Raw genomic sequence first — 72,089 nt, forward strand, 5'->3', positions numbered from 1 at the left:
TCCGGCTCCCCCTCGTCGGTTAGCAGCACGTGCTCTGGTTCCGGAAATCTCCGGGGGGCCCTTCTCTCTCTTAGAGGATATCTCCGTTCCGGAGCTTCGGTAACCGGTTCTTCCGATTCTTCTTCATCCGAATCCATTTCGGGATCGGGACCGGTTCCGGTATCAGGTTCATCTTCCTCGGCCGGTTCTGTTTCTTCACCGTCTTCGGCCGGATCCTCGAGTGCTAACCGGTCCCTTACCGGTCGGGACTGCTCCTCGTAGAGTTTATCCTCACCGGTCGACTTGGAGCTCTTCATCTTCTTCTCCGACTCCCAGTCGGCGAGTGTCTTGTCCTCCATGAAGATGATATCTCGACTCCTGAATATCTTCTTGTCAACCGGGTCCCATACTCGGTAGCCGAACTCGTCGTCGCCGTAACCGAGGAATATGCATGGCCGGGTCTTTGGATCTAGCTTTCCTCTCCGGTCCTTTGCCACATGCACGTAGGCGAGACACCCGAACACCTTCAGGTGCCGGTAGGACACTTCCTTACCGGTCCACACTTTCTGCGGCGTGTCCCCGTCCAAAGGTACTGAGGGTGATCTGTTTATTACGTATGTCGCCGTCGACATTGCCTCAGCCCAAAACCCCTTGGGTAATTTCGCATGCGCCAGCATACTCCGGACCCTCTCCATTATGGTCCGGTTCATCCTCTCGGCCAGCCCGTTCAGTTCCGGCGTCTTCGGCACAGTAAACTCGAGCCGGATTCCCTTCGAGCGACAGTACTCCTGGAACTGCCCCCGGTATTCCCCTCCGTTATCCGCTCGTATCGCTTTCAGCTCCTTGCCGGATTCTCTTTCCACTCTCGCGTGGAGTTCTTTGAAGACGGACAATACTTGGTCCTTTGTCTTCAACGGTGCCGTCCACAGCTTCCGGCTGTGGTCATCAATGAATGTCACGAAGTACTGGGCTCCGCCATGTGACTTCGTTTCCACTTGACACACGTCAGTGTGCACCAACTCCAATGGTGCGCTACGTCTCGTCGGTGGCCTTGAGTGGAAGGAGGTTCGGTTCTGCTTACCGGCCAGGCAATTGGTGCACTTCTCCAGGTGCACATGCTTCACTGGAATGAGGTTGTCATCTGCAAGCCTCTTCATCCCCTTCTCACTCATGTGGCACAGTCTCTTGTGCCACAGCTCACCGGCAGTGTCGGCTGCCACATTCAGCTCTTCCGGACATAACCGGGCATTCATCAGGTACAGTGTGTTGACCTTCCGGGCCCGAGCCACTATCAGGCTCCCTTTGCTGAACTTCATGACACCGTTCCGGATGCTACCCGTGTAGCCTTCATCGTCTAGCCTCCCAGCCGAAATCAGGTTCAATCGAACCTCCGGAACGTGTCGAACATCCTTCAGCAGCATTTTGCATCCGGTTGATGTCATCAGCCACACGTCTCCTATGCCGGCAATCCGGCACGTACCTTCATTTCCCATCCGGACACAGCCATGCTCACCGGCTGTGTAGGATGAGAAGTATTTCTTCTCCGGGGTCAGGTGGAACGACGCTCCGGAATCGACCACCCAGGTCATCTCTTCTCCGGCAAGGTTCAGCTCCCTCTCTTCGGTAATGAGCATTATCTCTTCTTCACTTGCCGCGAGTGCCGTCGTTCCTTTCCGGTCCTGCCCTCGCCGATCCGGACCTCTCCGGTCCGTGGCTCCCCGGTATGCACCGTTTCGCTCCGGTGACTTCTTCGAATCGGTGTCGTCGGCTCCGTTGTCTTTTCGGTAATGCCGACAATTCTTCCGAAAGTGCCCCGGCTTCCCACAGTGGAAGCATGTGGGCCTTCCTCTTGACTGCGACCGGGTCCCCGACTTCTCCCGTCTCTGCGGACTCCGGTTCCATTGTCTTCCCCGTTCCGATTCGGTAAGCAGCGCCTTCGAGTCGGAGACCGGTTCTTTATCTCTCCGACGCGCTTCTTCGTTCAAAATACTTGTCTTTACCGTTTGTAGAGACAAGTTATCTTCGGTGCAGGAGGTGCTAAGAGTCACCACCAAGTTCTCCCAGCTTTCCGGCAATGTACACATCAGAATGATGGCTTGCATTGCATCCTCCAACGGGAACTTGATCGCCGCAAGCTGGTTCACGAATCCCATGAACGTGCTTACGTGTTCCACCATGCTCTCGCCGTCACGGTACTTGAGGTTCACTATCTTCCTCATCAGGGAGGTCCGGTTCAACGCATTCTTCCTCTCGTAGAGGCCCGACAGCTTCCGCCACATCTCATATGCGTTGGTGTCGTTCGCCACATGTTGTAGAACGCTCACGTCGACGTATTGCCGAATGGTTGCAACGGCTTTCCGGTTCAGAAGCCTCCATTCCGTCTCAAGTACCCCCTTGGGTATTTCCGACCTGTCGATCGGTTCATACAGATCCCGAACAATGAGCAGGTCCTCCATCTTTAGTTCTGCGCATTCAGCACCATCATCCCCGGCTGCCCGCTGCCGCCGCCTTCCATTTTCTGTGTCACCGTCGCTCTGATACCACTTTGTTGAACACCGCGCTCGGCCACAACCGAGAAATAGGATCAAATCACAGAAAACAGGAAATACGAAATGCTCCAAGACAATAGAGAGAAGAGTACACAGTATGTTTTACGTGGAAAACCCTAAATGGGAAAAACCACGTGAGTCCTCAAACTCCAACTCACACTATACACAGAGATGTACAATGGTGAAGCTACAAGGCAACAACCTTGAGCTCACTGTCTTCGCCACAGGCGGCGGCAATACACAGAGGCGTCGACCTCTTCCTTTTTCTCTCTCTCTCTCGGCTGCTCTCACTTCGCTCTCTCGGCTAGAACATAAAATGAGCAACAACAAGAAACTGTTTGCCCTAAGTCATATTTATACACATATGACTTTCGGGCTATTTACAAATATAGCCTCAAGGGCTCTTGGCAAACATATTCACAAATATGTCCCCGCATCCGGATCTCTCTCCGGGTACACTCATCATCCGGCTCCGTAGCCGGGGTCTTCATCATCCGGCTCCGTAGCCGGGTCTTCGTCATCCGGCTCCGTAACCGGGTCTTCGTCATCCGGCTCCGTAACCGGGGTCTCTTCATCCAGCTTCATGCCGGGTACTATTCATCATCCGGTTCCGTAACCGGAACCGGGCTTGCCGTCATTCATCTCCGGACATCCCATCCGGAGGGACCGAAATCCCAACACATATGCATGGGTGACACTTGGCACCCATGCATCCACCTTCCTAATACATGGGTAACACTTGTCATTCATGCCCCCACTTTTTCATGCATGGGTGACACTTGGCACCCATGCACCCACCTTCCTCATGTATAAAAAGGGGAAGAGTAAACTTATCAAGGGGGGAATACCAGTAGAGGTCAAATACTATTGTAATTAGATAGACAAGAAAGACTATTGTAATCATCTTGATATAGCAATACAAATTCTATTTTTGTTTCTCCTCTTTCTTTGACAAGAAGTTCGGTGGGAACAAAGAGCAAGCAGAGTTCTATACTGCCTTGCATCCTCCGTGCACAACCAGATGATCGGCCACATTAGAGATGCTAAGACACTAAAACAGGCTTGGGAAAATCTGAAAAAGATTTTCACCACAAGTACCTCAGCCCGGAAGCTACAGCTTCAGCAAGAACTGAACAATATCCAACAAAAGGATATGTCAGTTTCAAACTACACCGCGAAGATAAAGGATATTTGCGACACCTTAGGGTTCATTGACGTCATGATAGAAGAGGATGAAATGGTGCAAATCTGCCTCGGTGGTCTGCCTCAAAGGTATGGGCCCATCCAGACCGCTATCCTCACCTGGGAGAAACCACCATCCTTCTTCAACCAGCAATCGATGTTGATGGTCAAAGAAAACCACACGAGTGGGTCAAGGACCACTCAATCGGACAGCCGGATGTTGTACACGGAGACGGATCGGCCTCGTAGGCGTGTAGGATGAGGTGGGTCGGCATGCAATGCAAGTAGCCGACAAGAGCAAAATTAGAGGCACAGAGATAGTGCCGACAGTAGTTCTAGACCCTCCACAAGCCGGGGGAGTCAAGGCGGCACCGGAAACCGGGAAGGAAAACCCTACACGGAATGCTGGTATTGTGGCAAGAAGGGCCACCGAGAGAGCGAGTGTTGGAAGAAGTGTGCTGATTCAAAGAAAACCGGATCCGGCGAGGCCGGACAAGGGAACCGGTAGAGTTCACACTACACCAAGGAATCAGAAGGATCGGAACCGATAAGACCGGAAAAGGGCCAGCCTTTCTGATGAAACACAAGGAGAACTCGATGAAGAAGACCACATCCGGATCGGAGGAAGTGTGGTATGTTGACTCCGCAGTGTCTAACCACATGACGAGTCACGAAGAGTGGTTCTCGTTTCTGGAGAAGTCGGAGCAACCAGGTGTTGTCGAGACCAGAGACGACACTCCTCACCATATTGTGCATGTCGGAAAAGTTCCCCAAAGTCATGTTTGACAAAAGGGGAAGCTTATGAACATGCTTCACATCCCGACAATCACACAAAGAACCTGGTGTCGGTCAGACAGATCATCGACCAGGGGATGCAGGTGTGATCTCTGACACAAGCGGATCGGCCACGTCAACTATCAAAGTCTTCAAGACCTGCAATCGAAACAGGTTGTTTTCGGATTGCCGAAATTTAGTGGCGGGAAGGCCCAAATATGTGAAGCCTGCCAGCTTGGGAAGCAACACCGGTTTTCATTCCCCGCCGAAAGAAACTGGAGTCGTAACAATCTCGGTCTAATACATTCAGATGTATGGGAACCAACACAGAACGTTAGTCTTAGTGGGAGTCGATATTTCATCTCTTTCATCAATGACTACAGCCGGCACACCTGGATCTACCTCATCAAGAAGAAAAGCGAAGTCTTCGACTGTTTCTGGAACTTGCAAAGTCTTGTCGAACGGGAAACGGAGAGGAAGATCAAGTGCATGCGGTCAGATGGCGGAAAAGAATTCTTTTCCAACGAATTCAACAGTTATTTGCAACATAGAGAAATTCAGAGAGCATTGAGCTGCAGATACACACCAGAACAAAACGGTGTGGCCAAAAGAAAGAACTAGTCAATTGTGGAGGCGACACAGGCAATGCTAGAAGAGAAGAGCATGCCCAAGTTCTACTAGGCCAAAGCGGTCCGAACGGCTGTCTACATCCAAAACCGAATCGGAGATAAGGTGTCAACACATGAGGTGTATTTTGGGCGAAAGCCGAATTTAAGGCACCTTAAGATATTCTGTAGCATTGTATATGTGCATGTGTCGGATGAGAAGCAAACAAAGCTGGACCTGAAGTCAGAGAAGTGCATCCTTGTTGGCTACTCACATGAGCAAAAGGGTTATAAGTGTTATAACCCCCGAACAAAACAAGTTCGAGTGAGCCGAGATGTCAAAATTGATGAGTTGGCATCATGGTACTCTCTATCGACTCCAATGTCCGAATCCGACCCGATTCCGGAGGATGAGACCAATGAGCCTAAAATGATCCGGGCAGAAGCTAAAGACGGATTTGGTACTCTAGATGAGAGTCTGATCTCATTTTGGCTAAGTGGGCCGAATGAAGCACTGGGAGCCAAAGGAGAGGACCGGCTACCACAGACGCTGACACCACGATCCGACCTCAAGTTGAGCGTTGGGCGGACAAGCTCAACCGGATCCGGATCGGCTGAACAAGCCAGAGCCGGATCGGAGTCCGGAACGGAGAACCAAATCAGTGTCCGGATCAGTATCCGGAACCAGGAGCCGGATCAGAGAGTTGGATTGGATTGTAACCGGTAGACTGTTAGAGGCCTACGAATCTAGCCTAGTACATAGACAGATTCCTTGGAGTCAGTGTCAATCGCTCGTATGAGAATTGAAGTATTTGTCAGTACTTCCGCCAATCCTTTTAAGGACTTGAATAAAAATTGTTGTGTAGGACATTGTATGTACAGAGTGTTATTATTTTGAGTTGAGTTTTATGTTGTTTTGCTCTCTCTGTCTCTGTGCTTCAAGATTCCATTAAACCTGGTCTCTGTTTTTTGTTGCTATCCGGATAAAGCAGTTTGTCAAAGCTTCCGCATATTAACTTTAACAGCTAGATTTAGTCCATTGGGTCATCTCTCTATTAAGTAGTGTGTGCGCGCGGGAGTGACAGAGTGGGTAGTGCGTCCCCATTGTGCACTCGACCGCCGAATGACCCGGATTCAAGCACATTGTGCACTGCACAACCTGCCAAAATCAGAGTTCTTCTTCTTTCGGCAAGGTGTGTTGCAGTGATGCCATTGATTGGTTGTTGCTAGCTTGGGTGTTGTCCATATTTAATACACGATCAATTACTTGTTCGATCGAGTTTTGTGAAAATTCGAGCACCACCAAGGTCATTTGGAGTGGCTCCCTAAGAGCTTCGAGAAATGTATCTTTGAGTTGGTCAGTCGGGAATTATTGTGCCAATTGTCATCTTAGGTTTTGGAACTGAATTGTGAGGTTCATGTGACACTATGTAGAATTGGCTCATTAGTTCCCACTTTGGGATACGCCGATGGAAGAGCCAAATAAATCTGTCCTTGAGCTCCTGAAATGACTAGAACTCTCCCAAGTCATGTTGTGAATACCAGTTTGTTGCTTGTCCGTCAAGTGACAAGCCGAACTCAGTGATTTTCAATGCATCTGCATCGGCCATAGTTAGGCATTGCGACACATGGTTGGCTTGCCATGTTGTGAGGAAAGTGCAAACATGTGCCTCAGCATCGGCTTCCTCATTGTATCTAGGATAAGGGTATGGCATTGTGTCGATTTCTAAGTCCTCCAGAACCCCCCGAGGTGGGCTACAATCTTCGGGGTGTTCAACCTCGAAACTACTGCCATTGCTCGATACTAGATCAGGAAGCGTTGTTGACTGGGCTTCTGCTTCCTGGAGATGTTGCTTAGTGAGTGTGGATTCTATCACACTCTCCTCTTTTTCTGCATGTCGGGACTCTATCTGAGTGTGTAGTCCCTTGTGGCGCGTTGTTCCTGTGACTAGATCCTCCTCCTTTGCTTGTTCGTTGTGTACTGACAGCTCAAACCGGGCATGCCAAATTGTGTTACCCCCCTCTGGGGGAACACACTCTCAATTACTACTCTCGAGTAACCGGACCAAGGTATTGCGGTGGGAAGGAGGGAAAGAGCTTCGGATCATTTCGTCGACTGTGGACTCAGTCGAATACCAGAGTTAGGGGTAACTTTATTACGGGGAATCTGAGATATCTCACTTTGAGGATAGTTGGATGGACTTCCCATGTATGATTAACGACAAGTAAAAGTAGTTATCCATGAGTATAACGTCAAGTGGGGAAGCTTGTATCGTTAAATGAAGATGCAAAGAAATAAAATAAAGGAAATCCTTTCACCTTACATTCTAAACATAATGTCAAGTGATCATGGAAGCGTGACAATGTTAACACTAGTTGGAGGTTGGTTAGGTACTCTCATTGTGCATACATGTTAGAGTCTAACTTATTAAATAAGCAAAACACCTCCTAGCAACAAAGTGAGACGGACCCGAACCTCCTTGATGTCCCATACCATCAAGGGTTATGCGAATACAGACCCGAACCTCCATGTCACATACCATCAAAAGGTTATGTGAGTCGTACCTTGAGTTCCGCATGGATTGCACATGCTTAGCTAACAAGATTCATAACCACACTGTCATAGCTAGCCTTCTTATATAAGCAAAAACTCTAGGCCCTAGTGTATTCACACTTCACTACTTTATGCGAGGTAGTCAAGTGGTACCACACTTAATAGTTATCCCACACTATAAAATTGATACCATCATTCCTTTCAGAATTAACCCATACGCACTGTCTCATCATAAGATTAGGGAAAACTATATAAAACATATTTCATGATCAATTATGATTATGCACTTAACAATACCCATTATTATACTTACCTATTCCCAAGTTCGCCTACCATTTAAGGCCAAGGAATACAACTATAAACTCTAACTTCACTATTTATTCCTTCAATGTAGTCTTATGGCCATGTGTATATCGGGCTACCCTTGGAATAGGAGAGGATCATGATTACATGATTTTTGGGATGCTACTATTGTGGTCATTGGTGAAGGGTTGCTAAAATCATGCTATAAAAGACTTGAGATCTAAAGAATTTCTAGTAGAGTAAGGGTCAATGCTTTATCACATGTAGCCTTATGTGTGTGAGAGAGAGAGGGAGGTGAGCACTAATGGAAGCCTTCCACTTCTGGAAGCTCCGTTATGACCCATTAGATTTGGCTCTAGCATTGACCAATCCTCACGCCTAATTGATGACCCATTCTTGAGTATTTACAAATTATAGAAAGAAATTAATATTTAAGAGATCATTGTACAAAATTGGTTATCTTTTATTATGGGTTCTATTTAATATCACTCTTGTTCACAAAATTTGCTCCAGGGCCAACATAAGAGAAAAAGAAGCAACATACAGGTGTACTCAATTATTATGTTGATTATCGTTTTATTGCATGTACTCGATTCAAGTTATTGTTTCCAAAGATATGCTATCAATCTTGTTAGTGTCAATATATGATTCTTAAGCATTCAAATTTTGAGAAAATAACAACCACTGGTGTATGAATAAACAAGGAACATAATAAATACTTCCCCAGATGGTCAACCATATTACATCCAAAAAGTCCATTCAATCCTTGTAAGTAGAAACGAAACACTCCATTTTTTGAAAACGTAATTAGCACAAATTCGCATAATCGCAACAATGAAAAGACTATTATTTCTTAGCAAGTCTGAGTAATAACCAGATAATTGTCAACTACTTCTTTATAAACATAATTAAGATAAAAAATTGACACAATTAAACATGATGGAGTTTGTTTGTTCATTTATTCACACTTCATTACATTAATATTAGATTTGTAAAACAAAAAGTTGATCTAGTAATTTTTTGAATTTTAGATTGCTTGCACATAAACTCTTATATTTAACTTGGTATTTTCACCTGGAACTTTAATAATGAACCCATACACATTGCCAATGATAGAATGTCACAAACGTTTTTCATATATAAATCCTCACACAAATATTCATTGAACACAAAGACAGACATTGTTGTCTTTTGCAAAGTATAAAAGCTCATAAGTCTTTGTAGAATGCCTTCTATGAGTAAACTTTTATTGCACACATTCACGTTCTCCTTATACACATTCCCAAGAATGAAAGTCACCAACTTTTGTGTCGCGACTTATGTGTGTAATTTTGCCAAATATAAATAAAAGTTCGTCGCAAACTTTTGTGGTACGTTTGCTTTTTATAAGATATCTTATAGCATAAGGCAAATGCACAATTGTACAAAATATAGCTTTTAAGCAAAATTACTCTTGAGCTATTCATTATGCACTTGAGATGAAATGAATTGTGAAAGTTTTGAAAACTTGTAGTGAATGAAAATGCAAATCTTTCCCCAATTTTCATGTAACATCTTCAATAATTGTGTCCGCAAAGTTCTTAGCTTTTCATCAAGTTCTACTGCATGCTTCGAGAAAAGTGGCTTTATGTATGTCGAATATACATGTGTAGTACCCTAAATACAATGAAGGCCACATTCTTTTTAAAATTATATACACACAACGTAAAATGGCAAAACCGCTAAGATGATGGGCATGTTCCCAAATATCATTGGGATTTCTTTTTTATATCCTTGTCATTATTGAAAGCCTAATGAGGGGCATTCCAGTTTATATCTGCAAAGTGAGGGGTACCTTGATGTCTTGCCCTAAAGACAACTTTGAAAGGAGATGTGTACAACAAATGTGTAAAGGAAGTGAGTTATGACAGTTAAATTACTTCTAATTGTATACATATATTGAATGAAGCTTCTTAGAAAGACAAACAACGAATATGGACAAAATATAAATGAAACAATTATTAGAGGGGCCATGTTTGAGATGTTTTCCATACCTGAGTCTTTGGGTGCCATAAATACACTATAAAGGCAACCTTTAGTTCTCCATAGAAAGGCATCCTTCACATGTAAGACTTTCAAACTTTGTAAGGTTTATATTCAAATAACTAAATAATCACTTAAAATACCGTATGATGTTAATGTGGGGCTAAGTAATTAAACACAATACCATGATATAAAACTATCGGCGAGTCTCTCCAATACTGTGATAATGGCGATAATTATCCTTCAATAAATAAAGAAAAACAAATATGTTATCAATAATAGAAGTGATTCATTAGTGAAGTGATTTATATGCCATTTTGTATCTTGGCAGTATGGTATTCAATGCAACGAAGTGATGTATATTCTACTTTGTGTATTGGTGTTATGGGATTTAATACTCTAGACTCATTATACAACATTTGATGCATTATCTCCATAAAGGTACTACAAATAATGTGTTTGTGTGTGTGTGTGTGTGTGTGTGTGTGTGAGCGCGCACATGTGTTTGTGTGTACAAGTGACCGTAGAAAGGATGATGAGGAAAGGATGAAGACATACTTTCTTAGTTAGCGAGGCATATTACATGTCTAACAATCAAGAGTTGGATATCTAGATCACTTAGATGTCACTCATCATTACAATCGAATGTACATAAATGTACCCATACCAATAATCAATTATTAGAAAACTTGTTAGCCTATATTGAGGTAAATCCTCGTGCACACAGACATGACGATTACAAGAGTGACTTGTCCAATGCATAGTCTCAATTTCTCAAGGGATATTGAAGAATTTTGGTTCAATTTTGTGCCCCCCTTGTTTATTTAGTTGTTTCGTGAATAGAGTGGTATTGATTATGAAATAAAATAATTACAAGCATGGTATTGAGATTTCAATTTGATCAAAGTCATACGGAAAAAAAGCAAATATGATGCTTTACCAAGTCTCATACTAGGATCTTCTCAACTTATAAATAGGTGATATTGATTATTAATCCTAACATATAAGGTTCATTTTCAAAACCAATTCCCAGCTCATGTGATCGTCGAAGAGTTGCTTTTGACCTTTCTGTGTGATCCTTGATTTAAGGAATTAGGGAATGAAATTATGGATAGAAATTGCCAATAACAACAATGCAACCTTGGCATACATACATGTTTCAAGTTCCAATCACATTATAATCTAAAGAAATCTCGGTCGGTCATCAAGAAACACCAATATATAACCAATGCCTTGAAATTAGACATGATATGGGTGATTATCAAGATTAGAAATGCATCCATCTCACTTTGTGGTGTTGTCAAACATGTGACATTGCAAATTCTGACACCATAGGGTTGGATTGAATATGTAATGGAACCTTTGACAACCACAAATGACCAAGATGGGATGAAATAATGAATGATTAAAGAGGCCAAAGAAATGATGATTGAATGAGTAAATGGCATCAAATGGAACACACGTAAGAAGGTTCCTAATTTAACCGAAATGAAGAATGAAATAGATTGGAGAAATACCAATACTGACACCAAAGTTGCAATGCTTGAGGATCCGGTACATCCACAAACTCTATAGTCTTAAAGCATTTGAAGGCCGGGTAGATGTACCCACACCACAATCTAGAAGTATATGGTTACCATTTCCATAAAAGAAAAGAATGAAAAGAAAAGCAAAAAACATAAGCCATCATTGAGAAAAGAAAAGAATTAGGAAAGGGGTTCTCACATCAAGAGCCTTGTCAACAAGGTGGCCATATTCCACCAAAATAAGAAGAAGAGGAAAATGATGTTTATGAAGATTAAGACCATTTATTTATTTCAAACACATTGCCCACTATAGAGACCTTTTTCCAATCATTTTAAGTATATACCCTCCCCTTCATGAATCTATAGCAAAAACTTTCAAGTTACTTTTAAGTAGTATATACCCCCTTTTCCTATCCTTTAATCCATGGTAACTTTAAAATTGATTCTTGGTATATTCTCCTCCATACTCACTTTCTAATGGTTTGCATACGATACCCCCCTTTTCTTTCATTTTTTCAGAAACCTTATTAGTATATACTTATTTGTGTTAGTTTGTAGTAAGTATATACCTATTTTTATTCATCACTTCGTTCACATTTCCTTAATGCATTTAACCACTTGGTTCCATATCTTTTTGTTGGTTTATGTTGTTAATAGGCATGAATGCCTTTATTGAGGTTGGCAAATTCTAGATTGGTTTTTGAATTTATACAAGATTCCTCCACTTTCAAAGGCATTGGAGTTTAATAAACAAGGACACTAAAGAGCAATGGGGTTTAGGATTACCTCTATATTGTGAGTCCAAAATGAGCTTTGGGCTTCGAGATTCACCTGACAACTAGCTTTGGATCCAACTTCTATGCTATGCAGCAAAAATTATCTTTTTTGTGTTACACTACAATTTCAATGGTGCATCCAACAATCACACTACTCTTGATATCACAGAATATTAACCACTACCTCTTTCCTTGGCCACTAGCCTTAGAAGCTCTACCTTGAATTACTTATCCATAAAGAGAATCAAACTAATAGTAAACAATCTATATCTTTAATGTGTTGCTCCTATTAATGTGTCCAACAACCCATCTTATGTGAATGGGCCATATACTAATGACATACATATACATGGAAATTCTATTTCAAAATAGAGAAGACAAGGGAAACAAGAGAAATTAGAGAATGCAACGCTAAATCAGAGAGATCAAACTTCAACCCATTCTACTTCCTCCACCAAAGCCTCTTGCAACCACCAAACGTTGCCACCTTGGGAACCCCTACCCTTGTAACTCCTTATGTGCAATGAATCTTTGGTGGTATTCTTGCTTTGTCAAGTTCAATAATTAGATGTTTTTTGCTCATGTTTCATCTTTGAATACTCTAGTTTTCAAGAACAAGATGACCTACCTTGTTTATTCCTTAATAATGAATAGTTTTTTGGCCTCATCATTTTTCTCTCCAAGAGCATGAGCATCTTCACATCAAATAGTATGGTGTATTATGCTTTCCTTCTGTTCTACTACCGTCGTTTTACTTTCAAGTAACTAGCATTTTATCACTTTTGCTTCATAATAAAGTTACATAGCGCCAGAGATATTTCCAACCACCTCATTATAAAAGCTAACGATCCTGATCAAGGCACACTTTGAGAATGATTTCCCAACTTGTCGTGATAGTGACCCTGGATGAAACCATACATGGAAGGTGAACATTGACTTCATTAGTAAAATTTTATTGCAATGTAACTGTAGTTGAAACATATTTTGAAGTAGAAAAGAGTAGTACAAATTATTCATGAAGGTACATGCCATGCAAACAAAATAAGGGGCAAAAAATGAGGCTTGGAAAGGAAAACATGGCATGTACACATTTACATTGACCTCTTTGGGACCAAATGTCATATTTGTAAATAGCCAAAATGTCATATATTTATAAATATGACTTTGGGCAATCACTTTATGTTGTATATATATATATATATATTATTTACTAAACCTGCTCTATTTGAAGGTTATGACAAGAACCCATATTTATAAGCTCTTAGAAAAATAAGGAAAAATACTGTTTCCCCTTCACTCATTTTTATCAGGAGAATTTGCTGTGAACTGACACCCCTCCTCGATGCGCTGTAATAAACAGATATTATACAATTTTGATCATAATCTCCTCAGCTAAAATATTATTCTCATGATAGAATACATGAGAAGACAGCAGAATACCCCTCGTTTTTGGGATATTTACCAGAATATCCTAAGCTTTCAAAACCTACCAGAATTTTCGAAAACATATAATTATTCTGGTAAACATCCGAAACAACTATGGGTATTTTTATACTGGCTAAGTTGTTATTTGAATTTTCTACCTGGAGAAGATAGCTATGTAGTGAATCCAATGTTTGTGGAAATGTTGTAGCTGATATGTTCTTGACAATAATACCCTAACAAGAAACAAACAAGAAACAAAATTTTCTTAATTGAAAGGTAAGCTTTGGGTTTATGTTGTATAAACGGGTGGTTTCACTAGAAATTCTCTCTTAGAAAAGAGGCGCTGAAATAATTTGTGCAAGATTGCTTTTGGAGATAAGGATCATACACAATACGTAGAAATTGTAAACACAAGATTGAACTGTATTTATACTGCTGCAGTGTTTACGAATAAGACTACAATTAAATCTTAAAGAAAATTTACAAATTTAAAAGGACATGTATGGACGAGATTGTGAGTGAAGAATGGTCTTAAACCCAAATTTAAGAGTCCAGAGATGCAAAAGAGGGGAAATTTAAGAGTCCAGAAAATGTCATCTATAATGACATATAGGTAATTTCTAACAGAAACTGACCTTTCTTATTTACAACTACAATGACATATAGGTAATTCTTATTAGAAGAGGTTTATTCAAGTTTTGTTTCACATTGTTCTGGTTTTATACAGTAACAAGAAACATAGAAAACATACAAGTTTTGCATTCAGATCACAAACCTGACCCTTGAAGGAGCATAGGTAGTCCTGAATTGTCATTAGCCTGCTTATAATTGCCTCTTTCTCTGCCTGAAATATATGAAAAATAGTACAACACTTAGAAACATATCTAGGACATATCCTGTTGAGGTAGAGTTACTGGAACAGTATTCCAAGTCTGAAAATTTCTCAAAATAAAATCATTGGTAGAAACCTCCTGCACTTTCTTAAAAACAGTAGAGGATCGTGATGATGTTGAAATTTTAAACAGCTTCAAAAAAATTCATACAAAGGCTCTTCCTACAATCTCAGTTTGGTGGGAAGAAATTCTGAGTTGGCTATTGCTTTCCGAGCACTATGGGTCATACACATGTCAACGTACCTCGGTCTCTGTATGAATTCATTGTTTGAGAAGTTCATGAATGATGTTTGTAGTGGGTAATGTTTGGGGAGAAGGAAGGTTCCCCTGATGTGATCCCACCCTTCAATTGTTTAGTTTATCATTTGAGAGACGCATACGATATCAAAATGGTGGCAAGTTCTTGCTGTTGATGCCATTGTCGTTGAACCACGTCACCCTATGAGTGCTAAGATCTTTCTACATGTTATGTTGTTGCCATTTACTTCTATGCTTCAAACATCTTGCATGTAATTCTTTAAGGTGGCATGGTTTAAATCCAGTTGATGAGATTCACAATCTGAAGTAATGCTTCTAACATCATTGGGGGTGTTGTCGATTCACCACAAATGATTTCGTGTGGGTTGGTGCTTTACCAAATAACATCCATTTGTGTCATGGTTTAAATCCAGTTGATGAGATTCACAATCTGAAGTAATGCTTCTAACATCACTGGGGGTGTTGTCGATTCACCACAAATGATTTCGTGTGGGTTGGTGCTTTACTAATGGATGGACACTCTATTTGTGTCTACATGTACATGGAGCGGCCAGAAGCCCACACGGTTGCACCATTCATGAGGGCAAGAGTATAGTATTGAATGATCATACTTTGTGGTAAGGGGCTCCTGAACTGCGCTTGCTGGTAATTATTGTTCTAGCATGTCCAAAGAGTGAGTCAATCCTTGGCAGCTTGCATCATAGAGAAGTGCCCATTTGTGTGTAAATGTGACCCCTAGATATACACAGGAACCCACAATTTGCCACCTGATAGGGTAAAAAAAAGTTTGTCAGAAAGCCAATACAAATGTGTAGAAGATTGTGGCCCAAGTCTTTCCTAGGTTTACGGTGAGCTCTTTTTCATGGCAAACACCATTGAGGGCATTGAGATGTTGTAGATTTCATGATATTTCAGACACAAATTTACGTCAATGTAATAAAGAATATGGAAGGATATACCTAATATGTCAATCCCTTCACCACCTCACAAGTGTGACATGGTCCAGTACCTTGTCAATGTAGTCTGTAGAGGGTGGGCAAGAGTCAGCATCCATGCTTCACACCAATGGTGCTTGTGATTACATTTCATAGCTCCCCTCAACATTCAGTTCATCACCACACTTGACCAATTGACTTATGTAACAGGCATAATTGTGTACATGGTTCATATGCTGGGAAGGCCCCTTACATTCCTCTTTATGCCAAAACTTTTGGGGCATATTCTCAGGATTGTGGTGTATGGACAGAGTATGGTAAGGAAAACTATTGATGGCATAGGTATAGAGTATCGTAGAGAGTTGGGAGGTATTGCCATGAAGGGGTGTAGTTGGATCCAGATGGAAGAGTCCATGTTGGACAGGGTGACTATGTTTTAGCTAGAGCATGGATAAAGTGGATGATTGTGCATAGGGACGAGGTTGATTTATGAGACAGAAGGTGGTTGTGACGGTCTGGTGTTGGCAAGGGTTATGGAAAGTGTAGCTGGCACCAATTGGGCAGGCTGGGATCGTGAAGGTTTTAATGGTGTGGGTGGCTTCCTATGTCCTAAGGATATAGTCAATTGTGCTCCTGCCACCTTGTGGGAAACATACATGCCACTACAAATTCATTGTGCATCCTATTGCAGATAACAAGTTGGTGCCAAGACCCTAGCTCCAGTAGATGTTTCCCATATCCTGATTCCTCCAAAGATATTGAACACAAGTCCTCCAAGTCATAAATACCACATTTCTATCTTGGTGTGAAAACATATCCTGTGTTGTCAAGTTCTGAGTCATGTGAGCTCTTACTTGTTCCTAAGTCCTCCAAAGATATTGAACACATCATGCTTTGGGTCCTCTAAGTCATAAGTACCACATTTCTATCTTTGAGGAATACTTTACTCTAAATAGGACATTATATGGTGACCAATTTCTTCCTCTCTTAGTTGCTTGATTGTTTTCATTTACTTACTATGCATAAGTGATCCATTAGAAGGAAGTAACAAAGTAATTCTTTCACTGCTTCAGCCCAACCTTTCTTTAGTTGAGATTTGATGTTCTCTAGGACGTTCAGTTCAACTTCTCATGATAGGATGGGGAGGTCGGGGGTTTGGGTCAGGGGCAGGGGTCCGGGATCGGGGGTCAAGTGGGTGGTCATTGAGAGGGAGAGAAGCATGGTTACATGTGCATTAGAGAAAGAAGAAAGAAAGAAAGAAAGATATATTAACGTCTTTTAAGAGGCCAAAATGGCCTATAAGACCAAATAAGAGATTACATCTTGAGTGTTTTCTCGTCTTTGAGAACAAATCAAAATAAAATAATATTACACAGTAAATATAAAAGTAAATAAGATGAAACGAGGGAATCTGGTTTTTGGCACATGTGAGATTCTCAAGTTAGGTATATTGTAGCTTTTGTCTTCGAAAGATCTCTAGCATAAGTCAATCCAGAATAGAAATGTCTCCAACGCGAGGGAAGCACCAACGATGGTGGGAGATAATGGTTTTTATCTGTCGATGACAAGGGTGTCAAGGTCGTGGTCCATGGGGCCGAGGCCTACGTGCACAGCAAATTGCTATTGCCCCATCAATTGTAACCCCTTTGTTATGTCCTGGTTTGGGCCCCATTTGTGTATCCCGTGATGGACTTGTAGCATTAGGAGTGATGGGGCTAAAGAAAGTTGGGATTGTTCTTTGTGTATGAGCTCGTGTGGCTATATTCTTCAACAACTTTTCCCGATGTCTCTTGAGCTCTAGAAAGAAAAGTCCTAGGCATCGTTGGTCATCATATTCTATTACCTTGCGTAGTGGGCCAAAGCCTTGTTTAAAGAGGCAATGGTATCTCCCTCTGATTTCATAAAAGACACGACAATGACAAACATAATGTTCCTTAGATTCCACTCCTTGATGACACAATTGGCAAATTCTCTCTTCTAGATGTAGTCATGTATATCTGCCTACCTCAATCTATAGCTAATGTGATGAAGTTCGCAGCTGGCCTATCACACTACGCAACGCATAGGATAGATGTATGTCCATATAAGGTGGCCTGATAACGAATCCATCCTCCGATGTATGTAAGAAGTGTGTCTTATAGTGGACCATCTTTGTACCAAGTGGTATTTTGGGGCTGATCCATGTTATCTTGTTTTCCAAGTTAATAATATCAGTTCGAATCACTTTGTTCTTTCCCACTTTGGTCATATTTAGATGGGGACAGTCCAAGCTATATTGAAACAGGGGTAGTGCATTTATACTCATGCCATGTGATTCGAACCATTGTTGCATTTCAGAATACCAACAATGAGTGTCTCCATTTTCAGCCAGCTGTCTTGATGACATAAGTGCCAACCTTGGGTACCTTCGTTTAGGGAGCTCCCAAAGACATTGGATAAATGTCACTGATCGGAACAATGCCTCGGTTATTATCGGTGCTGGTCCCATCTCTGCCCGGATTATATCGTGGGGCACCGATGCTTTGCTCCTTATCATGTGAGCAATCATTGACACTAAAGGTCTCTCTAAATCTTTCCAATGATTTGCCTTGTTAAGACTCGGTCCCCCTGTTTCTACTCCACAGAGAAGAGTTGGTGTCAAAAGTGTATCAAATAACCATAACTTAGTCCATGGCTCTTAGAACTGCAAATGTGCACATTGTCTCTCGAGAGCACCAAGGGCTGCATATCCACAAGAAAGTCGGGCACAAGCAGCCTCCTGTAAGGAGAACCTAGGTCTTGTAAATGTTACTCCTAGGTATGTGTAGGAGCGTGTGTATTCCACCTTTTCCTCTCCCAAGAAGAATTCTGGTTCTGATCTTGTTACCCATGCTTGAGTGGTGTTAAACACCATCACTTTAGTTTTGTCCATGTTGATTAACAAACCTTTGTCCGCACAAAATAGTTTTAAGGCATTTAGATGTCTTTGTAGTCCCTCCAGAGAGTCAGAAATCAGCACAATGTCATTAGCATATAGTAATATTTGTATAGCTATACCTGCTAGGCGTGCTCCGGAACCCCCGAATCTCTCTATGTAATGTGATACCTCATCTATATAGAGACCAAAGAGAGTGGAGGATAGTGGGCATCCTTGCTTCACTCCAATTGTGCTAGCCACCACCTCTAACAAGCCCTTGGAAGACCAGACTTTTCCTAACACGGATTCATAGAGTGCATAGATTCCCCATTACATATGTGTATGAACACCAAGGGCTTCTAGCCGCTGCATAAGCCGAGCACGTGACAGTGTCAAAGGCTTTTCGGAAATCCACAAAGCAGCAATAAATCCTCTTATTGTGGGCTCTGCCCTCCTCAATAAGGGCCCGAAGGGTGAATATGTGATCCAAAGTTGTGAACCCCTTCCAAAAGCTTGCCTGTCCAACTAAACGACAACCATTCTGCTCTGCCCATATACTCAATTCTAAATCTAGAATCGACCCATATAGTTTAGCCAAGTAATGACCAATCATGATTATCCTATAGTTGCTTGGCATCATTGGGTCTCCACTCTTGAGGATTGGCACGATGGTATGCTGAGTCCACCTAGTAGGGAAACCTTCACACATGGCTCTATTAAATATGTGTGCTAGCAATGGGAACAAGGTGTCAGGGGCATAGATAAAGTGCTCACCCACCAATCCATCATGATCTTGGGCCTTCCCAAATTGTAGTTGATCAATGGTATTTCTTACATTTTCTGGTGTAAAGAAGGTTGATTCATGTGGACGTGAGGCATTCGGGTGGGGAAGAGGAGGTTGCCCCGGGATATCATATAGAACCTTTGCATATTCATGCCACACTTGTGGTGAGGTTAATTGTGTGGTGGGTTGCCTCTCATTAAACATTTTCCATGCTCTTTTACTCTCTTGTCCTAGAAACAAGCTATACAAATGATCTTCAAATTTAGCCAAATGCAATCTCTTCTTCTTCCTTACGAGGCGTTGGAAGGTTGCTCTCACTTGGTTGTGTGTATAAATGCCCCGTGTCACATCACGCCGCAAGCATCTCCTTGTATCACGACATTCCTCATCATACCAACTATTTTGTATTACCCTACCAAGTTTGGGGGGATTAGCCGATGTGTGAGGGAAGGCATTTGTGGCTGCTTTATGCAATGATTTGGACAATCCTTGGGTAAGTTCTTCAAGGGGTGCGAAAGGATCCAAATCTAGCATGCCATTGTATACACTACAACTATACACATCAAATACACATCAATTGTCTCGCGAGTAAATAGATACTTACCCAGCCCACTCTCCTTAGCATATACATCCTTTGTGCATCCATCCTTTACCTTGAAGCATAGATATGCCTGATCTGCTGCCAAACCAATAGGTCTACCTGATATTGTGAACATTGTTATTTCAGGTATAAGAGATGGAGATCCCATTAGATAATCGATTGTGCTTGCACCCCCTTTTGGGTTCCAACATGTCAAAGCATCTGATCCAGGCCATTGTGACAAGCCATTATATATCACAAATCCATGCGCACTTCCCAAGGCTAGAAAGTGTTTTTCATATTCAGTTATAGCACTCATATCTTGATCTTGTCGTTTTAGACCAACCTCTTCTACCATAACTTCTCCATAAACAGCCTCGTTGGTGTTAAACATAGTTGGTTGTTCATTCTTGGTCCGTGCATTAAAATCTCCTAATAGTATTGTCCCCCATAGTAGCAAATCTTATGATATCATCATATAGTGGTAGATATGCTCATTCACCTAGAGGTGCAAACCTTGAGTAGGCAAGTGGAAAGTAGCAAATTGCAATATATAACTCCCTAAGATCCCCTCGTTTTATTCGTATCCACATGTAGCATGCATCACATCCTTATGGACAACATGCACTCTATCATGGAACTCCTTTTTGTATAGCACAGCCACTCCTCCCGAACCTCTAGTGCTTCCTCGTGTCCAAGGTTGGGGGCAACATATTGACTCCCAGCTATATCCTTGTACCTCGGGGAGTTTGCTACCTATGCATTGGTGAGTTTCTATATACATAGCAATATCTGTGTTTTTCAATGTATCTTCAAAATATCCGACATCTGTCCGTAGAGAGCCGTTGCAATTCCATATGGTCATGTGTAGGGTCTCATAGGCCATATATCGTCATGTGCTCCTCTTCTCTATAATAATGACCTTGCCATCTCTATAAACGGCTTATTTTCCTTCCTTTCTTGCATCAAGCACTCGTGGCATGTTTTCTTTGCGGTGTGCCACTTGGGCTAGAGTGAGATCGTCATCTAAGTATATTTTTTCACCCTTGACTACCTTTCTTTTAGAGAGGAAAGCTTTTTTCTTGTCAATGTCCATCAAGCGAATGAGAAGGGCTTTAGCTCTAAACTCATCTCTTCCCACCCTCCACACTGAAGCAAATGGAATATCTTATGCTCCAATCTTTGTTTTGAGATTCTTGGCATCTTCTTGTGGACTTCCTTTTTCGGCCCAACCAACCACTCGTACATTTAACACACGAGCTTTCCTCTTGGCTTCTTCTTCTAATGTAGCATTCATCATTGTTATCCTATCCATGGATGTTCCTTTTTGCTTTTTCACTACCTCTATCCAAGGAGCTTGCTCTTGCTTTAATTTCGTTTTGGGCGTGCTCAGCTTGAGCTTTGGCATCTTTGCCATGTCTGCCCATGTTTGCATTTCCTTAGTGACATTCGCTTTCACTTTAGAGATGCATCTTTCCACTGCTTCTTGTCCTTTTTCGAAATCCACTTTTATAGCTCCTAACTCAAACCTTACTTGAGGATATTTTATCCTTAAGGCATTGTGCCAAAAATGCAACAGATCATAAAATGCAAGGAAATAAACATTTCAAACAAGACAAGAAAGAAACCCTACATATGTAGGGTTAACAAAACCCCAAACGCAGCATGAGACCTTAAAATGCTGAACTTTAAAATGTACAAGAAACCCTAAAAAGCAGTAGGAAAACTTAAAATGAAAGACGCGTAAATTGCAGCAACAAATCCTGAAACACATTAAGGAATCCAAAAACGCAATGAGGTATTAACATCTGTTAAGAGGCCGAAATGACCAATAGGAACAAACATGAGATTACATCTTAAAATGTTGTCTCATCTTTAAGAACAAATCAAAATAGACGTAACTAAACATAGTTTACTAAAGAATCTCGTCATCTAATCACTGCAATTTTGAAGTTAGATTGAGTAAACTTCTGCCTTCGAAGAATCTCAACGATGGACTGCGCAAATATGAACACATCTCCAAAGGGAGGCACCTTTGGTGCTAGGTGATAATTTATTTGTCAATGATAAGAGTAACACGGCCATGGTCCGGATGGTCGTGGCCTACACGTACAAACATTCTATGAGTTGATCTATTGTAACCCCATTCACATCCCCTGGTTGAGACCCACTTGTGTACATCAAGAAAGAAAGAAAGAAAGATATATTAACGTCTTTTAAGAGGCCAAAATGACCTATAAGACCAAACAAAAGATTACATCTTTGGTGTTGCTTCGTCTTTAAGAACAAACCAAAATAAAATAAAGATTACTCCGTAAATATAAAAGTAAATAAGATAAAAAGAGATGAGGGAATCTGGTTTTTGCAAAGCACATGTGAGATTCTCAAGTTAGATTAATTGTAACTTTTGACTTCGAAAGATCTCTAGCCTAGGTCGATCCAAAATGGAGAGGTCTCCAGCGCAAGCGAAACACATGCGATGGCAGGAGATAATGGCCTTTATGTGTCGATGACAAGAGTGTTGAGGTCATGGTCCATGGGGCCAGGGCCTACATGCACGACAAATTGCTATTGCCCGATTTATTGTAACCCCTTTGTTATATCTTGTTCGGGAGGCCATTTGTGTATCTCTTGATTGACTTGTAGCATTAAGAGTGATGGGGCTAAAGAAAGTTGTGATTGTTCTTTGTGGATGTGGTTGTGTGGCTGTATTATTGTCCTTCAACAACTTTTCCCTATGTCTCTTGAGTTCTAGCAAGAAAAGTCCTAGGCATCGTTGGTCATCATATTCCATTACCTTGCGTAGTAGGCCAAAGCCTTGTTTAAAGAGGCAATGGTATCTCCCTTTGATTTCATAATAGACACTACAATGACAAACATATTGTTCTTCAGATTCCACTCCTCAATGACACAATTAGCAAATTCTTTTTTCTAGAGGTGTTCGTGTATATCTGCCTACCTCAATCTCTAACTAATGTGATGAAGTTCGCAACTACCCTATCACATTATGCAATGCATAGGATAGATGTATGTCCAGATAAGGTGGCCAGATAATGAATCCATCGTCCAATGTGTGTAAGAAGTGTCTTGTAGTCGGCCATCTTTGTACGAAGTGATATTTTGGGGCTGATCCATGTTATCTTGTTTTCCAAGTTAATAATATCAATCGAGATCACTCTATTCTTTTCAATTTTGGTCATATTTAGATGGGGAGAGTCCAAGCTATATTGGAACAAGGGTAGTGCATTTATACTCATGCCATGTTACTAGAACCATTGCTGCATTTCAGCATACCAACAATGCATGTCTCCATTTTCAGCCAGTTGTCTTGATGAAATAAGTGCCAACCTTGGATACCTCCGTTTGGGGAGTTCCCAATGACGTTGGATACATGTCACTGATCGGAACAATGCCTCAGTGATTATAGGTGCCGCTCCATCTCTACACGGATTATATCATGGGACACCGATGCTTTGCTCCTTATCATGCAAGCAATCATTGACACTAAAGGTCTCTCTAAATCTTTCCAATGATTTGCCTTGTTAAGACTCAATCCCTACGTTTCTACTCCATAGAGAAGAGTTGGTGTGACGAGTGTATCAAATAACCACAACTTAGTTCGCGGCTCTTGGAACGGCAAATGTGCACATTGCCTTTCGAGAGCACCAAGGGTTGCATATCCACGAGAAAGTCAGGCACAACCGACCTCCCGTAAGGAGAACCTCGGCCCTGTAAATATTACTCCTAGGCATGTGTAGGAGCGTGTGTATTCTACCTTTTCCTCTCCAGAGACGAATTCCGGTTCTGATCTTGTTACCCATGCTTGAGTGGTGTTAAACACCATCACTTTAGTTTTATCCATGTTGATTGACAAACCTTTGTCCGTACAAAATAGTAATATAGTCCCTCCAGAGAGTCAGAAATCAGCACAATGTCATCAGCATATAGTAATATTTGTATAGCTATACCTGCTAGGCATGCTGAACCCCCGAATCTCTCTGTGTAATGTGATACCTCACCTATATAGAGACCAAAGAGAGTGGGGGATAGTGGGCATCCTTGCTTCACTCCAATTGTGCTAGCCACCGCCTCTGACAAACCCTTGGAAAACCACACTTTTCTTGACACGGATTCATAGATTCCCCATTGCATATCTGTAGGAACACCAAGGGCTTCTAGCCGCTGCATAAGCCGAGCACGTGCCACATGTGGCACAAAGAGAGATTAATGTCTTTTAAAAGAGAACAAAATGCCCAATGAGATCAATATTTGAGTTACATTCACAGAAAATGTTGTTAACAATGTCAGTTTATTGTAGGATAAATAAAAACTGTCCACCATCTCAGTAATCAAGACTTCTTCCCGAGTTGTATCCTTACATCAACCTACATTAGGAATGACAAAACTTGATTTGCATCTGAAAATGCTGACCCATCTTGGAGAACAAGCCAAATATATATAAATACATAAGTTAAACTGTCAATAGCTCTCTCTCAAGCATTTTTCTAAGAGTGTATACATTTAGACATTCCATGCTTTTGCAAAACGATTTTGTTCGCCAAGCATACAACAATTGTCAATGTAAGCTTAAATGAACAGAAACAATTGACTTCTAAATTTCTTCCACATGGGCTGGTCTAAGATTGACATATCTCTGAAGAGAGGAAAGTACATTCTTATCAGATGATAATGGCCTCGCATCCATAGGTTCATCCATAAGGAATATTCTTATGAAGAAATGGAATACTATTACTCTGCCCTTGTTCATGCATGAATGCAAAATCAGTACATATGAGTTTAAGAAATCAGATCGTGCAAGTGATCCAAGAACATACTAAAGCGATGCAAACTCAGAATGAATACACTTGCAAAAGTTGATAATCATGCTTGCTTATATTATAGAGAAAAAAGTATGTAATTGTTCATACCTCCTCTATGAAAGCGCCCTTGTTTGACCTGCATACAACCCACTCTTCCAGTAGTGTCTGGAAAAACAAGAAAATATCAAGCCACGAATATCGAAGGCACAATTATGAATATGTGTGATGCAGTACCTTATGATCAAACTCATCCATTTTCAGTACAATCGGGATAATAATGGCTTTAGTGGATGCTTTCTTAGCAGCCTTTTCAGGTGATTGATCATTAACAGCATTGGTGAAATTTGGCGACTGACCTTTCACTGCATTCACTTTTAGTTGATTCAGAATAATTACTTCCCTTTTGTGTGTAGCTAAACTATGATAGTTAGCAGAAAATAAGGATTTCCAAAAGCACAATAAATAAAACTGTATAATACCAAATGAAGATGAATTTATAATTGATGCATAATGAGGTTCCTGACATGAATCAACTGATGACGCAATGCCCCTGGAACCCCCGACAATTTCGGCCTTAATATTTTCTTCTGAAAATCTTGTGCTTTCAATATTGGTGGTAACTTCTGCATTGATATTCTGTCCTTGTTTGGTGCTAGATATCACTTTTTCTGTTTCTCTAGCTGTAGGAATGTCTGCATGGCTTGTCTTACCGTTACTTTCCTCATCCATAAGATAGATACTAGGATCCAAATGTATGCCCTGAAAGTACATAAACAAGTCCAACCCCTAAATCTATAAATCTAATTGATTGCATTGACGTCTGATAAGCAAATTTTAAGAAACACGTCACTTCAAGTAGTATCTCAGCAATGTTCTGTACATACTACATATTTGTTCCATGTGATTTCTTGGAAAACAATTATCCTAAATGTATGAAAGAAAAAATTCTTTTCAGGGAGTCATTTTTGGTAGACATTTCTGTCCAAACAATGAATCCTCTGTCCAAGCACCAATCAATTGTTTCCGCCACTTCTTCCACATCTTACTAACAAAGACTATCGTATATAATCTATGTGGGATTTTTTTTGCCTCAGTTTTAAGCAGTCACAGGTTGAGTGAGCCTGAGCCAGAGCCAGTGAATTGTTTTCCAAAACTCACAGACCCAGTTCATTGTTTTCCAGCCTGCATTTGCTATGAGCCAGAACCAGTATATTTTTGTTGGAAGAAGCAGTTTCATTCAAATACAAATTAGATCGACCGAGCACTGCATGTGCCACTACTGCTTCTATGAAATAAAGTAAATGGGCGGAAAGCCAACCTGCTTTCTACAAGGAGTATAGGAACATGGCCTTTTAGGACTTAATCTTATATAGAATAATATAACTACTACTGCATCATATCTAATCAACTGTGCGTTAAAAATTTTCATTTCAAAATATCCTAAAATATAATATTCACAACAAAGAAATATTCTCCAGATAGATAACAGACCTCAATTATAATTGGTTTTCCATCCTTCATAGCTTTCTTCAAGTCTCCATGCAGCCCTGAAATTCATAGCAGTCTGTTGGCAAGGCATCACAATTCTGTGTAATTCAGGTAAACGTTTATGGACCAAAACGTTTATACCTTTTCTCAGAATCCTGCATTCTCTTGCAAACTCTGTAACAAGTTCCTCCTGAGATGAGAAATCCCTTTCCCAAACAGGCGTTGAAGGGAGGGGGGCACTATAAGCATTAAATAAACTGCATCAGAATGTTTGTTGCATCTCCTCTTCTTTTGTAATCTACACAGCCTTGTAAAATTAAACTTTCCTACAGTCTCCATGGAAACCTACCATGAACAACATTATAAGAGAGGAAAAAGATTTGCAGTTTGTGTATCGGTGCATACCCAGACTCTGCTAATAAATTAAGAAGACAGCTCATAATGGCCCACATCATTATTCTTCGAGAATCTGGAGGAATTATTATGAATATACAGGAAATATGTGTGGTTTGAATTTAATGTTTAAATTTGTGGGTTTCACTACATCACTACATTGAGAAGATCATAACAGTAGTTACACGGATATATTTATTCCAGAGTTGGAATCAGCCATTGTATATGTATATACATTAGCTTTGTGATAACTTATGCATGGGATTTTGACCTTTAAATCTCAATAAAAAACCCCAACAACAAGCGAATAACATTATTTTACACAAGCATGGGACTATATAACCAGAAACTATTGACAATGCTGTGAGATGAAAGATTGTTATGAACTTAGAATGATGACGGTCCCGATGAACGATTGGAAATTAGATTTGTATAGAGGACACACAAGCTCATTACACATCATCTTATTAGTGTCAGCTTTCTGTTGGAAGCAGATGGTAGTTGGAGCTATAAAGTCAATCTTTTATCCAACTACATTGTTTCTTTGAGAGCAGATTAATTGGCAAGTGGACACTTGAGAAATCTGTTACCTAGACACCCTAGGTATCAATACATGTAAAGACAACTGGGATCTATAATGTTAGGGTATGTATACTTTATCGAAATAGATAATTTGCCTATGGACATCGTTTCAACCAAAATTTCAGCAAATCAAACATCTCGAGCAGAAGTCTCTCTTTACATATCAACAAATGTAGGTTCCCTAAATAACCTCAAAACAACATCAACCATAAGTTCTTGCACCTTAGGTTGATGATATGTACTTTCCTAGATCGACCTAGAAATTCAATTCCTTAGAAAATAGAGTATCGTTACCAAAAGGATGATTCCTGAATCCAAGCTGACATATGAAATGAATATAAGAACTCGCTGGTTCTTCTATGGGGTAGGACCATACAAAGGGATATCATAAACGAGCTCTGTTCTATATAGTTGCGAATACAAAAGCATGAACATTTGAAAATAATGAAGGATTAACTTGGAGTACACTTGAGTCATCTCTAGAAAAAAACTATGGGTGGCTTATGTAAAATCAGGATTAATGGCTTTGGTAAGTATCCAAAAGCAGCCTTTCATGTCTCATAGGAGATTCCATATTTCTCAGTCATATACTGTTCTTTCATGTATCTCCTAGAGGCGCACTCACACATGTTCAGATGATGCTTCCCAGACTGACTTCACTCTAAAGAATATTTATAAAGAAAAATAGATACCAATACTTTCATGCAGTTTCATTGAATCTATACACTTTTATGTTAATATGAATATAATACACAGCTCAATTTTTAAAGAAGAGAACATACTCTGTAGATGTACGGATCAGTTCATAAACCATATCTGTCTGCACAACACATATATCTAGTAAGTTTAACAGAATTAAAATACTTTTCCATGCAGTTTAGGATCAAACTTCTGTAATTTACAACAATTTTGGACAACAATGATTTTCAGTGTAATTTTCATCGAAACTCCATGTTCTCTAAACTGAAAATCGCTACTATAGATTAAAGGATCATCCAACTTTCACACTTGTTTTGCTCCTAATACTTATACTGTTATTTTGAAGAAAGGAGATATTTGTGGTCAATTTCTCAAATAGATACAGTTCTATTACCTAAACCCATTCACTTTGGGCATCAGCCTAAGGTCAGCCCATATAAATAATTGTCTTAACAGATTTGACAGATGGAAAAATAACAGCCCATTGGACATTCAGCATAAACCCATCGGCATATCCACACTATATAATGACACCCAAATGCAGCCTATACTCTCTGGTATGTTTCCATCTCAAGCATGGAATTCAGGTATATGTCTAGATGCTGCAGTGAGGATGCAAAACTCTTAATGTTCTATTTCCTACCTATGTCTACAAAGAGCATATATAATGGTATCGGTGCTCAGTCTTTGCATCATGTATGACTCCAATCTCAGCCTCCATCCATTCAGTGAGTTTTATTCTCTTATGGCAAGTCATATCTAGTCTTTGTGGTACAGTGCTTGTAAGGTAGCACTAATCCCATCTCTACCTCCAAGGTACACTAAATGTTGTTACTAGTACAGCATCCTCGATGAAGGCACTATGTGGTCTATGCCACATCAGTATGTAATTCTGCAGACTGATAGGGCCTCCACGACTTCTATCAATGGTTTCATGTCATTGCAGGTGCTTGCAGCCAATTGATATTCAAGTTTAAATAAGAAAGTGTTCTAGATATAGAAAAATGTAAAACAAGTTCATGAATCTATAACATCACAGTTATTATGTAGAGATAAGAGGCTATTTGAATTCTCATTTTGCACTAAAAAGAAAACGAACTGAATTCTCAGACTGCCTACCTGTAACACATTAGGTAAGTTCAGACGCTGCGCAAGCTGTGTTGCAACAGTTGATTTTCCCACACAGGCAGTTCCACAGACAAGAATGACTAATGGAACCCTTTGATGATGAAACCTGTAAATTTGATGATGGCATGATAAATTTAAAGACTTTCCTAGTCCTATTTCAAATTTCCAACGTTTTAAATAGTTCTAGATTCTTGACACACAAACAAACCTTGTCATCATTTTGTACCGATTGATATATTCTTCACCATAACCACGCCGTTCCATAAGCTTATGAAAACGATATTGTAAATGCTTACTCTTTAGACACAATTTTAAGCAAGAGAACCAATAAAGAAAACTCTTACTTTGAAAAGGTTGGCCTCCAAGTCTGTTTGTGACCTACAGCATACATCATGATATTAAGGAAATGAATCATATTAGAGATTTTTTTGAGTATGACATTTATGCATTGCTTACATACACGTCCAACAGGCTATTATCGATAAGAAGTTTTTTCAGCTCAAGGGATATTTTAATCGCAACATGATTTGGTATCTGCAAAAAGTATAGAGATAGTAAGTGCCCACAATCAACCCATAAAAGCCAGGACTGAACATCTAGATATGCCATCATCATTGTGAAGAGTATACCTTGGTCACAGTGAGCATTCTGCTTAGTAAAAATCTTGAGAGAACATAATAATGGTCTGCATTCTCTCCCAGCCAAACCCGAACCTGCTCAAACATAAGCCCATCACTGTTTATGTAAGTTTTCAACATTAGCAAAACAGAATTCAGCTTTAGTCTTGTAGTTTTACAACAACACTTAGCTTTTGAGCCATATTAAGAAAATAACCTTTATTCACAACCCAAGTACTTCTCCTGAGAGCAACTTGCCTTATAATTTTTACCTAATTATCTATTATTATGTATTTGAAACAAACCTGATTTTAACTTTCAGCTACAGAATCAAAAAGTGAAGAATGAAAAGGATGGCTACAATAAAAGGAATTAAAAATAGCCAAGGTAAAGAGACAACTGAAATATGTCTCAAGAAGATGATTGATGGTGGATGTAATAAGAGGAAGATATTGTGACAAATAGCTGTGTGGAGGACGAGAAGCATCTTATGAGTGGGTTGTTAAACACAAGGAAGTTGAGGCACATTGAGAAACTAAGAAATAAGATGCTCGCATATTAAATGTCGAAGACTAAAGTGTGGGGAACTATTGACAGGGCTCTAAAATGTTTGTGAAGATTGGTGACCCCTCTAGAGCCTAAAACAGCCAAAAACTAGAACAAAAAAGACTAGAAAGAAAGAAAGAAAGATATATTAACGTCTTTTAAGAGGCCAAAATGGCCTATAAGACCGAATAAGAGATTACATCTTAAATGTTTTCTCGTCTTTGAGAACAAATCAAAATAAAGTAAATATTACACAGTAACTATAAAAGTAAATAAGATGAAAAGAAAAGAGACGAGAGAATCTGGTTTTTGGCACATGCGAGATTCTCAAGTTAGGTATATTGTAGCTTTTGTCTCCGAAATATCTCTATCATAGGTCAATCCAGAATGGAAATGTCTCCGAAGCGAGGGAAGCTCCTACAATGGCGGGAGATAATGGCTTTTAGAGAGAGAGAGAGAGAGAGAGAGAAAGAAAGAAAGAAAGATATATTAACATTTTTTAAGAGGCCAAAATGGCCTTTAAGACCAAACAAGAGATTACATCTCAAGTGTTGTCTAGGCTTTGAGAACCACAAATCAAAATACAATAAATATTACTCCGTAAATATAAAAGTAAATCAGATAAAAAGAGATGAGGGAAACTGGTTTTTGGCACATGTGAGATTCTCAAGTTAGATGTATTGTAACTTTTGTCTTCGAAAGATGTCTAGCATAGGTCAATCCAGAATGGAAAGGTCTCTGACGTGAGGGAAGCACCTGCGATGGCAGGAGATAATGGCTTTTATCTGTCGATAGATGCTAGAGTAAGAATTAACATGGAACATTACAGAAAATAGATGCTAACAGAATCCTGTTCTTAATAACCAACACCAATTGCAATATTCCAGCAAAAATATTAAATTATGAGGGAAGCAAATGATAAATTGTGGTTGAAAGCAAGTGTCAGATATCAGAGCAGATGACAATGGAATGTAAAAGAGAAAAACTGAGAAGCAAATAGGAATTCAAATGGCTGAACATCGCACATGCAAAGTGACTACATTCACCTCTTCAATTTCAACATTGCTATCCTTAGGTGGACTCTCTTTCATCTCTTCTTCAGTAGCATTTGTCTTCTTGCCCTTTCCTTTCACTTTCTTCCATTTGTAGCAATCATGTTTAAGGTGAACCTTCTTGCTACAATGATGGCATTCAATATCTTTACCATGTGATTTACTAGAGCCTTGACGATCAGATTTGCCTCTCTATGTGAAATGCCCCTATTATGCAAAGCACAAGAGGACTTACAAGATGCATTGTTCTGCCAATTCATCTCTTCGATGTGAAGAGAACTCTCTACATCAACAAACAAGAGCATCACATTTAAATTGCTAATGGCAGTTCTAGAGATATCCCAGCTCTTTGGCAAAGTGCAAAGCAAAAATATAGCCTTAAAACTCATCATCAATGACAAATTTCAAGGGGCACAACAGCTGGCTAATAATAGAATTAAACTCACTCAAGTGAGTTGACATGGGTGGCCCTCTTTCATACGCAAATCCATAAGCTTTTTCAGCTAATAAACTTTGTTAGTTGCACTCTTCTAGGCATATCGTTGTTGGGGTAAAGGCCCTAAATGACCCCCTTATAGTGTGTACATGTGTATAAGCTTGTTTATAAAGGCCAGTAGTCACTTATCACTTTTTCATTATTTTTGGGCAGATCGTTCTAAATGGTCTTCCTGATTCATATCAAAGTTTTGCTTCTACTCTTCGTTTAATGATGAAAGGTAATCCCAATGCCTTATCATTCAAGGAGTTAGTTTCTGTTTTGTTACAGGAAGATCAATCTAGACAAAACAGGTCTATTACACATGTTGCAGATCAAGCTTTCCTAGCTAGTCAGAAGGGCAAAGGTAAATGGAACTCTTCTGTTAGCAAGCAAAGTTTTGCTAATACTTCACAAGTGAATGAAAAAAAACAAGAGCAAAAACAGAAACTATTTTGCAAATACTGTAAAGGAACTTATCAAATTATAAAGAACTGTCCAAAATTGGTTGCAAAAGAGGCAAAGAAAAAAGAGGCAAGACTGGTTGCTGCAGAAGTGTCTACACCGAAAACGGAATCTGCAAATCTTGTGCAAAATGAAGAATGGGCATTTACTACTATTTGCAGTTTTGACCCATCTTCACTTGAACAATGCATGCCTACTATAGAATCAGATGTTTGGTACTTCGACAATTGCGCAACCAAACATATTACCTCCCAACGCAATTTTTTCTCTTCATTGGAGCCTGCCCCTATAGGGAATACTGTCACATGCGCCAACAACTCATCTTATCCAATTATGGGTGTTGGTAAGATCATTTTGACTACTGCAAATGGCATTTTGTTTGTGCCAGGGATCAAGAAAAATCTGTTGTCAGTTTCAGCATTAGCCAAGATTGGCTTGGTTGTTAAATTTGTTGATGACAGGTGTACAATTCATGATCTGTCCAATGGCGATGTTACTATTGCTTCTAGTGTTTTTTGTCGTGGATTGTATATGCTCATAGATTATGAAAGATCGATAAATGATTCAGCATGTGCAATACAAGATTCTCAAGCTATTTTAGACGCAAAGATGTGGCATGCACGCTTCGGTCATCTGAATTTTGCAAGTTTGCTTTGCCTGCAAAAATCTGAAATGGTGTCCTCCTTGCCCAAACTTGAGGCACCTCGGAAGCATGTTTGTGAAGTTTGTATTTTGGGCTAAATTTAGCGTTCATCCTTTCCAAAAGATGGTTCAGTTAGAGCTACACAAAAATTGCAGATTGCTCATAGTGATGTCTATGGTCCTATGCATGTTTGTGAAGGTTGTATTTTGGGCTAAATGCAACATTCATCCTTTCCAAAAGATGGTTCAGTTAGAGCTACACAGAAATTGCAGATTGCTCATAGTGATGTCTATGGTCCTATGCAGACACAATTCTCTTGGGAACTATCTTTACTTTGTGACTTTCATTAATAACTTTTCTAGACATGCATGGGTATATCCATTGAAGGCAAAGTCCGAAGTGTTTCTGTGCTTCAAACAGTTTCTAGCTTTGGCTGAAAATCTGTCAGCATGTAAAATGGGCACCCTCCGTTCTGATCGAGGAGGGGAGTATATGCCTTCTGAGTTTAATGCATTTCTGGCTGAACGTGGGAAAAAACATTAGTATACAGTGTCGTATACACCTCAACATAATGGAGTTGTTGAAAGAAAGAATAGGTCATCATGGAAATGGCGAGGTATACGGTCAAAACTCAAGCTTTACCACATAGTTCCTAGCTTGAGGTTGTCACGTGTGCAGCATATGTACTTAACAGGTGTCCCACTAAAGCACTGCACTCTATCACTCAATATGAGGCTTGGCATGGCCGAAAGCCATCTGTTGCTCATCTGCATGTTTTTGGTTGTTTGGCATATGCATTAGTGCCTAAACAACAACACAAAAAATTGGATGATAAAGCAGTGAAATGTATTTTTGTAGGATACAATTCTGAAAGTAAAGGCTATCGTCTGTATCATCCTCAATCTAAACGCATTCTAGTTAGTTGTGATGTTTTTGTGGAGAATGCAATTCAGCCACTTCTTTCATGTACTAAGGAGACATTAGTTAGCCACAGAGATGTGTATGACACTTTGTTGCCTCTTTTTACAAGTGGACAATTAAGTGTTGGCCCGCTTGAGGCACCTTCTTAACCTTTGGAAGCTACTCATAATGATGTTGATCATTCCATTTCTGATGCAGAATTCTATTTCTGATGCAAACTTACATGATGCACTTATTAATGGGAGGGCCAATATAGAGGAGGCAAAGATTGTGCCTAAATGGCTGTTGCAGACTTTGCAAGATAGTAAATTAGATGTTCCTTTGTCATACCGTACTCGTTCAGGTTCTCATAGTGCTTCTTTTGCATCAGATTGTTATGCTATGGCTGCCTCTAGTCTTTGTGATGAGAATGAGCCTGTTTCTTTTGATGAAGCACAAAATTCAGAAAATTGGATGGCTGCTATGCAATCAGAATATGATGCTATTATGAAGACTGGTACATGGTCTCCTAGCAAGAAGGCTATCGGCACTAAGTGGGTATATAAGCTGAAGCTTAAACCTGATGGAACATTTGACAGGTATAAGGCTAGGCTTGTTGAGAAAGGTTATGCCCAAGAAAAAGGCATTGATTTTAATGAGACCTTTGCTCCCACCTACCGTATGGCTACTGTTTGTAGCATCTGTGCAATTGCAGCTCATCGTGGTTGGAATGTACATCAATTGAACATTGAAACAGCATTTCTAAATGGTGATCTTCATGAGGAAGTGTATGTATCTCAGCCCCGTGGTTTTGTGCAAAAAGGGCATGAACACAAAGTGTGCAGGTTGAGAAAGGCATTATATGGCTTGAAGCAAGCACAACGTTCTTGGTATGAAAAGATATCAACCTATTTGATTGCATCTGGGTTTGAGAATAATCCAACTGAAAGCACCTTATATGTTATGCGTGATGATGATGTATTTCTGATCATGGTTGTGTATGTCGATGATATATTGCTCACTGGTCCCACTGAGAAGCACATTGCTGACTTTAAGCCTGATTTGCATGCCTCTTTTGAGATGTCAGATTTGGGGCATTTGCATCATTATTTGGGCATTCAATTTATGCAAGTTGATGGTGGAATAGCTTTGTGTCAATCGAAATACATTGACACATTATTGCAGCGTTTTGGCCTTGAAGACTGTAAACCTATTGCCACTCCCATGGAGACAGGTTTATGTTTGAGCCTTCATGATGCCGGAGATGCATTTGATGTTATTCTCTATCAGCAAGCAGTTGGATGCTTGATTTACTTATGCATAACCCGACCTGATATTCAGTTTGCTGTCTCTCAGATGAGCAAGTTTATGCATTTCCCAGGAGTTAACCATTGGCAAGCAGTTAAGCGGATCTTTCGCTACTTGAGTGGTACCCAGTCATTTGGTTTGTTTTATCCCAAGAACAAGAACCCAACACATCAGCGCCCCATGATATAATCCAACCAGAGATGGGCGCAGCCCCTATAATCATCGAGGCATTACTTGATCAATGACCCATATCCAATGGCATTGATAGCTAGCTCCCAAAAACGAGACAACAATTAAGATGTTTCGTATTAAAGTCTATTTTGGCCTCGTAAAATATGTTAATATATCTTTCTTTCTTTTCGTTATTTTCTTTCTTTTCATTATTTTCTTTCGTTTCTTTCTTTCTCTTTGCCTGTTGTCTTTGTGGTTTATAAGACAACAGCATGATAGTCATAAAATTGAAGGAACCCAAGTTCAATTTTTTCCATCAGCTCGGCACCATCTCATAGATCATATTCCCTCTACAATAGGAATTGGTAATACAAAGAGAACTCAATGTGTGATTGCAATTGAGCTTCAAGAATCTTTTTTAGTGTCTACAAGTACTCACATCATTTTGTAGTTCATAGGTCAATTCACAAAGCTTTGATGAGATAACATATGTAGTTTATAGGTCGCTAAGGTCAGTTTGTCCTCTTTAGAGAGGTGAATATAACCTTTCTCTGTCTTTCAACGGTGCCTATACAAACCTAGTTGACCGAATCATCATGCTGGATGGTCCTCAACAAAATTTAATGCATGGGCCTTTGCACTGTAAACGGGAATGGAACATCGTTGTACATCACCAAGCACATTCAACCATTGGTCTTATTATAGAGGATATTCATGTTATTCTAGAGAGACGGATACAGGATATCATGAGATGAGATCCCCTCTATCGTTATATGTGTAACAGCACTATCAGCTTGGCACCATCTCATAGATCATATTCCCTCTACAATAGGAATTGGTAATACAAAGAGGCGCAATAGTATGTCACCATCATCTCTCTCGAACAGGAAACCATTTTTGAGAGAGAGAGAGAGAGAGAGAGGTTTGTTTACCTTGACAAAATCGTATTTGGAGGATGTATGTCTAGAGTGAGGTGGATGAGATGTTTCCTCATCTCTCGTCTTCGTCGTCTCCGCGACTAGCTTCAGATTGTGATGATGCTTCTCTTGTTCGGTGAGGGTCAGGTGACCTAAGCTCTCCATATCCCACAAGTCTCCACAACAGACATGAACGACAGATGAAGACGAAGACGAAGACGAAGACGAAGACGAAGACGAAGAATGGAGAGAAGGGGGGAGAGGAGGCCAAAGGCAATAATGAATGCTCATCCATTCATTCTTATTCATTTATGGAGGTGTCCGGGGGCTCCAATGTGAAAGGTGTGAACTGCCTTACCATGTGTGGAAGCACGTGGTGTAGAAGAGGATGTCATCTACATATATATTTGGAAGATGCCTGCTTGGATTAAATCGGAGAAGCTGGAGTTGGCCATTTGATAGGCCGAATGGAAATCCACCAAAACTGGATTAATCCTCGGTGATTGTGGAAGGCCATTTTATGTGCACCTTTCAAACCCAACAGTATCTGCCAATATCTGAAATCTAGGCCACGGGACATGAAGTATTGTGACTTGCCTGGTTTTTCTGGCATGTCATCGACTCAAGGGGCGCGGATACAGGTCATGTGTCGTCGCCTTATTTAAACGACGAAACTCGATGCAAATTTTGAATGTACCCTTGTCCATTCTAACTATGTGCGGTTCAGAAATCCAATCATTGTTGGAGGGTTTGGCGATGCCTTTGTCCAACATTTCTTTAACTACCTTGTCGATTTGAATGCAATGGAGGTGGGATTAGTAGTGAGTTGGCCATGCAGAATAGAGATGTATCACCAGGGTTGATGTTGTCTTGGATGGGGAACGTGATTGTGGATGTTTTATCCATGGGCTGAAATAACAGATTGGAATTGGGAGAACAATGAACGAATAACATGGAGGTATGTTTGCTTGCTAATGACAACCACTTGTGTGTGACTAATCTATTGTGGAGTTGTGCAATTGATGAGTAGTGGAATAAGTAATGTCATAGGGAGGATGAGTTTATTGGAATCAAACTGAAGTTATGCACGACTGTATATGAACCTATCACAACCAAATGTAAGAAGAATAACTAGTTGGAGAGGAAATAGAATGAGAAGGAGACCTTGTGTGTGCCTAATGAAAAATTGCAGGGAGCCTTGGTGTGGGAGTGATATAAACAACGATGGTTTCTGAACACGATTCTAATCAATAGGTTGAAAAGTTGCAAGCCCTTTGAATGTTGATTTTGGAGAAGATCCTCCTAGTCCGAAGTTGATTGAGAAGTTCTTGAATAAAATCATAAGGTATATCGATTACAGATGGTTAGACAGTTTAGATTGCCATAATCTACACACATTCACAATGATTCATCTTTCTTCTTAACAAAAAGGATGTGGCCCCATAGGAGACTGTGAATGGTAGATGAAACCTTTTTCAAGATTCTCATTGATGTAATCGTAAAGGACCTTACCCTCAGGTTTAGATAACTCATGGATTAGAACAAAAGGAGGAGAAGCACCATCTTGAAGATCAATCATATTGTTGAGAATCAAGCTCAACTTGGTCTAGTGTGTGAACTTACCTTGAGAGTGAATAGACACTCCAACGGTCAAGAGTCACCATTAAGTCACCACTTTGTATTCTAACATTTAGTATGAGTCATAGAATCATATTCTATGACACATAACTTATGAGCTTTCACATTCCCCATGCTCCATGAGTCTTGTAGTTAATGAAGAGAGAGGGTGACTATATAAAGCACCCTCCTCCCTCTTTGTAAAGTGTTGAGTTTTTCTCCTTTGTTAATATACTCTTACCTTGCGTATTCTCTGTGTCTTATTCCTTGTCTCACTCACTCACTCACTCACTCTCTCTCTCTCTCTCACTCATACACACACATAACTCATATCTCTTCCGCTTCACAAGAATCCATATCCGATTCTTTACATGGTATCAGAGCGATTTGGTAGCTCGATCTAGCCCATTCGCCTCATCGTGATCGTGTGTTGTGCTCCACGCCGACGACCAAGAACCAGCTCATCGCTATCGTAGCTTCGCTACATAGCTCGCATTTGAAGAGAGAAGAAGAAGAAGAAGAATCAACATAATGAATACTCAAATGGGGAGCGCTCTCCCTACCGAGAAGTTGGATCGAAACAACTTCGCATCTTGGGAGTACAAGATGCACCAATACCTTGTCGGACAAGGCTATTGGAGCTACATCAAAGGAGCACATGAAGACCGACCCCCCGAAGTGGCTCCCGGATACGCGACATGGGAGCAAGCCGCAAGCCGCGTGATGTATTGCTTGGCGACATGTGTTCACGATCACATGCTCCGCTACATTCGCGAAGCCAAGACGCTGAAGGAGGCATGGGAAAATCTACGAAAGATTTTCGCGGCGAACACGACCGTGAGGAAGTTTCAACTCCGCCAAGAGTTGAACAACATTTAATAAAGGGATATGTCCATCACGACATACACCTTGAAGATCAAGGAGCTTTGCGACTCGCTCGGCTCAATAAGCGTAAGTATAGATGATGATGAGATGGTGCAAATATGCCTCGGCGGCCTCGCACCACGGTTCGGCGCGATGCGAACTGCGGTTCTAGCATGGGAGAAATCTCCCTCCTTCTTCGAGCTCCAATCAATGCTATTGGTCGAAGAAAACCACGTGCGTACAAGGAGCAATGAGTTGGAAGGCCACATGCTCTACACGCACTCGAATGGAGGAAGAGGATGCAGACGGTCGAGAGGCCGATTCGGCCAAGGACAAAGTGGACAAGGTCCGACCTATGATAACAACTCCCGATTTCGACCACAAAACGGAAGCCAACTAGGAACCTTCGCAAGAAGGGGGAGCTTCCACTCCGGCCCGAGCCGTCAAAACGCAACCGAATGTGAATATTACAGAAAGCTCAGCCACCACGAAGAAGAGTGCTGAAAGAAGATGCGTGAATCGGCTTCCACAAGCCGACAACTCACGAATTACGCGCACAATTCTGACTACAAAGAGTATAGCGGAATGTACGGGCACAACTCCGACTACGAGGATCGTTGCGGAATGTACGCATACAACTCCGACCGTGGCGGAATGTTCATGATGAAACATAGAGCAAACTCTATGTCGGCCTCTACCTCAACTAGTGCCCTCAATCCGGAGGACGTATGGTTTGTTGACTCCGGAGCCTCAAACCATATGACATCCCATAAAGAATGGTTTCTCGAACTTCGAGAGTCGGAGCGACCCAGTTATGTCGAAACAGGAGATGACACTACGCACCCGATTCGGCACATTGGCAATGTTCCGTTCGGCGAAAGAGGTAAGCAAACATACATTAAAAATGTCTTGCATGTTCCCACCATCACGAGAAATTTGGTCTCGGTCGGCCAAATGGTTGAGCAAGGGATGCAAGTATGATTCGACCAAGAAGGATGCTTCATCGAAAAAGAAGGCCGAATCATCGCACGCGTAAGAAGAGAGGGCCGGATGTTCATTCTCAATTCACACAAGATGAAATCCGCCATGTTCATGAAAAGCACGAAAGCCGACTCCGACATAGAGCTATGGCATAAGCGAATCGGCCACATCAATCTCAACAAACTCAAAGCAATGAAATCGAAAGGAGTCGTTATCGGACTCTCGACATTCAAAGAGAAGGAGATTGAAGGTGTATGCGAAGCGTGCCAATTTGGCAAGCAACACCGACACCCATTCCCGAAAGAGCGGAATGTGAGCAAAGGTCTACTCGATGTAGTCCATTCCGACGTATGGGGACCGACGCAGACGGCTACATTCGACGGATGCCGATATTACGTGCTCTTCATCGACGACTTCTCTAGTCACACTTGGATCTACCCGATGCGGCAAAAGAGCGAAGTGTTCGGACACTTCCAAAAATTCAAGAATGAAGTCGAGAAAGCCACGCGCCGACATGTACGATGCCTTTGATCAGATGGCGGCAAGGAGTACTTCTCAGATGATTTCACGACGTATCTTCGAAAGGAAGAAATTCGGCGAGAATTCACTTGCCGACACACTCTGCAACAAAACGGCGTAGTCGAGCAAAAAAATTGGCACATCCTCGAAGTAGCACGGGCCATGATGAACGAGAAACATATGCCCAAGTCTTATTGGGCCGAAGCTGCAAATACGACCGTCTACCTAATGAACCGGTGCACAACATTCGGCGTGCACGAGGTCACTCCGCACAAAAAATACTTCGGAAAGAAGCCGGACTTATCGCACATCCGGATATTCGGCGCGAGAGCGTACGTTCACATTCCCGATGAGAAGCGTCAAAAGCTTGACCCGAAGTCGGAGAAATGTATCCTCGTAGGATACTCACTGGAGCAAAAGGGGTACAAGTGCTACAACCCCTCAACTCGAAAATCTCGAGTAAGTCGAGACTTCGTTTTTGACGAGTCCGCATCCTGGTACGCACCAGAGACAACTCCGACTCCGACTCCGCTTGACCCGGAATTCGCCGAACAAGAGATAGAGGATGAAGATTGCCTTACGCGCATGTTCGAAGAAAGTCTGATCATGACCCGACTGAGCGGACCACAAGAGCCTTTGAGTGATCAAAGCACATCATGGCCTAGCCCGAAGATGGACAAAGGCAAGGCGAAAATGGCGGAATACGAAGACGATCGCTTCGAGGACGATGAATCGACTCACTCACTCGACAGTGCGTTCAACGGCTTCGACGTACCACTCGGAGCTAAGAAAGCCCTCATCTCTGCAAATGAAAAGCTCCACCGCTCCACCCGTGAAAAGAATCTGGTTAGCCGATTCGGCTACAATGACTACATGGCATATCATTATGCCTTTATGATGAAGGTGGCGACAATACGCGAGCCGAAAACATTCTCCGAAGCAGCCAAGGATATGCGATGGATCGAAGCCATGAACAAGGAGATGCAGGCACTACGCAAGAATGAGACGCGGGATCTCGTTCCCATCTCACCAAGCAAAAAGGCGATCGGATGCAGATGGATTTACAAAGTGAAGTACAACGCCGACGGCTCCGTCAACCGCTACAAAGCGCGACTCGTAGCGAAAGGCTACGCCCAAACGCACGGAGTTGACTACGAGGAGACCTTTGCCCCGGTGGCAAAGATGACAATGATGCGGACTGTAATTGCGCTTGCCGCGGCAAAAGGGTGGCACCTCCATCAAATGGATGTCAAGAACGCCTTTCTACAAGGTGAATTAGAAGAGGTGTACATGATACAACCACCCGGCTTCAACTCGAGCACCCATCCGAAAGTTGTATGCCGACTCAAGAAGCCACTCTACGGCCTCAAGCAAGCACCGCGTGCTTGGCATTCGAAGATAACGCAATATCTTCATCAAATCGGCTTCCGTATGTCAAAATCGGACAACTCCCTCTACACACGAAGCGATTTCGCAAGTCCGATCGTCATCATCTTATATGTGGATGACCTAGTCATTAGAGGTGAGCATCTCGTCGAAATCAATAAGGTCAAATACCTCCTTTCCAACAAATTCGAGATGAAGGAAATGAAGGAGCTCCACTACTTCCTCGGCATCGAGGTAATTCGGACTCCGGCTTGAATCATGATCTCTCAACGACACTACATCCTCAACTTATTATACAAGTTCAGGATGGCTTAGTGCAAATCCGCGGCAACCCCGCTCAATCGCAACCTCAAACTAGATGTGAAATCCGGAACCAAAGCGTGTGAGCCGACTCAGTATCGGCAACTCATCGGGAGTCTCATCTACCTCATGATCACACGGCCCGATCTCAGTTATCCGGTCGGTCTCCTTAGCCAATTCATGCAAACACCGCGTGATACTCACTTGGATTGCGCTAAGCGAGTTCTACGATACGTGAGTGGTACAATGGATTGCGGCATCCTCTACAAGACCGCGATGCCAATACGACTCGAGGGGTACATAGACGCCGATTGGGCCGACTACAAAGCAGATAGAAGATCAACCTCCGGATTTGTTTTCTCCCTCGGCAGCGGAGCAATATCCTGGAGTAGCAAGATGTAGCCTACCATCGCTCTTTCGAGTATGGAGGCGGAGTATAGGGGTGCAGCCGTAGCTGCGTGTGAAGCCGTATGGCTCAAGAGGACTTTGAAGGATCTAGGCATACCCATCAAGGATCCGACTTCTCTTTACTGCGACAACATGAGCAGTATCTATCTGGCTCGGAACCCGGTGTTCCATGCGCAGACAAAGCACATTGAAGTGCACTATCACTTCATCCGAGAGCGCGTTCTAGCTGGCGATGTCGACCTACAACATATTAGCACCAATCTTCAAATGACTGACATCTTCACTAAAGCTTTAGGAGCCGACAAGTTGTGGCAATTCATGACCAATCTCAGATTGACGATCCCTGACCTGCCAAGCTTGAGGGGGAGTACTGAACAAATTACGCAATAACGCTTGAATTCCGCAAGCCGTGCACACTACGCAAGAACGCATGGATTACGCAACCACGCAACAAAGCCGCGAAGAGCCAATCTATCGCGCAAAGCCGTGAAGAAAGACGCAAGCCGAAGCACAGACTTCGCAACTACGCACAACGCAAGCTGGAGCACGGATTCCGCAACTCCGCATAAAGCGAGTCGACGCGAGTCAAAACAGATTTCGAATACCGTCTGAAACCGACCTGACTTGAGCTTGAGGGGGCGTGTTGAGAATCAAGCTCAACTTGGTCTAGTGTGTGAACTTACCTTGAGAGTGAATAGACACTCCAACGGTCAATAGTCACCATTAAGTCACCACTTTGTATTCTAGCATTTAGTATGAGTCATAGAATCATATTCTATGACACATAACTTATGAGCTTTCACATTCCCCATGCTCCATGAGTCTTGTAGTTAATGAAGAGAGAGGGTGACTATATAAAGCACCCTCCTCCCTCTTTGTAAAGTGTTGAGTTTTTCTCCTTTGTTAATATACTCTTACCTTGCGTATTCTCTGTGTCTTATTCCTTGTCTCACTCACTCACTCACTCACTCACTCTCTCTCTCTCTCTCTCATACACACACATAACTCATATCTCTTCCACTTCACAAGAATCCATATCCGATTTTTTACACATACAATATGTCGAATATGGGTACATAATGGATGTATTCACATTGTCCCATTTGGATAGACTAGGTATAGGCCATATTTATAAATATTGGGAAGGGCAGTTGCCCTAGGTCAATTAGTATTTAAATTGACCTTGTAACCTAGTTGTTGTGGTTGTTACCATTTTTTTAATAATACACTTTGTGCGTTTGTGCCTCCTTGCCTCTCTCTTGCAAATGTTCTAGACATTAATAATCTACCTCCCCTTAGGTACAACCACGCGATTGATAACACTTTAATCTCTCATGAGGACCGTAATAAAATAATACGCCAAGAAGTATGGCAAATTTACACTCGGTACAAATGGATCACCCCATTAGAGCCACTCCCGTCTAAAATGTTGTACTATAAGTATCAGGCACTTCTCTAAGTTAGGTTTTATCAAATATGTTACATCAGAAACCCCTTTTCATTGGTTTCATCTAGCCTATTCTATCTACTATAAACAATACACCACCACATAAACAATGCATTTTGTCCAAGTCCACTATGACAAGAAGGCTATATATAATGAGAGAAACAACAATACCACCACCATAACACGTTTTGCACAACTATTAGAACTCTTTTAGCTTAAGTTCTATTTTTGTTTGAATTTGTATTTCGATGATTGAGTAGACACCCTATTTTATTGTACACCAATTGTCTCATGGGCCAAATTTTGGCCTTAGAAGATGTTAATATTTCTTTCTTTCTTTCTTTTTCTTTCACTCTTTGTTGTTGATCCTAATTCAAGATTGAGTTGTCTTGTTCTTCTTTGTATTGAATTTGTTCATATTCTACTATCATCAATGTTACTCCTTGGGGCAGGACTAGCCCTAACACAGGGTGTCCCTCTAGGACACACTTCACCAAAGGGTGGTGCAAGTGGGGTAGGTGTAGACCGTGATACAAACATATTCCTAACCGGCTATTAGCTGGCGTGGTTAATGATCTCAATACACGTTGTCGTGAAGATTTTCGGCAATAGTGTGAAAATCCCATAAAACGTACGAAATCGAGTATGAATCACATAATACAATAATTGTGAAGATAACATTTTAAATAAATTTAATATCTAAGTACAAAATGATGGAGGTTTCGAATGCACTTTATTACATGAGAAACGGACAACTAAATGTCAAGATATGAGGGTATAAAGTTTGTGAAAGGAAAAGAGAAAATTGTGAGATATCCCACATAGGCACGACAAATATGGCTCTCATCATATATAAGGTAGAGCAAAAGATATTATCTTTGTGTCTATTGTGTGGAGCATAGAGAATTCAAGGTAACTTGAACTAAGAGTGGAGGTGGGCTAGCTACTTGTAAAGGGTTTTGGCCAACCAACTCGTAAAGGGTTTTGGCCAACCAAAACCGGACCGGCGATGGAGCCAGTGATCCGACGGCAATCTGGCGGCAATCCAGTGACGGTATCCGGCGACGGCGAGGCGATGGCATCCGGCGAGACACCGGTAATCGATGGCATCGGGCATCGGGCGTCGGTGGGCATTTGGCGAGACACCGGTAATCGATGGCATCGGGCATCGGGCGTCGGTGGGCATTTGGCGAGGCACCGGTAACCGACGGCATCCGAGTTGGTTGGCCAACCAAAACCGGACCGGCGATGGAGCCAGTGATCCGACGGCAATCTGGCGGCAATCCGGTGACGGTATCCGGCGACGGCGAGGCGATGGCATCCGGCGAGACACCGGTAATCGATGGCATCGGGCATCGGGCGTCGGTGGGCATTTGGCGAGGCACCGGTAACCGACGGCATCCGACGGCGGCACCGGTATCCGACGGCATCCGGCGAGGCACCAGTAACCGGTTTAGGTTGTAGAAAGATGAATCAAAAGATAAGGAAGGTTGTAGAAAGTTTGGTGCGGATCATATGAAAGATTGCGAGAAGGTGCTTCAAAGGCTCGAAGATGCGAATTTGACATTTTCGGGAGAAAAATCCGCATTCGGGCAACCAGAGATCTTGGTGGTAGGTCACTTATGTGGAGCATACGGCCGGAAGCCCTCGCCATCCAAAGTGAACGCAATCCAAGACATGGAAGAAGAATGCGAAAACCAAACGGAGGTTCGAAGGTTCCTTGGAGCGTGCGCGTTTTATCATATATGGATTCCTCACTACGCTCATGTCGTCGAACCGTTATATGGACTACTAAAGAAAAGAATAAAGTTCGAATGGCGAGACGAGCACACAAATGCGATGCGAAGATTAAAGAAACTGCTTCTTGAAGCTCTGACACTAAGGAAGGCCGAGTATGCCGAAGGGAAACCAATTTACGTGACCGTAGATACGAGCCCAACCGGAATCGGGTGGGTCATCAATCAAGAAGGTGAAGATAATGCGCGATATGCCGTCCGGTTCGGAGCAAAGGTTCTCAGCGAACGGCAACAAAGATATGCCCAAGTCAAGCGGGAACTTTGGGGTATTGTGTTGGCAGTGAAGACGGACAAAGATTACCTGATTGGGTCAGAAGTGATAATAGAGACAGATTTTCTCCCAATTCTCGGAATGGTCTCCGGATGTGCGACCCCATATCTTGCTATGCTAAGGTGGATCACCTACATCAAGTCTTTAAACCCAGAGATCCGTCACATTGCAGGGAAGAAGAACGCCATGGTTGACATGTTGTCGAGGGCAAGATTTTCAAATGGAAGTAACATGGTTTCAGAAGATGAAGATGTCGCCCTCGACTTCTTCAAGATGGCTCGATTGTCGGCGGAAGACCAGGACACGCAAACCCTCCACACCTTCAACAAGAACGAGTACGAAGGAGGTGGTTACTCATCAGTAGATTCCTAAGAACATTGACGACAGATGCTTCGTTGACAAAGGAGGAGGCCCTACGAATCCGAAAGAAAGCTTACCGATACTTCTTGAAGGGAGGATTCCTTTGGCGACATCCAAAAAGAAGGATAGGAATACCACGTCGAGTGGTGGTAAAGAAAGAAGAGCAAGAGACGCTGATGACCGAATTCCACGAGAGTGCTTGGGCAGGTCATAGAGGAACATGGGCGACGTTCGAAAAGTTGAAGGAGAAGTACTGGTGGCCAAGCATGTACAAAGATGTACTCCATTTCGTGTCCACATGCGAAACTTGCCAAATATATTCAAATATACGTCATCGTGATGAGTTACAGCCGACATACCCACTCACCATACACTTCAAATGGATGGTGGATCTGGTCTCGATGCCAATGGGAGTGGGACAAATGAAGTACTTAGCGTTGGCAAGGGAATACTTGACAAATCAAGTGGAAGGATGAGCCTTGAAAAATAAGACGACTTCAGCCGTTTGCAAATTTTTGCTTGAAGAGGTTGTTTGCCGATATGGATGTGTAGGGAAGATAGTGGCTGACCGAGGGGAGTTGGACGCGCACAAAGTGATGGAGCTCTTCGAAAGACTAGGCGTGAAGCTCTCCCTCACGACTGCCTACAATCCGGAAGTGAATGGGAAGATCGAGCGAGGGCATGGACCTATCGTTAAAGCCATCGTACGGGCATGCAACGGTCGAGTCGGGAATTGGCCACGACTATTACCCTATGCCTTGTGGGCCGATAGAACGACACATAACTCGGTGACAAGGTATATGCCGACGGAGCTTATGTATGGACAAAAGCCGATTATGCCCATCGAAAGGACGATTGCCTCATGGGTAGCGATACCGTGGGAGAACGAGATGAGCCGAGAAGAGTTATTAGCGGCGCAGATAAGGCAACTTGAAAGAAGACCTGAAGATTTACAAAAAGCGCGAAAGATGATGGAGGCAACCCGAGTAAAGAACAAAGTTCGGTTCGACAACACACATCGACTTCGTCCCAAGAAGATTGAAGAAGGGGATTGGGTTTTGGTTTACGACAACACCCTTGACAATCAACACAGTACAACAAGGAAGTTCACAAGAAGATGGTTCGGGCCATATGTGGTGACAAGTGCCAACGATAATGCCACATACCACCTTGCGGAACTAGACGGATCAAGGTTGGTCGTACCCATTGCGGGAAAAAGAGTAAAGATTTTCAAGAAAAGACAAGACAAGGATCCTGACCTCGATCACCTCGACGATGAACATAATAGGGCGGATGTAAATGAAGACATGGAGGAATCTAATTGATCACCGTAGCCGAAATCTCACTTTCTCTCTTCTTGTCACGTACCGGAGAACGTGCGGTTTGGTGGGGGTGGATGTCGTGAAGATTTTCGGCAATAGTGTGAAAATCCCATAAAACGTACGAAATCGAGTATGAATCACATAATACAATAATTGTGAAGATAACATTTTAAATAAATTTAATATCTAAGTACAAAATGATGGAGGTTTCGAATGCACTTTATTACACGAGAAACGGACAACTAAATGTCAAGATATGAGGGTATAAAGTTTGTGAAAGGAAAAGAGAAAATTGTGAGATATCCCACATAGGCACGACAAATACGGCTCTCATCATATATAAGGTAGAGCAAAAGATATTATCTTTGTGTCTATGTGTGGAGCATAGAGAGTTCAAGGTAACTTGAACTAAGAGTGGAGGTGGGCTAGCTACTCGTAAAGGGTTTTGGCCAACCAAAACCGGACCGGCGATGGAGCCGATGATCCAGCGCCAGTGAGACACCAGTATCTGGCGGCAATCCGGTGACGGTATCCGGCGAGGCACCGGTAACCGACGGACGGCATCCGACGAACCGGCGTCCGGTGATTAGATAAATAAATATATAAATATATAAATATATATACATATATACATATATACATATATACATATACAAGGAGGGCAAGTAAGGATTTGAACCTTGCACCTTCGAGTTAGGAGTCAACTGGCTTACCATTAAGCCATGCCATTTAGTTGAATTTATATTTGTACATGGTTATCAGGCACCACATGTAATACATAAGCGCCAAATGGCAAACATGCATTTTATGCATGTCTTGTACCCTCACATGCATCATATGCATGAGAGCATCTATAAAAGGAGGGGGGAGGAGAAAAAACACGTTTATTTTGGGTTATGAAATTAAGAAGAAGAAATTCGTTATCAAATTGATCGTGTAACTTGTTTCTTAAATCCAAAGATAAAAGTTCAATCAATCTCTCTCAATTGTTTGATCTCAACTTCTCTCTTTCCCAATCTATCTTAAGTACTTTCTCGCTAAAGCTTGCGCCAAAGCTTGTACCGACTTTGAACCCTTCCGGTCCAGAACCTTGGCGGTTCCGCCTCACGATCCGTGCGTAGTGACGGATCTTCACGACAACACGTAAGATAGATTCTATTAAGCACAGAACGGTAATTAACTAAAGCTTCAAAGATTAAACAAGATATAGAACAACAACACTTTCATTAATAAACCACTAAGTGATTGTACAATCTTATTGAGTTCTTTTATAGGTCACCGGCTCTGGGTACGAACTGGTGCTAACCGGCAACCAGCAACGAACCGGTCCGGATCCGGATCGGCATACCGAATCCGGGTCCGTCTGTTCGCTTCTCAGCATATAATAATTATAGATGGTTCTAAAATAAATATCCCTTTCCCATTCTGGACTTTATCCGGCTTGTAAGTCTTTGTCGGTCAATAATCAACTTGGTGTTCTTCAACACATACATGCTATTTCTGCTTCCGCCTTAACAACCTCATATCCAACATCCGGTATTCGAGCTTGGTTTTGTATTCCATTGTTGGTCGTCATTTGTTTTTAACAACATCCTTGGTCTCAACGCCTTGAAGACTCCAAGTTGATTCAAGTCCCTGAACAGACTCCAGATCTCAGTCAGACTGAAATCTTCTTATCGGCAACTTACAAGATCTTATCTGTTGAAGAATTCCGACACTTGCAGATTTGCACTTCATTGACCTAAATCATTCCTGAAGTAGGCCAGCTAGTTGTACTTCGCCCTTGTGATTGTAGATATTTGAAGTGAGGTCTTTTCATTGATATGATTGTAGATCGTGCTTCATCAAGTAAAACAACAATCGGTCAGGTCATCCGATGCTACTCACCTGCTTGTCATAACTACTCAGAGCAGACTCGATCCCAAGAACAACCCCCATTTGTACCTCATTTGGCTAGACGACATTTGGGAAGGCCAGTCATATTTGTCCCTCTTGTTGTTGAAGTCATCCAAAGTAGGATCAACCTAGAAAATGACACATAATTTGTGATCATCACCTTAAAATTGGCAATTGAAATAGGACTGACAGTTAACTGTGCTCAATTCGGATACTAGTTGATATCGGGAAGACCAATCGGCTTTGTCCCTCCACCCATCGTAGCCACTCCGAGCATGTTTAGTACCGAACTTCCATTCCAAATCCAATCGACTAATCAATCAACTAATCGGGTTCAATTCAGTTAGGCCGATCGATTGTAGTCACTCCAGATAGAACCCACTAATATTTGAAGCCAATCCAGCTCATGTTCAAATTCGACTAGAACAAATTCGAGTGAGCCAATTGGTTGCACCTTCCTACCGATCGTAGCCAACTTAGAACAAAGCTTACCAACTGACACAAATGGCTTCAACATACGGCTCATCAAAGATGAGTCTAAGGAAGTTCAGCAGATCGAAGGAAGGAGCAGATGCAAGACTATGTGATAGTCAAGGGTTAGATTGATCCAATTGAAATTGAAAACGCTCCAAAAGGACATAAGTCGAATGAGTGGACAAAGTTGGACCGAATTGTCCATGCCACCATTCAGAGGCATCTATTCGAATCCGTGTATTACACAATACGGTCATGTACGACAACATTTGAACTAAACACGTTCGCGTTCACAAGTGGAAGGATCGCGCATAAATGGAAGGATAAGGGAAATTTTAGGGGTTTTTCAATGATTTTACAAAACACATTGATACCAGTATCATACATGTTCAAACATACTATGAAAAAGGTTTAAAATCCACTATTTTCGTGATTTAGAAGTAACTAAAAAAAGACGAATTTCAAAAAGATACATTCTCAATTTATATCACAAACTTCACAACCAATGTTATTTTATAAGAAACAATTTTTTAGAAATCATAAGAATTCAAAACACATGATTTTATATTACTCGATTTGTTACAAGCGGAATGTAGTTACACTTAATAGCCAAATATACATTCATGATCACTCCTTTACGGAGAATCACTACTATAACTAATATACAATGACGATTCCTCCTCATCATCCTCGGATGTACCAATCAGTGCATTATCTTCGTCATAAACCAAATGGTTTGACTCTAGATTATATGTAGCAGATCTCGTTTTCCTTTGACTCGAGCCACCTTGTAGACCTGGTAATTTTTCTTTTATTATATCTATTGTTGACTTCCTTAATCGTCCGGCTTTTGTAAGTGTGAAGTCGTACACGATGATATCCACATCAGAGATATCAAGGGTCGAGGTGTTACGAATGTTTCGCTTCCTCTTCCTACCTCCCCTTCTTGTTTGGCATTCAATCATCTCCAATGTATACTTACCTGTAAAAGCATTTGCACTTCTAGTGTTGTACCAATGAACATTTATAGACTTGATCGTGTTTTCTATTTCATGCATTAGCACTTCTAGAATTTTACCAACCCAAAATTGGTGGCCATGTGAGTTCTCATCAGCCGGCGTTGCAATCAACATCCCCGCGGTGAGCTCTTGCAAATTTCCTTGCCATCTAGCTTCGGCTGCTTTGGTCATCCTTGGTCCCACATAAATGTCTCTTTGTTGTGGATGGACCAAGCTGTCATTAATCGCATTTACTAGTTGCTCCGGACTTCTATTTACGCGATCATGTTGCAATGACCATGTGAATGGCGTTTCCAAATTCCAATTATCAACAGATACACAATTGTCTATAATTTCTTTCTGATCACTATAAAATACATCCCACCATGACGTGTCTTGTTGTGCGGCATATTTCTTGGCGGCCTCAATATGCTTTCTTTTTTCTTCTAAGGCTTGGAGCCATGACCGTTTTTGTTCTGATACCAAGTCGCTCTGCAACTGTCCTTTCTTCTCAATTGGCATTTGCTTAGCTCCATGGACAATTGTACTCGGCATACAAAGTAATAACTGGCAACCACCTTCAGGTTCCCATGTTGTAGAAGATGAATATTGTTTGGCATACAAAAGTGTAGAACCACTTATTCCATTTTTCTTTATCAAAAAAATGTGATTGAAACTTATATTCTTTAACTGAGCAAGCACTTTAACATTCCCACCACCCCCATCTAATATATATCTCTTAAAGTCATATACCTCCTTCAAGTGTAACACTTTTGGGCGTGGTGTATAAGCATCACAAATGACATCAAATAGTTTAGGTAAAGTGAAAGCATCATGCCGAGACAACTGTCTGGAGAATGTGCTAAACATCTGATCTATATGGTCATGTGTGTGGCCAACCAAAAGGAAATTGACTTTCACTTTCCTAAACAATTCTAGGTTGACCAACATACTTAGATAGCCAAATACAGTTGAATTTTTGTTCTCTCTAGCAGTATTGTCCAATTGAATGTATAGAACAGGGGGGAAAGGTTGTCCCCAAGACATCAAAACTCGGTGAATCACTGTAACTGTTAGGCTAGGGTCATTGTGAACATTGGGGTAAGTAATGAAGACGTGAGGTCGAACAGACCTATTATAAGCCAAGCATCCCACCAAGTGCATTTGAACAAGGCACTCATCATTGACATCTTTGGGGAGCCTCCGCATATGTGGCAAGCATGTCTTCTTCTGGTCCATGCCATCTATCATTAAGCACATGTATTGTTCGGGCCTCTTCAAACACTTCTCTCTATGATGCATCGCCTTCCTTCGTTCTAAGGATTGTGCCTCACGATGCTCTTGTAGTAACTTCTTACTCGTATCCTTTTCCATTGATGTCTTTGCACCTTTAACCAAACTTTTAAGATTTGCAGAAATGGAGCAATACCCCATACGTACTTTACGAGGAATAATAACATTTGAAAATCGAGCTCTCCATAATCTTGTGAATTGGCTATATGTGATCGACTTATTACGTGAGCCCAGCATATCAGATCGATAGACATCATAAACTTCCCGACGTGTATAATTATCAGAAAGATGCATCCTATCTGTAGTGGGCATTACTTCACAATTTAACTGAAAGTAAGTTTTCATCCAGCCAATAGCTAGTCTTCCAATTGCACCTTTCATACTTGGAACCTCTTTACAATTGAGCATCTGATCCCCGCTAAGTAGACGTTGTTGTACTCTATGTAGCCGCATGTTACTAACACATAACGCAATTTTGAATGCAACTCTACATATCTGTTGCGCATGGAAGATATAATACTCGAATGATACTTTGATCCCCGTACATTTGTCAGATACTAGTTGCATATGTGACCCGAGGTAAGTGTCTTGCTCATCACCGGTCATCGAAAAATAGTATCGCCTTAATTCTCGCAACTTTGATTTTCCAATCATAGACATACAACCACGGGCACAACATATTTTGTTGACATCAAATCCAATCTGTTTATCTGATGTCACCAAGCTAAATCTAGCTAGACGAATTCTTCGTGGGATTCTTCTAATATGCATAGGGCTCCCAGATTTCTCTTCCTGCATAGAGGTTGGTGTAACCTTGTTACAGTCTAATTCTTTGCTGTGACCATCGCCAATGTTATTCAATGTTTCCTGGGCACTTCCTTCATTCTCGGTATCTTTATTAATATCGTATTCTTCAATAGAGAACTCTTCACATGTGTCATTATTTACATTCCCTGTAGATGAGTTCAGACAATATTCTTCGATAGAATATGGTGAGTCGGTCGACAGACAATATTCTTCAATCGAATATGGTGACTCTGATGACAAACAATACTCTTCAGTAGAAAACGATGGGTCTGATGACAAACAATATTCTTCAATCGAGAACGGTGAATCTTCACTCATGGCTTAAGGTCTAGATAGGGCTCTCTAAGTTATGGGCTTAGGGGAAAGAAAAAAACTAATAAGCTCCTCTCTAAACATATACTCCTCTCTAAACATAAACTTCTCTCTAAACAAAAGCCAAATCAATAGAATGTCTATATTATGTAATATTCTATTAATACAATACATCAAAAAATTATTTTTAATAAAGTAATTGTACTTAAAATATCAATTATTATATAAACTAGATCTATATAAAGTTAAATCAAGTAAAATATAAAACTAATCATTAACAAGCCATGAATATGTTGGATTAATGTTAAAATCATTGGCTAATTAATGGCACCCATTTTGATATAGAACGTCTCACTCATTGGTTCTTTAATGCTCACCATTTTAAATATTAGACTTATCAATCATTGGTTAATTTATGCCCACATCTTTAATACACAACATTTGAGAGTCATAAAAATTGTTGGTTTTAGTAATCAATCATTGGTACATTCATGAACCTCTATCATTGTCTCATTCATAACCTTTGAAGTCATTGTAGGTTGTTATGACTATAAAAGATTGATCAATATGGTAGTTTGACTTTGTAATCATTAATACAATCATAAGTTTCTCTAGTTAATGTGACTATGGTTACCAACTAACTATCCTCAAAGTTACCAACCTTGGTTAAGGTGACTATGGTTACTTTAACCAATGTGTTCAATCCCTATAAATAGGTAGACCTCGTCATATTTCACTCACCAGAGCGTACAGAGCACACAGAACGTAGAGAGCACACAGAGCACACGAAGCACACAGAGCACAAAGCACGAAAGCGCGCCTCCACTTCCACACGATCAAACATGTCTTCAAAGAGAATCGAGCGCGAGGACTCCAGGTAGGCCTCTAACACTGTGGACATTTTTGTAAATATGTTTCGTTTCTCAAGAACTCGATACGCCGTATCGAGTTCATGTATACAATACAAATATTTATACATGAACTCGATACGGCGTATCGAGTTCATAATTTAATTTTGCTTTTTATACAGGAACTCGATACGGCGTATCGAGTTCCTGTTTAATGTGTAGGTTTTAAACAAGAACTCGATACGCCGTATCGAGTTCGTGTTTAAAGTGTAGGTTTTAAACACGAACTCGATACGGCGTATCGAGTTCGTGTTTAAAGTTTGGATTTTAAACAGGAACTCGATACGGCGTATCGAGTTCCTGTTTAAAGTTTGGATTTTAAACAGGAACTCGATACGCCGTATCGAGTTCCTGTTTAAAGTTTAGGTTTTAAATACGAACTCGATACGCCGTATCGAGTTCCTGTTTAAAGTGTAGGTTTTAAACAGGAACTCGATACGCCGTATCGAGTTCCTGTATATAAGAAGGCTCTGAGAGAGAAAATTTGTATTTTTGGGGTAACAAATAATTTTGGGATGGAAAAGTTATCAAATTGTCTGGCAAAATCAGTCTTTTTATGTTGGCTTTCCTTACTTTTAAAAAAAAACATGCTCTAATTATAGGTGTTTTATGACCTACTTTAGCTTAAAATAGTAGAAAATGATCCACAAATTGCCTTTACGATAGCAAATTCTCGTCAATATAGGTTTGGAATCTATATAAGTCATACCTACTATTTAAAAGAATATATAACCCTTTTTACTTATTACGATATATATTTTCTAGGTTGAATAGCCCTGCCTATAATAGATTTTTGAATATAGGACTGCTCCTGGGAACTGTTCTTCATGTTAATATACAACCTTAATCTACGTGACTACCTAACTTATGTTTTTGCATATACTTTCTTAAATAGGTCGTTTGAAAACCTGTCGGACCGACCGGTGAAGAAAATAAAGCTTCGCATACAAGGTTCTCCAATCGAAGCCCAGACCAAGGTAGCTCCTGAGACCATGATGAGAGGAAAAAAGCTTCTCTTTAACGAAGAGACAAAATCTCAGCCACATAGTGATGTTAGCCAAAAGAAACTTGTCGCCGCTACTGGAGGTGAAGACCTTCTTGACCGAGATCTAACGGACAAGGAATGGTGTATGCAATATGTCGACTCAAAGAAAAAAGTCGTATTGTATACAACAAAGAAGAAGGGTGAGGGGCAACTTGGAAAGGAAACCTCATTTATGTATGGCCGTATTCTACGATTTGACTACGAAGATGCAGATTCGGCCAACATACTGGTAATGATAGAGTGCTCCAAGGGGGTACGTAAAGTGTTCCTTTCAGAAGACCTTTTAGTAAAAGAATCTTGTGGGCCAGAAGTGTTCAAAAAAGCACTTGATAGCTCACAAAACCTTATTGTTACCTTGAGGCCTTATATACAAGGCCATGTAACTCTAAGAGATGAAGTGCCCTCCCCATTGAAGCCAACAAAAAAGGTTTCCAAAGTCCAGTCAAGACCAGCAAAGAAGAAGTCAACGAAAATGTCGGATACGGATTCAACAAGTGAAAACGAAGAGGAGGATAATAAGGGGACGCCAGGAGCTGAGCTGGCCTCGGGTGTTTTGTCATCCGAGCAGAATAAAATAAGGAGAGAGTTAATGCAACGGAAGCTGGTCAGGAAAGGGCAAGTATTTAATTTACCTATAACACACATCCATCGGCCCCCTATTGATGAAAAAACAGGTCGAAGACCACTTGAGATTAGAGAGCCTCACCGCATGCATGTTCAAAATCTCAAGAAAAAAATGAAAATTAATCCTCATGCCACTGTGGTGCCTTTTATTGTTATGGTAGATCCTGAAGAATGGGAAACCATTGAAGATTTTGATATTAGAAAACATGATCAATATAATTATTTTGTCATTGGTTGATCGCATTCAGCAGAGGCACGTCGGCAACTTGTGAGAGAACATCCAACGACTTTCTTCTTCAAGTATGCCGAGTGCAAAATTTATGTTGGGCTCACAACCGAAGAGGCTAAGCTGTTGGCATGGGACCATAATAATGATAATGACTATAGGCAGAAAATGTTGTCCATTGAGCGTATACGGTTCTTCCACCACGAGTATTTAGATGTGAAACAAAAGTTTGGTGTGAAGTTACATCCTGGCCTTCGACGTCAATGTCTGCATGAAGTCGGCATTGTGGTAGATGATAATGTTAGGTCCGATGGTCTTCGAAAGTATGAGTCTTGGTTTCAATTGGCGTTTAGAGATGGAGAAGTATGGGACCTACAAGATCAAATCTTCTCAATGTGGGAGAGTAACGAGGTAAAGGGTCAACGACAAAAGAAATGTAGGGTTGACCCTCAACTAGAGTTAAAGTCACAAGCCGCCAAGAAAATTGACTTGACAATTGAAGAAGCGGCAGATGACATGAAGCTGTCTCTATGGAGAGCGATGCAAGGTATTAAGGACGAGCAGCTTCTTGTGTCGGTTTTGTCAAGGGTTGTGGCGAAAGATTTAAGCCTTGAAGAAATGGTCACTGAGTTCAATAAGTAAGTCCCTCAAATACTGAAATTGTAGTCTATCTAGTGTAATTCAAAGTTCTAATCTTGATTTCTAATTTTACAGTCATAAGGTGTACATGAAGATCCAAGAAGTTATGATGAAACAACTTGGATGTATAACTTGGGAACAAGTGACCGAGGATTATCCTCTAACGTCTTCGTATAAGGCGTTATCAGAGTATTTTATTGCATTCAAGGATTGGGTTAGTATTCATGTTTTTTCATTACCCTTTCATCATATGTAGAGCTTGTATAATAATACCTGATGTCCTATTGCTTCTATTAGAAACCGTGTCGAGGCAAGAAACAAGGAGAAGTTAAGGATATACACGATTTCCCTACATCCTTCCTTGCACATCTCGAACGAGCCAGAAAAGAAAAGGATCGTCGCTTAGTCAAGGCGTACGAAATGGAGGAAGATGGCTCCTTTAAAAAATTTAGCCACAAAAAAGATATTACAAGAGATCTTTACTACAATGTGGTTTGCGGTGATGTCATCGACTTGATCCAGAAGGTGCCAAAGAAGGAATATACGCTAATGATTGCGGATATTCCTTACGGATTTCGAATGGCTGGGTCATCATACGACAATGAACCGTTTAGGTTTAAACAATTGGAGAAGATGGTCAAGGATTTCGCTGAGCTAACGACCGCATCCTTGTGGCGAATAGTTGTCTTTCATAGTATGGACCAAGGGTACTCGGTAGCTCAAGCTTTGAGATCTCGTTGCCATGGCATCGAGAACCTTGCATGGTAAGGATTATTTATAGGTGTCTTTCACTATATTGCATTTCTTAAGGTTGTTGAATCTATTCTTAACTTGATGTATTATTTTTTATAGGATCAAGACCAATGTAAATAGAGGGCCAACTTTTCGGTTCGTTAATGCCATTGAATACATAACGGTTGGCTACTTCGATGAAATTAAGAAACAGAGAATCAAAGAGCATTCTAATGAAGTGGGAGGTTCAAATCTGTTGGTATATCCAGCAGTGACTCGGAAATTGCGACATGTCACCACAACAGAACGGGGACTTGTCAACCCATACCAAAAACCTCAACGACTTATGATGCGCTTGATCGAGATGTTTTCTGTCGAAGGAGACTGGATATTAGATCTCTTTTCTGGCACAGGTATTCCTCGAACTAGGGTAACGATCTTGAGATAACCAATCACTTTTTTTTCGTTTGACAACTAAATCTTCTTGTTACTTACATCACAGGAACTACGTCAGCATGTGCATTGAAGTTGTTTAGAAATACAGTTGCATTGGAGAAGGACGAGGACCAAGTTATATTTATTAATATGCGGATTAAGGCTTTGTGGGAGTGCCCAGACCAGGATGAGGAGGTTGGTGCAAAGAACCTCGCCAATACAGAAAGGTTTCAACCTGCTTCGCGAGAGCCTATTCCTCTGTTAGCCGGCGAACCGGGGGAGCTAATAGAGCTTGATGATGAGCTTATAGAAGATATTTCGTTGGCTCGGCTAACAGGGGAAACCAATGCACGTATAATCGAAGACAGTTCTACACAAGATGATGAAGAAAATGACGTTGATGAATTGATTGCTATGTAATAGACTCTATGAAGAATATGACACTGACGATTTGTTAAGATTTCACATTATTAATACAAATATTGGGTTTTACCTAGTGGATTCTATTCTTTATAATCTTCTATATGTTTCAATTTTATTTTTATATACTTGATTAGTAGATTTATGACATTGGTTTCACCGCGTGCATAGCTGACTACCAAACTTATGGAGAAACATGAACTAGTTTAAATGGAGGCTGATTTTGGTCCAAGCTAACCTTAACAGAACATGGCCCTATAATTGTTGCCATGACTGTCCATGTTGTTATTATGGATCTTTGTCTTCTATTGTTAAAACTATTATGTTTCTATTCCATTGCTGCTTAGATTGTGTAGTGTGTTGATAATGGTTCCAGTTGCGTTATCGTTCGGAGTTTGATCTTGTGTGAATCACCTAAGCAATAGAGTAGACCAATTTTAAATACAGGTATGAAAGCCTAATAGGTTTGTTATTTCCACGACATTATCCTAAAGTTCACTGCCTTACATTGTGCACAATTATATACACATATGGTTTGATCTCATATGAACAAACTGAGGAATAGATTAGATCAACTTTAAATACAAGTGTTGAATACTTTAATAAGTTAGTTATTCCAATCACTTATCCTAATGTGCACTATCCTACATTTTCCACAATTACATACATGCACGTATAGGTCAAAGTATAAATTATATCTCATTTTATTAGTATGGATACAAGTACACCTCATATTTTTGTAAAACTTACCTAATTAATATAAGTCTTTAAGTTAGTGTTTCCCTTGTTGCACAGTAGTGCCATATGTTGAGAATCTACGCTCCGATTCGCCTTCACCGTTCAGCCACAACCGAGAAATCACGAATTAATGCAGCAGAAAATAGGAAACACAGAGAAAGACACGATAACACCGTGATTAACGTGGAAAACCCTAAACGGGAAAAACCACGGGAGTACAAGACTCCAAACCAACACTATACAGAGAAGTATACAATGGCGAGCTGCAAGGCGACGACCTTGAGCTCGCTGTCCTCGCCACAGACGGCGGTAATACACAGAGGCAACGACCTCCTCGTTTCTCTCTCTCTCTCTCTCTCTCGGCTGCTCTCTCTTCACTCCTCTTGAGTGGAAAAACAGAAAATGAGCAGCAAACTTTTCAGCTACATAAAACTGTTTGCCCTAAGTCATATTTATACACATATGACTTTTAGGCTATTTACAAATATAGCCACAAGGGCCCTTGGCAAACATATTCACAAATATGTCCCCGCATCCGGATCTCTCTCCGGGTACATACATCATCCGGCTCTGTAGCCGGGTCTTCATCATCCGGCTCCGTAGCCGGGTCTTCGTCATCCGGCTCCGTAGCCGGGTCTTCATCATCCGGCTCCGTAGCCGGGTCTTCATCATCCGGTTCCGTAGCCGGGGTCTACATCATCCGGCTCCGTAGCCGGGTACTCTTCATCCGGCTTCATGCCGGGTACTCTTCATCCGGCTTCATGCCGGGTACTCTTCATCCTCCGGTTCCGTAACCGCAACCGGGCTTGCCGTCATTCATCTCCGGACATCCCATCCGGAGGGACCGTAAATCCCAACAAACTCCCCCTTCACTTCGGCATGGGATGTCTCTCCAATCCGATCCTCTTCCGGCATGCTTCCAGCTTGTCGGGTGTGAGCACTTTGGTCAGCATATCTGAGCCGTTTTCGTCCGTGTGGATCTTCGTCAGCACGAACTCCTGGTCTTCTATCCTTTCCCGGATCCAGTGATATCTTCGCTGGATGTGCTTCGTCCGGGAGTGATAGGCCGCGTTCTTCGCAAGGTGGATGGCACTCTGACTATCGCAGTAGAGTCGGTACTCCTCCTGCCGGATACCGAGCTCTCTAATGAAGTCCTTCATCCATATTATTTCCTTGCCGGCTTCAACAGCCGCCATGTACTCCGCCTCCGTGGTTGACAACGCAACCGTCTTCTGCAGCCTCGACTGCCACGAAACAGCTCCCCCTGCATACGTCATCACATACCCTGATGTGGACCGGCTGGTATCTGCATCAGCCGACATATCCGAATCAGTGAAGCCGTCGAGTTCGGGCTTACCGGAGCCGAATCGGAGGCACACGTTTGCCGTGCCCTTCAGGTATCGGAGTATCCACTTGACCGCGTTCCAGTGCTCTTTTCCGGGATTGCTCATGTACCGGCTCACCACTCCGACTGCATATCCTATGTCCGGTCTTGTACACACCATTGCGTACATCAAGCTTCCGACGGCAGAGGCATATGGTACCTTCATCATGTCCTCCTTCTCAGCCTTTGTCTTGGGGCTTTGCTTGCTGGACAACTTGCAGTTTGCCGGGAGGGACGATCCGACCGGTCTTGCTTCCGACATGTTGAACCGTTGAAGCACCTTTGTCACGTACTTCTCCTGTGACAGCCACAACTGCTTCTTCTTCCGGTCCCGGATGATGTGCATCCCTAGTATTTGCCTCGCCGGACCCAGGTCTTTCATTGAGAAGGTTCGGTGAAGAGCCTTCTTCAGCATCCGTATCTTGACCTGGTCCCGTCCGACGATCAACATGTCGTCCACGTACAGGAGGAGTATTAGAGAGTCTCCTCCGTCGAACTTCTTCACAAACACGCAATGATCGGTCTGCGTTTTGTGGTACCCTTCGTCTGTCATGAAGGAGTCGAACTTCCGGTACCATTGCCGGGGAGCCTGCTTCAGACCGTAGAGGCTCTTCTTCAACCGGCATACCAGGTGCTCCTTTCCTTTCTTCTCGAATCCTTCCGGTTGCTGCATGTAGATCTCTTCTTCGAGGTCACCGTGAAGGAATGCCGTCTTCACGTCCATCTGTTCTACCTCGAGGTCCATGCTTGCCGCTATGCTCAGCACCGTCCGGATGGAGGTCATCTTCACTACCGGGGCAAATATCTCGTCGAAGTCGACGCCCTTCTTCTGCTGGAACCCCTTCACCACGATCCTGGCTTTGTATCTCGGGGGGTTTCCGGCATCTCCCGGTTTCAGCTTGAACACCCACTTGTTTCGAAGTGCCCGTTTTCCTTTCGGCAACTCCACAAGTTCATATGTGTGGTTCTCATGCAGGGAATCCATCTCCTCCTGCATGGCACTTAACCACCTGCGGCTCTGGGTGTCATGCTTCGCTTCTTCAAAGCTCTCCGGCTCCCCCTCGTCGGTTAGCAGCACGTGCTCTGGTTCCGGAAATCTCCGGGGGGCCCTTCTCTCTCTTAGAGGATATCTCCGTTCCGGAGCTTCGGTAACCGGTTCTTCCGATTCTTCTTCATCCGAATCCATTTCGGGATCGGGGCCGGTTCCGGTATCATTTTCATCTTCTTCGGCCGGTTCTGTTTCTTCACCGTCTTCGGCCGGATCCTCGAGTGCTAACCGGTCTCTTGCCGGTCGGGACTGCTCCTTGTAGAGTTGATCCTCACCGGTCGACTTGGAGCTCTTCATCTTCTTCTCCGACTCCCAGTCGGCGAGTGTCTTGTCCTCCATGAAGATGATATCTCGACTCCTGAATATCTTCTTGTCGATCGGGTCCCATACTCGGTAGCCGAACTCGTCGTTGCCGTAACCGAGGAATATGCATGGCCGGGTCTTTGGGTCTAGCTTTCCTCTCCGGTCCTTTGCCACATGCACGTATGCGAGACACCCGAACACCTTCAGGTGCCGGTAGGACACTTCCTTACCGGTCCACACTCTCTGCGGCGTGTCTCCATCCAAAGGTACTGAGGGTGATCTGTTTATCACGTATGTCGCCGTCGACATTGCCTCAGCCCAAAACCCCTTGGGTAATTTCGCATGCGCCAGCATACTCCGGACCCTCTCCATTATGGTCCGGTTCATCCTCTCGGCCAGCCCGTTCAGTTCCGGCGTCTTCGGCACAGTAAACTCGAGCCGGATTCCCATCGAACGGCAATACTCCTCAAATTGCCCTCGGTATTCTCCTCCGTTATCCGCTCGTATCGCTTTCAGCTTCTTGCCGGATTCCCTTTCCACTCTCGCGTGGAGTTCTCTGAAGACGGACAATACTTGGTCCTTTGTCTTCAACGATGCCGTCCACAGCTTCCGGCTGTGATCATCTATGAATGTTACGAAGTACTGGGCTCCGCCATGTGACTTCGTTTCTACCTGACACACATCAGTGTGCACCAGCTCCAATGGTGCGCTACGTCTCGTCGGTGGCCTTGAGTGGAAGGAGGTCCGGTTTTGCTTACCGGCCAGACAGTCGGTGCACTTCTCCAGGTGCACATGCTTCACTGGAATAAGGTTGTCTTCTGCAAGCCTCTTCATCCCCTTCTCACTCATGTGGCACAGTCTCTTGTGCCACAGCTCATCGGCAGTGTCGGCTGCCACGTTCAACTCCTCCGGACATAGCCGGGAATTCATCAGGTACAGTGTGTTGACCTTCCGGGCCCGAGCCACTATCAGGCTCCCTTTGCTGAACTTCATGACACCGTTCCGGATGCTACCCGTGTAGCCTTCATCGTCTAGCCTCCCGGCCGAAATCAGGTTCAATCGAACCTCCGGAACGTGTCGAACATCCTTCAGCAGCATCTTGCATCCGGTTGATGTCATCAGCCACACGTCTCCTATGCCGGCAATCCGGCATGTACCTTCATTTCCCATCCGGACACAGCCGTGCTCACCGGCTATGTAGGATGAGAAGTATTTCTTCTCCGGGGTCAGGTGGAACGACGCTCCGGAATCGACCACCCAGGTCATCTCTTCACCGGCAAGGTTTAGCTCCCTCTCTTCGGTAATGAGCATTATCTCTTCTTCACTTGCCGCGAGTGCCGTCGTTCCTTTCCGGTCCTGCCCTCGCCGATCCGGACCTCTCCGGTCCGTGGCTCCCCGGTATGCACCGTTTCTCTCCGGTGACTTCTTCGAATCGGTGTCGTCGGCTCCGTTGTCTTTTCGGTAATGCCGACAATTCTTCCGGAAGTGCCCCGGCTTCCCACAGTGGAAGCATGTGGGCCTTCCTCTTGACTGCGACCGGGTCCCCGACTTCTCCCGTCTTTGCGGACTCCGGTTCCATTGTCTTCCCCGATCCGATTCGGTAAGCAGCGCTTTCGGGTTGGAGGCCGGTTCTTTATCTCTCCGACGCGCTTCTTCGTTCAAAATACTTGTCTTTACCGTTTGTAGAGACAAGTTATCTTCGGTGCAGGAGGTGCTGAGAGTCACCACCAAGTTCTCCCAGCTTTCCGGCAATGTACACATCAAGATGATGGCTTGCATTGCATCCTCCAATGGGAACTTGATTGCCGCAAGCTGGTTCACGAATCCCATGAACGTGCTTACGTGTTCCACCATGCTCTCGCCGTCCCGGTACTTGAGGTTCACTATCTTCCTCATCAGGGAGGTCCGGTTCAACGCATTCTTCCTCTCGTAGAGGCCCGACAGCTTCCGCCACATCTCGTATGCGTTGGTGTCGTTCGCCACATGTTGTAGAACGCTCACGTCGACGTATTGCCGAATGGTTGCAACGGCTTTCCGGTTCAGAAGCCTCCATTCCGTCTCAAGTACCCCCTTCGGTATTTCCGACCTGTCAATCGGTTCGTACAGGTCCCGAACAATCAGAAGATCCTCCATCTTGATCTTCCAGTCGGCGTAGTTCTGCGCATTCAGTACCATCATCCCCGGCTGCCCGCTGCTGCCGCCTTCCATTTTCTGCACTGCCGTCGCTCTGATACCACTTTGTTGAGAATCTACGCTCCGATTCGCCTTCACCGTTCGGCCACAACCGAGAAATCACGAATTAATGCAGCAGAAAATAGGAAACACAGAGAAAGACACGATAACACCGTGATTAACGTGGAAAACCCTAAATGGGAAAAACCACGGGAGTACAAGACTCCAAACCAACACTATACAGAGAAGTATACAATGGCGAGCTGCAAGGCGACGACCTTGAGCTCGCTGTCCTCGCCACAGACGGCGGTAATACACAGAGGCAACGACCTCCTCGTTTCTCTCTCTCTCTCTCTCTCTCTCGGCTGCTCTCTCTTCACTCCTCTTGAGTGGAAAAACAGAAAATGAGCAGCAAACTTTTCAGCTACATAAAACTGTTTGCCCTAAGTCATATTTATACACATATGACTTTTAGGCTATTTACAAATATAGCCACAAGGGCCCTTGGCAAACATATTCACAAATATGTCCCCGCATCCGGATCTCTCTCCGGGTACATACATCATCCGGCTCTGTAGCCGGGTCTTCATCATCCGGCTCCGTAGCCGGGTCTTCGTCATCCGGCTCCGTAGCCGGGTCTTCATCATCCGGCTCCGTAGCCGGGTCTTCATCATCCGGTTCCGTAGCCGGGGTCTACATCATCCGGTTCCGTAGCCGGGGTCTACATCATCCGGCTCCGTAGCCGGGTACTCTTCATCCGGCTTCATGCCGGGTACTCTTCATCCTCCGGTTCCGTAACCGCAACCGGGCTTGCCGTCATTCATCTCCGGACATCCCATCCGGAGGGACCGTAAATCCCAACACCATATTGAGCCATAGTTGAACTTTATTATGCCTACATTAACTTATCAACATGTCTAAACTTGCATGATTTCTAATGATCTCCACTCGTAGATCTATCATGTATTTTTATATTTGCAAATTCTCATCAAGTTGAGGAACATGTGATACTAGTGCATCCAATTTTTGTAGAGAGGGTGTATTTGCTTCGTTTTAAGAAGATTCTACAAGTGGAATGCGCAATCCTTCCACTTGTGAACGCGAACGTGTTACTATGTAAGACGTTCTCGGACACCTACAAGAAGAAGGTAGCCGCAACAAAGATATACTTGATCCGGCGTCTCTACAACCTTCGAATGAAAGAGTCCGATTTGGTTCAAGCTGACATCAATGAATATGAAAGCTTAAACTCCCAGATTTCAGCTCAAGGACGACGATAGAAGATGAGCTAAAAGCTATGTTATTAATGAGTAGTCTCCCCCCTTCACGGGAAACGTTCATCACAACTGTGTGCAACATGTTGCCTGCCGCCGTTAAGTACTCCGAAGTCACGAGCTCCATCTTGATTGAAGCAGCTAGGAGGAAATTGCTTGTACATGATTTAGCCAACAATGCCTACGTAGTACAAGGTTCGGCCGACCGACCAAACAGTTGAGGGAGAAATTCTTCCCGACCGTTAACAAATTCACGAAGCCAGAGAAAGTATCGGGATAATTGAAGCTGCAACTATTGCAAGAAACCTGGACATATCAAGGCTGATTGTCACACCCTCACAACCAAGAATGATAAAGCTCATCGAGCTGATCAAAAGAGTGGCCGACATGAGGAGGTCAACTACATCGGCTCATCAACTGAAGTGTTGATAGACGACTTGAACATCCTATTCATAGAGAACTCAATTGAATCGGAAGTTCTTCTTACGATTGAGGAATTGAGCACATGGATCTTGGATTTGGGTGCATCCTACAACTTGACCCTCATTGATCCCAATTTCAGCAATATTCCACCCGACATTCCGACTTAGTCCAAGTCGGAAATTCACAACACTATGCTATAATTGGAATCGGCATTGTAGAGCTCAACCTTCAAGGTGGCTTTACACTAGTACTACATAATGTCTGACACGTACTCGAGTTCTCGAGACCGCTAAGTTTGGTTGGAAAACTTGACGAAGATGACATCCATGCCGACGTCTCATCATGAGGGTGGACACTCCACAGGGGGAACCTCCTGCTTGCTCGAGGTTTGAAAGTACACTTCTTGTACCCGCTATACGTCACACTTAAACAGGGTGACTTGTTTCTAGTCGAGATCCCGGTGTCATCACTATGGCATAGACGATTAGAACACCTCAACAAGGCCGACATAATGCACTTATCTAGAGCCAGATACATCCCCAAACTCTCCTTCTTCGACCATCAATTTTACGGGCATTGCCAATACGAAAAGCAAGTTGTAGCCTCGCACTCTACATTAGCACCAAGAGAATCGAGTCCACTTGATTTGGTCCATTCAGATGTTTGTGGTCCAATGCCACACGGTGCCTCCTACTTCGTCAGCTTTATTGATGACTCAACTCGAAAGGTGTTGGCATATCCGGTCAGAACCAAAGATCAAGTGTTCTCGAGCTTTTCCGAATGGCTTACCATGGTGGAGAACCAGTTTGATTGGAAGCTGAAATGCTTATGGTCTGATAATGGAGGAGAGTACAAATTAAAGGAATTCGTTAGATTTTGCCAGCAACATGACATTCGACGTGAATACATGGCACCACATAGTCCGGAGTAGAATGGAATTGCCAAATGAATGAATCAGACAATTCAAGAAGGAATCGTTGCTATGCTCCAACGCGTCGGACTGTCGGAAGGCTTCTAGGCAGAGGCCCTACTTACGACAGTACACATAATCAATATGTCGTCAAGTAGGCCTCTTGGACTTCAAATACCCCAGGAATTATGGATCGATAGAAAAGCCGAATTACTACAACTTGAGGATTTTTAGATGTGAGGCATACGACCTCATATAGAAAGATGATCGTTGAAAACTTGAATCGAGGTCTAGGGAATGTATTTTTCTTGGCTATGGACCATATGACGAAATCAAATACCAACTTTGGGACTCAAAGAATAGATAGATCGTCCGAAGTTCAGACACTGTCTTTAATGAGTCGGTTATGCATAAGATGGCCGAAAAGCCTATTGAAGTCCAAATGGTAACTTTCTCGGAAGTGTTGGTCCTTCATGACAGCCCAACCCATAACACGAGGTCAGCTTCACGGGTTTCCGAATCCTCTAGCACCGAATCGGCTTGAGCCAATTTGGCACAACTGAATGCTTCGGCTCCCAACCACCCGATTTAGACACCCGATCCTGCTAGCTTAGCCTTACCACACAAATCAGAACGACTATCGCAACCTCTAGAGAGGTACTCTCTTGGAATCTTCTTCACGGATGCGCGAGCCAACGTCATATGAAGAAGCATCAGAAAGTGTAAAAAGATAAGTGTGCGAAAGACAAAAAGTACACACAATCGGTTATTCGGAAACTCGATAGTTAGGAAAACACAGAGAATGGATACACAGTGAGAGAGAGACTGAGAGGGCAGACAACAACAATCTTCAATTAGCAAAATGTTCTCTGTGTATACATACAATGTGCTTGGTGAGCACTTTTTATACAAGCCTTGGCGAGTGGGTTGACACAAGTACTAACAAGTACTTGAATTCTCATTATTGTCACTAACAACCTATAATATTCCTATTTACTAAAAATAGGAATATAGGTTCCTAACTGCCCATCGGATTCCATCTGACTTGCCCATCTGATTCAACCTAGCAACCAATTCGGCTTTCGCTTATTCAGCCGATTTGGGCTTAGCCAATCAGTCTCCAATTGATCCGGCTCTCGTCTTCGTCAGCTTCGACCCAAGTTGAGCTTGCTCACTCAACACTCCCCCTCAAGCTCAACTTGAGGTCTCGTTATGTCATCTCCAATTGGTTCATCATTCCAACTTCTCCTAGTATGTCGACGTCTCGGTCGTGCTCCTTTTCCAGTCCGATCCTACATCCCATGACCCCTTTGGTCTAACGCTTCTCGACCCCTCCAGTTTTGCGCTCCTCGACCTACTCGGTTGGCTTGTCTACTACTAAGGCCCTTGTCAGCTCCCTCGTTGTTGCGGTATTGGCGCTCCTCGACTTGTTGGCTCCTTCGTATCGACGTCGGCTTCGACTGCCTCCTTTGTATTGACGGAGCCGTCGACGTTGTACAAGACCTTCAACACCCACTTGCATCCGATCGGCTTCACACACTTGGGGGCGTCAACCAGGTCCCAAGTCTCGTTCTCTGCTAATGCTCACAACTCTTCCTCCATGGCGACACACCAATTCGCGTCATTTCTTGCCTTTGCATAGCTCTTTGGCTCACGCACTTCCGCCACCTTCACCATATATGCATAATGATGCGCCATATACTCATTATACCTGTACCGAATTACGGGGTTCTTTTGGCGGGTGGATCGGCACAACTTCTAGTTCACCGATTTTATGGCCCTCTAGGCTTACTCCGACCTTAGGATTCTGGGCTTTACATGTGTTCAACACTTGGTTACCTCATGGCAAGAAGCACTCTTGTTATGTGTATGGAAACCATCATCTAGTAGAGAGCATTGTAATTATTTGCAAAAAGAGTTGCTTGTGTCTTCTCGATTATTATGTTGGCCAAGAAAGGAGAGATTGCGCTCTCAATTTAATCGTTTGTTTTGTTTGGGGGCCAAAGAGGTGGGAGATATAGTTGAGGCTCCATCTCAAAGAATTTTGGAGTTTGCTGAAGCGCGACAATTATTACGCATTCCACCTAATTATGGGTTTATTTGGCAACAACTACAAAATATTGCATTGATGCAAGGTCCCGTACCTCTACAAACAGGAGAACAACCGTGCTTGATTGGTGTTTGAAGGCTCAAACGTCATTGTTACAAGTGACTACTAATCTTTTGTATCATTGCTCTGTTGAGTCTCTTGGATGGTTATCATCTAAGCTCGAAGAAGAATGGAGATTACACAAATCTGATCATGGGTGGTGGTAGATCTTACAACGTAGTTGACATTCTAAATTGCCACTCATAGCAAAGGTCTTCATTTGGAGAGTTTTGATTGGAGGATTTCCTTTGGGATTAGCTCTAACGCGTCGTGGATTAGCAACGGGTAATTGTTTCTTTTGCACTGTTCAAATGGAAGATAATACTCATCGATTTATACAATATCCGATTGCTTGTCAGATTTGGAGTTACATTTCTCAAATTTGGCAAGTTTTATCACGGTGTTATTTGACACCTAGACAGTGGGGGTGTTTGCACAATTTACACAGGTTGACCCAAAATCAGAGATGGAGATTGTTTTTCTATTTTTGAGATATTGGGGATTGCGTCATAATTGGAATATGCGCAAGCAACGCTTTTGTATTCGATGGTAGACATGGAGTGAAAGCATATCTACGAAAGTTGAAGGGAGTACTAATGTGGCAATTTTCTTTATTGGAGGAAGTGGAAATCCTTTCTTCGGTGGAATGTTCGTCTTGCCTATTGGCAATTCAACATGTTCCATTATCCATGTAGTGTAGTGTAGTTAGAGGGTGACCCATACTTCATGGTCACACCCATTGTAAGTAGTGTTTTTTACACACACTTATTAATATAATTGTGTGTTTTCACCAAAGAGAGAGAGAGAGAGAGAGAGATCTGAATGGAAGGAGGGGGTTCCTTGGGGTCATGGATGGTGGACATATATGTATGTATGTATATGGATTTGGATGGTTATAGTCTATAGAGGGTTCCGATTATAATACACACAAGTCTATTTTCGTAAATTCCCCAAACTCCTCCTTGTATATAATAACCACCGAGAGAAAACAACAGGAAACAAACACAGACCGGAAAACAAGAAGGCACCAGAGAGAGCTATGGCGGCTTCCATCTCTTCTTCGATTTGCAGGAAGGTGTTGAATTTGTCTTCCAAAAAGGTTCTTCCAGGTAATCCTTTTTTCTATAGTCTCTGCTAAAAATTATAGGTCTTCTGCCGTGTAAAACCCTAAATATGCCTTTGCGTTTCTATGGGCAAAACCAAAATTCAACGTTAACCTGCAAAAACGTTTTATATGGTCATCATCGCACTTTCCGCCTTTAAAGTTTCTAGGATTTTTTTCTGCATATAAAAAAGCCTAATATGTGGCTTACAATGCTTTTTTTCAATGCTGCTGTTTTTGCGTTTTACGGAACAGTGGATCTCTAAATCTTAAGCCTAGCATCTGAGAACGTAATTTTGTTGCGTTTCTGCGAAAAACATTTGAAGGATCTTTGCCGACGAAAATGTTTGCATCGTTTGTTTTATGTCTTTGATGTGGATTTGGTAGATAACCCTGCATTAAATTCTTTGAAATTCTAGGATTTCTTAAGATTTAAAGGATATCTGATTAGAGAAATTATCTTTTGTTATTTTGGGTCTCTCAGCTGATAGTTACTGTTAAGGATTTGCTCGCGGTTTCTGTGCACTACGTTGGTTTGTCGTGTTTTTGTACTATTCACGATGGATGTGAAATAGTGTTTTGTTTTTTCGAAGGTTTTCCAGAGATTCAATGGATGTGAAGTATTGTTCTTCCTTCCTAGGTTTTCTAAGAGATTCTCAATGAATATTAAATATTTTTTTGACCCATAAAAATGTTTCTCAGATATTCCAATAGTGATATTATTGTTTGATCCTAATTGTGAAATTTCCCTTTGATCAGTTTAGGTTTTCTGATAGGCTTAATGGATGTGAAATCTAGAGTCTCTCAGAGTTTCTCAGTGGGTGTGGAATGGTGTTTATGCATGTCAAAATAATTTCTGGTTGTTCTTTCTCCAGTTTCTGTATGCATGTGAAAATTCGTTTGTGCTTTCTATGGTTTCTGTGATTGAATTCATGTTGCATTTTGTTTAGTTTTTTCTGATGTCCAGTTTTGGTTGTAAATTTTTAGAGTTTCTATGACATTCAATATATGTGAAATTTTGTTTAGATTTTTTTGGGGTTTCTCTGATTGAATCCATGTTACAGTTTATATACGTTTTTCAGGGTTTTTTGATTGAATCCATATTGCATTTTGTTATGGTTTTTCAGGTGTTCAATTGTGGTGGTAAATTTTTAGAGGTTCTTTGGAGATTCAATGCATGTATTTTGCTTGCACATTCTTTAGGGTTTCTATGATTGAATCCCTGTTGTATGTTCGTAGGGTTTGTATGATGATTGAATCCATGTTGTCTCTTTGTTTAGGTTTGATGTTTACTTTTGGTTGTAAATTTTTAGAGTTTCTATCGAGAATCAATGCATGTGAAATTTTGTTTGGATTTTTTCAGGATTTCTCTGATTGAGTCCATGTTTAGGGTTTTTGAGGAGTTCTGTAAAGATCCAATGCTTGTAATTTTTTTCCCAACATTCTTTAGGTGTTCTCTGATTGAATCCATTTTGGATTTTGTCTAGGGTTTCTATTGTGATTATAAATTTAGTTTCAACCTTTTTATGGATTCCTCTGCTCTCTACTATGCATGTAAAGATATCTTGTATAAGGTTTCCTGGATTTATAAGGTTTAGTTGTCCTTTCATTCTGAATTTTTTGGAGATTCTCATTTTTTCAGGATTTCTCTGATTGAGCCCATGTATAGGGTTTTTGAGGAGTTCTATAAAGATCCAATGCTTGTAATTTTTTTTCCCAACATTCTTAAGGGGTTCTCTGATTGAATCCATTTTGGATTTTGTCTAGGGTTTCTATTGTGATTATATTTTGTTTCAACCTTTTTATGGATTCCTCTGCTCTTTACTATGCATGTAAAGATATCTTGTATAAGGTTTTCTGGATTAATAACGTTTAGCTGTCCTTCCATTCTGAATTTTTCAGAGATTCTCAAGAACATGTAAAATTTAGAATCTGTGAGCAACTCTTAGCAACTGTCTGTGATTTTTCCAGGGTTTCTCAGTGATTTCCAAAAATTTTGTTTGCAACTTGTTAGGGTTGTCTCTATCCAATGAATTCAGAAAATTTGGTTGTAAGCTAAAAGTGTGGCTAGAAAATGAAGGTGTGTTTCTATGCTGCAGGGCCGAGGCCATTTCACACTACAGGTACGAAGCAAATGGGTGGTGGTGGTGGTGGCCATGCTGGCCACGACAACTATGACGATTATCTTCATGCTGAGCACATGTATAATTTGCCCGCGATGAAGAACCGGACACTCAAAATGGGATTGGCAGTCTTTGCTG

At 42.0% G+C, this 72,089-nt stretch overlaps 3 protein-coding genes across 4 annotated transcripts in view; 1 reads left to right on the top strand and 2 right to left on the bottom strand.

The window, feature by feature from the left end:
- Positions 1–9,163: 9,163 nt before the first annotated feature.
- LOC147861048 (putative HVA22-like protein g) lies at positions 9,164–11,817 on the bottom strand. Its single transcript, XM_087323698.1, has 5 exons — positions 11,694–11,817; positions 11,486–11,587; positions 10,153–10,209; positions 9,980–10,043; positions 9,164–9,602 (listed from the first exon to the last, which is right to left on the bottom strand). The coding sequence occupies exons 1-5, from the start codon at positions 11,774–11,776 to the stop codon at positions 9,405–9,407; spliced, it is 504 nt and encodes a 167-aa protein (XP_087179824.1). The 5' UTR covers positions 11,777–11,817; the 3' UTR covers positions 9,164–9,404.
- A 1,622-nt stretch (positions 11,818–13,439) lies between these two features.
- Positions 13,440–36,471, bottom strand: LOC147861049 (uncharacterized). 2 transcript variants are annotated; one of them, XM_087323487.1, is made up of 15 exons: positions 36,261–36,471; positions 29,781–29,864; positions 29,612–29,685; positions 29,496–29,529; positions 29,360–29,418; positions 29,143–29,257; positions 28,107–28,144; positions 26,491–26,588; positions 26,353–26,408; positions 25,341–25,620; positions 25,096–25,223; positions 24,970–25,026; positions 14,471–14,539; positions 13,854–13,928; positions 13,440–13,617 (listed from the first exon to the last, which is right to left on the bottom strand). In XM_087323487.1, the coding sequence occupies exons 1-15, from the start codon at positions 36,408–36,410 to the stop codon at positions 13,564–13,566; spliced, it is 1,371 nt and encodes a 456-aa protein (XP_087179613.1). In that variant the 5' UTR covers positions 36,411–36,471; the 3' UTR covers positions 13,440–13,563. The 2 variants fall into 2 exon arrangements, with proteins under 2 accessions (XP_087179613.1, XP_087179612.1); XM_087323486.1 differs by having other exon boundaries at positions 25,096–25,232.
- Positions 36,472–69,716: 33,245 nt separating this feature from the next.
- Positions 69,717–72,089, top strand: part of LOC147861050 (TonB-dependent heme receptor A) — a 2,698-nt gene continuing 325 nt past the window's right edge. Inside the window, exons 1-2 of the mRNA XM_087323940.1 lie at positions 69,717–69,835; positions 71,928–72,089. The exon at positions 71,928–72,089 is cut by the window's right edge and continues 325 nt beyond it. Coding sequence (XP_087180066.1) covers positions 69,766–69,835; positions 71,928–72,089 — 232 coding nt within the window. The 5' untranslated portion in view covers positions 69,717–69,765. The remainder of the gene's footprint in view (positions 69,836–71,927) is intronic.

The sequence above is a fragment of the Azolla caroliniana genome, unplaced genomic scaffold, assembly GCF_043228905.1.
Source record: "Azolla caroliniana isolate FFs.n. ecotype wild unplaced genomic scaffold, voAzoCaro1.0.p SCAF_8, whole genome shotgun sequence".
In the NCBI taxonomy this organism is placed as follows: domain Eukaryota; kingdom Viridiplantae; phylum Streptophyta; class Polypodiopsida; order Salviniales; family Salviniaceae; genus Azolla; species Azolla caroliniana.

Coding starts and splice junctions, on each gene's coding strand:
- LOC147861048 (XM_087323698.1), bottom strand. CDS start 11,776: ATGGTCTTAATCTTCATAAACATCATTTTCCTCTTCTTCTTATTTTGG. Junction 11,588..11,693: donor TTGTTGACAAGGCTCTTGAT/GTGAGAACCCCT, acceptor ATATACTTCTAG/ATTGTGGTGTGGGTACATCT. Junction 10,210..11,485: donor CAACTTTGGTGTCAGTATTG/GTATTTCTCCAA, acceptor TATTTATTGAAG/GATAATTATCGCCATTATCA.
- LOC147861049 (XM_087323486.1), bottom strand. CDS start 36,410: ATGGAGAGCTTAGGTCACCTGACCCTCACCGAACAAGAGAAGCATCAT. Junction 26,409..26,490: donor ATGCAGGATTCTGAGAAAAG/GTATAAACGTTT, acceptor TATGAATTTCAG/GGCTGCATGGAGACTTGAAG. Junction 14,540..24,969: donor AGGGCGCTTTCATAGAGGAG/GTATGAACAATT, acceptor CATATATTTCAG/GCAGAGAAAGAGGCAATTAT.